General features: G+C 36.6%; 5 protein-coding genes and 1 pseudogene across 12 annotated transcripts; all 6 read left to right on the top strand.

Moving 5' to 3' along the window:
• Positions 1–342: 342 nt before the first annotated feature.
• On the top strand, positions 343–6463 carry LSH4 (LIGHT-DEPENDENT SHORT HYPOCOTYLS-like protein (DUF640)). 3 transcript variants are annotated; one of them, XM_021948958.2, is made up of 2 exons: positions 343–1454; positions 6131–6463. In XM_021948958.2, exon 1 carries the CDS (start codon positions 824–826, stop codon positions 1448–1450), a length of 627 nt encoding a protein of 208 aa, XP_021804650.1. In that variant the 5' UTR covers positions 343–823; the 3' UTR covers positions 1451–1454; positions 6131–6463. The 3 variants fall into 3 exon arrangements, with proteins under 3 accessions (XP_021804650.1, XP_021804649.1, XP_021804648.1); XM_021948957.2 differs by lacking the exon at positions 6131–6463 and adding an exon at positions 3233–3799; XM_021948956.2 differs by lacking the exon at positions 6131–6463 and adding an exon at positions 3825–4505 and having other exon boundaries at positions 345–1454.
• Positions 6464–16484: 10021 nt separating this feature from the next.
• On the top strand, positions 16485–21855 carry LOC110748966 (S-adenosyl-L-methionine-dependent methyltransferases superfamily protein). 2 transcript variants are annotated; one of them, XM_021948951.2, is made up of 8 exons: positions 16485–16727; positions 17561–17984; positions 18162–18326; positions 18448–18630; positions 18876–19470; positions 20358–20470; positions 20595–20815; positions 21249–21855. In XM_021948951.2, the coding sequence occupies exons 2-8, from the start codon at positions 17706–17708 to the stop codon at positions 21568–21570; spliced, it is 1878 nt and encodes a 625-aa protein (XP_021804643.1). In that variant the 5' UTR covers positions 16485–16727; positions 17561–17705; the 3' UTR covers positions 21571–21855. The 2 variants fall into 2 exon arrangements, with proteins under 2 accessions (XP_021804643.1, XP_021804644.1); XM_021948952.2 differs by having other exon boundaries at positions 17681–17984.
• A 340-nt stretch (positions 21856–22195) lies between these two features.
• LOC148297147 (U6 spliceosomal RNA) lies at positions 22196–22309 on the top strand (annotated as a pseudogene).
• Positions 22310–35017: 12708 nt separating this feature from the next.
• Positions 35018–41449, top strand: LOC110748963 (AGC (cAMP-dependent, cGMP-dependent and protein kinase C) kinase family protein). 2 transcript variants are annotated; one of them, XM_021948947.2, is made up of 14 exons: positions 35018–35280; positions 36200–36586; positions 36778–36952; positions 37585–37668; positions 37752–37993; positions 38103–38322; positions 38773–38852; positions 38931–39015; positions 39382–39513; positions 39610–39723; positions 39840–39887; positions 40540–40624; positions 40709–40765; positions 41007–41449. In XM_021948947.2, the coding sequence occupies exons 2-14, from the start codon at positions 36366–36368 to the stop codon at positions 41108–41110; spliced, it is 1647 nt and encodes a 548-aa protein (XP_021804639.1). In that variant the 5' UTR covers positions 35018–35280; positions 36200–36365; the 3' UTR covers positions 41111–41449. The 2 variants fall into 2 exon arrangements, with proteins under 2 accessions (XP_021804639.1, XP_088101077.1); XM_088244951.1 differs by lacking the exon at positions 35018–35280 and adding an exon at positions 35466–35644.
• Positions 41450–41765: 316 nt separating this feature from the next.
• Positions 41766–44758, top strand: LOC110748962 (Tetratricopeptide repeat (TPR)-like superfamily protein). Its single transcript, XM_021948946.2, has one exon. It carries the CDS (start codon positions 42065–42067, stop codon positions 44501–44503), a length of 2439 nt encoding a protein of 812 aa, XP_021804638.1. The 5' UTR covers positions 41766–42064; the 3' UTR covers positions 44504–44758.
• Positions 44759–50654: 5896 nt separating this feature from the next.
• CKL10 (casein kinase I-like 10) lies at positions 50655–58522 on the top strand. Of its 4 annotated transcripts, none has more exons than XM_021948940.2 (14): positions 50655–51504; positions 51644–51684; positions 52487–52556; positions 52669–52817; positions 52887–52982; positions 54330–54400; positions 55711–55772; positions 55879–55942; positions 56047–56131; positions 56796–56922; positions 57063–57136; positions 57249–57312; positions 57641–57774; positions 57904–58522. In XM_021948940.2, the coding sequence occupies exons 1-14, from the start codon at positions 51429–51431 to the stop codon at positions 58180–58182; spliced, it is 1392 nt and encodes a 463-aa protein (XP_021804632.1). In that variant the 5' UTR covers positions 50655–51428; the 3' UTR covers positions 58183–58522. The 4 variants fall into 4 exon arrangements, with proteins under 4 accessions (XP_021804632.1, XP_021804633.1, XP_021804634.1 ...); XM_021948941.2 differs by having other exon boundaries at positions 50656–51504; positions 57644–57774; XM_021948942.2 differs by having other exon boundaries at positions 50656–51504; positions 57252–57312.
• Positions 58523–63211: the final 4689 nt, after the last annotated feature.

Genomic DNA, 63211 nt, shown 5'->3' on the forward strand with positions numbered 1-63211 from the left:
AACACCAAATTGCGAGATGAGGCTATATGAAAATTAAAATAAAAAAACATACAAGAAAAGTACAAAAGAGAATGTAGATGTCATCCCTCTTTCTTTTTTCAAATAATCTAGTACATTATGTGTGAAATCATGCTTAAGGTCGAGAGACCCATTCTTACGGTGTGAAGCATTATATGCAAGCTGTTCCCGAATGTAAATGAATGGAGGGCAGAGTAGTCATTGAAATAAAGGTGTTGTCAATCAATACAAAAGGGTGAAGAAACAAAATCATGTTATTCCCTCATATTTTTACCTTTATCCTGTGTCTCTCTCTCTCTCTCTCTCTCTCTCACTGTCAACCTCTTTCCATTTCCACAGAAGTCACTTGAGACTTCTTTCCACTTGCTCATTTACCATTAGCACTCTCTTTCTTCCTCTCTGAGTTTGTTGGACTGGAAGGAACTGAGTTGCTCCCCCTTTTTTCGGTAAAAATATATCTGGCAATCTGTAGAAATGTTCCCATAAAACAAAGTAAGAACAAAATCCACCCCAAACGCATCATAAGCCTTTCAAAGGGGTTTCTAGGATTGATCAAACAAAGATTCAAAGAAACCTCGGAACATAGACTAGCTAAAGAAAAAAGAAAAATATTATATTATATTAAGCTAGCTAGCTCAGCCCTACTCTTCTTTTCCACCTCTCTCTCTCTCTCTCTCTCTCTCTCTCTCTCTCTCTCTCTCTATATATATATATATAATCTCCTATCTTCACCATAATTGAAAACCCAGCTCAATTGGGGCATTTCCACTACCACTGTACATGTTCATAATTTCTTATCAAATCCATGGATTCGCTTCAAGAATTCAACCCTTCCAACGCATCAAACAGTTCAAGCGTCAACATCAACACCACCACCACCACCACCTCCAGCAGCTCCAATACAGTACCTGCGCCCTCACCCTCATCAGCCACATCCTCCACTCTCAGCCGCTACGAGAACCAAAAGCGGCGAGACTGGAACACCTTCGGGCAGTACCTCCGCAACCACAGGCCACCGCTGTCCCTCGCACGGTGCAGCGGGGCCCACGTGCTTGAGTTCCTCAGGTACCTAGACCAGTTTGGGAAGACCAAAGTGCACACTCAGCTGTGTCCCTTCTTTGGGCATCCAAACCCTCCTGCACCGTGCCCTTGCCCTCTGCGCCAAGCTTGGGGAAGCCTAGATGCCCTCATCGGCCGCCTCCGAGCCGCCTTTGAAGAGCACGGTGGGAAGCCTGAGGCCAACCCCTTTGGGGCTCGTGCTGTGAGGCTTTATCTGCGTGAGGTTCGCGATTCTCAGGCCAAAGCCAGAGGAATTAGCTACGAGAAGAAGAAGAGGAAGCGCCCACCACAGAGTAGTAGTACTACTAGTGCTCTTCCAGTTCAAGCAATATTGCCTCCAACTCCTCCTCCAGCTCCTCCTGGTGCAAACTAAATCAGTAAGAAGCTGTTTGGTCTTTTGGGATCATCAGAATCTTCATTATTTAATCTCTAGCATAAACATAATTGTCTTTATTACCTCCTCTTCTTTGCCTTAGCTATGTTATTGGGTATTTAGGGTAGCCTTATATTCACACTCCACAAAGCGCTTCTTGCATTCCTCTCATCAAGAGTGCAAATATCACCGTCATAACAACGTTGTCATTTGCACTTCTGTTGAGACGACATTACAATTCCTCTCAACAGGAGTGTAAATAACATTATCGTGACGGTGTTATTATTTTCACTCCCCCATTTCTCCAGAGAGGATTCGAGAGGAGCGCATGAAGCTTTCTGAGTAGAGTTGTTGAGCCACCATTACCTTTGTATTTCCTTTTTTTTTTTTCTTTTTTTTTTGGTCAGAAACATGCTTAATTAGATTGTCATATATTGAAGTATTGCGTACACTATTCCGTGATTCCACTGGTAAATTAGCAAACAGTAGTGGGAGTAATGCATATGTACTAGTTGTAGTTGAGGGTCTGTGTAGACTTATCATAAAATATATGTCATAGATTTATGTACTATAAAAGGTCAATTTGTGACTAGTAATAGATTTTGCAGATCATGTTCTATGTCTCTTTATGAAAATGATCATTTTTTTGTTATTTATTCTAGTTTTTTAATGGGTATTGGCAAATTATTCCTCCATTAGGTGGATATAGCTTTTCAGAGATCGATCCTGTGTCAGATTTGTCTAGCACTATGTATACAGTCTTAGACTTGTTTATTTTTGGTATATATAGAGGTTATTTTCTCTTCTCCTTTCGTTTTCCCCAATATATTTCTAGCTTTTCCTCACTGTCGAAGTGCAGTGACGAGGAGCAGCACAAAAACCCTTTCCAGTCACTAATGGTAGAATGTACGTATCTGGGAGATGGGTCTTTGCCGATTATATGAGCTGCGCTTCATTTATTGTGCAAATCCACAACCCATTTCTCCAATGTGTCATATCAATCTTAATGTTTCCAAAAGAGGGAGAAATACATTAAATAGGTGAAGTATTACGTGAACCCTAATGATAAAATAATGATATATATGTTCAAGTCATAAATAATAAGCTAGAAAACAATCGAGTCACATAAAAGAAGCAAACAAATGAAACGAAGTACTTGCATTTGTGCACACTATAATGTTATCAAGGCTTGTGTTAAAACCATTAATATACTTGCATTTGTGCACTTGTTTGTAAAACAAAAACATTAAAAATGAAGGAAAACGAAATCTTTTTCTTATCTTGGCATTGTTTGATTTTTAATCTAAGTTGTGCATTATGAATTTAGGGGTTCTCCATGGCTCCGGTATAAGATTTAATATTTAAATTGAAAGATACATGATAACCAGACTAGAGTTTAATTGTAAAACTCTAAGGGCTTGTTTGATAGGTAGGACTAGATTAGCAAAATGCTTACATTTCATGTGCATTCAGAACATGATATGGATATGTTGTTTACCAGTAAAATGTAAGTTTGCGACATTCAGGAGCTTTGGAGCTTCATACTAAAACTGAAGGATACATATTCACCATTGAATTTGTAAATTCTGTAAGACAAGGATCGGATTTAAGTCCAATTCACACATAAGTACATAAGAGTCTTTGCTATATTTTATTTCATATAGCATGTATTTATTTATCACAAGAGGGCATTATTTTATTTGACTTGATTATCATGATACGTCATAATATATATTTAAGGTTGCTTGGATATAGAGAAGTGATTATTAATTGGTCTACTAGGTACTCATGCCATATATTGGCGCCAAACTCGTCAGATTGATGGAACTGTGGATGTGAACAAATATTATTGCCTACATATGTAATGTTTTCTTATCTGATAATTGAGCATTTTGTATTATCATATTGAGACAAGCATAGTATCGCATGGTTAATGATCCAGAGCGACAGTTAATAGTTTAATAACATAACATAGTATCATAAAATTGTCCGTATAATAAGAATATTTCGATGTAATTTCTGAGTAAATGTTATTTGCAGTCCTAATATTGCGGGGTAGAGTGTAAGAAGCTTATGTTTTTAATCATAACATGTTGTTTGGTTCAGATTAATTTGAACTTGTTTTATGAGCTAAGGTTCTCTATTAAAACATGCAAACAAATTTAAATGGTGATCTTTCAGGATCATCAAGACGTGAAAAATCAAGATCCCATGCTTTGTTTGCTTATTTGTGTGACCAAAACAAGAAGCAACTTTGGTTGAAAGTTTGAGTCCTAATTGGTCTCCATGTTTGAATCACAGATCATCGATTATTAGGGATTAGATTACAAGCTAAGCTAACAAAACTTCTTTTCTTCTTTTGCTTTTTGCTCAGGTATCATTGTCTGATTTGGTAACACGGTTTCCCGCTTTATATCTTGTAAGTACTAAGCCAGAAATGGCCAATGTACATGCCTAAGTATCTGGTGATCAAAACCCCACCTTTTCTGTCATTTTGTCAAACCAAACACAGCCATATATCATTGGCCTTCTTGCTGGGTTTAGAGCAAAACTAGCCAAAGTACATACCTATATTTTAAGCTTGGTAACTTATACATATATAGGAATGTATACATGGAAGATTTTGTTGTGTTCATGCAAAGTTTATGTAATGTCATGTAAGTTTTGGTAACTTATATATAGTCTGTTCCTATCATTTTTCCTAGTCTGCTAATTGACTAGCTAGATAGTTTGTAACTTGGTGTTAATTGCCCCCAAATCATGCCTCATTTTACTCTATCAGTGTGGTCAACTCCATCAACCTTCATTCATCAACCTCCATCATGCCATGATTTTCTCCTTTTGATTTAATGTTTGTTTCCTTCTTTTTTTTTCTTTTTTTGAATACAAGTAATATTGGGGGAAGAAAGAATATCGAACTTAGGACCTCAGGTGCATGTGTAAATGCTCTTAACTACTTGAGCTACAAGCCCCTGCACGTTTGTTTGCCTTTTTTAGTGAATGTTGTGTGTGTATTTGATGCTTTGCACCACAATGAAATACATGAAAGTTATCATTTTCCATTACATACTTTAACACTTATCATCCCATCTGAATGTTGATTAATTAAGAAGAAGAAAAAAAACTTTTGTAAGTGAATGCTCGCAAATTTGACTGAAATTCGACTTGTTCTTTTGGTGTACAAGGTGTTTTCTCTTATCTCTTTGAAATTTGCTCTCTTATAGTTTGCCTGAATGTTTTTTTTTTAATAATCTTCTTTGGGTGAATGAATAATTAATCACTGCACGTATTTGATGTAGTCACATCTTTGTTGATTGAAGTTAATCTTAAGATTGTTTGAAAAGGATCGTGCATTTGGTTAATTTGGTACGTGTAATGCCCAGCAATCACTAAGCATTGTGCAAAATGTGTGTGCCTGAATGTGTTAGCTTAAGTTATCTACAAAAGTAATGCTATATAATAATGTATATAGCCTCTAGCTATCAATAGTTTTGGAATCCCATATGTCAATCTTTTCGTTGTCGCCTGGTGGTTCAATTGGGAATAATTTCAGGTACCCAAACTCTTGTCGTTCCAGTTTCATTCAAGAAACCGGTTATGATACATATTCTGCTTTTAAAAAGTTTAATTTTATTCTCAGTACTTCATACCAATTTGATCCAAATTTTTTTAAGTACCAGCAATACTCTAAACTACACGGGAGGGGGTTTGTCACACACGCACAACCAAGATGCAAAGGGGATTCGAACTTAGACCTCTAATCTACAAATCAATACTTTTTTCCACGAAACTAGACCCGTTGGCCCTATTTTTCTCTTATTACTTACCAAGAAAGAAGTTAGAATTCGATAAAACTCAGGCTAGCCTTGTTCCCCAAAACGCCAGCCATTTAGTAACCTAAAACTCTTCCTCAGACCCAAAAAAAAAAAAAGAAACTTAAATTCCCTTGTAGGCACAAACAAACCACCACAGTAGCAATCACATATTCATGAATCATAATGTAGAGCAACTTTTCACGTTCCGAGGGCAAAAAACATATTTACCAAAAATGAAACCGGTACGAGAATTCCACATAATTCAGTTCACTGCTTCCATCTCAGTCACTCGTTTTTCATTTATTTTTTCCTGTTGTTTTCATCGCACGTGCTGTCCTGTCATTCATGTCAGTCAATAGCATGATCCCAGACTGATCCCTGTAATAATGTAAGTCACGTGGCCTCATCAAGGCCTATCACTGTCCCCTCTTTATTTGGACCCTAAAATGTGACGCCATCTTCACAGACTCCACAGTTACTTCTGTTTTTTATTTTGGCCAGTAGACTCACAGTTGCTTAAACTTTCCCCGCAGTGAAAGAATTTATTTCACAACTCAGGAAAGAATTCAGTGTTTGTATATGATCCCACCGCACCGCATGAGTGATTCAGTTTGGCCAATCACATCACCTGGCTCATATTATGAACAGTCTGATGGACGAGAAACATTTCTTAATTGTTAGTTGTATATAAGTATGCGTATATATGCAACTAATTTGAAATTAATTGATAATAAATAGAGAGGTTCAAGATTTAAATACTAATGCAAAGTTTTCATTCTTTGAAGTGAGATATTCTGAACACGCTTCCTTCATATATGGTGTTTTTTGAACCTAACACGTGGACAATTCTTATTGAATAATGTAGAATCACATATGATTGAGGAAGAGAAACTCGGAAGTGCGAGTTGTTTGATCAAGCAGCTTTGTCATGGATCTGCTGATAGGAACCCTTTTGTTGTCTTTAAAGATTCTAGTTCTTCTAAGGAGAGGTGAGCGCTGAAGCCATGAAGAGCTTCATCATAAGTGTATACGAGAGATGCAGATGAGGTTAGAGTAGTAGATGATGAGGACCTGAGGGATTCGACTATGGAAGTATACCAGCTAAAAGTCTTGGGCATGGCGGATATGTATATGTTCATATGAACAATATTAATATACTTGGACCTTTTTTCAGAAATTGTTTTGGCTTGTATATGACTTGGCAAAAGAAATAGCAGGCATAGCCAACGAGGGTTGGTTGAGTTGATAAGAATCATTCTCTTCACTATTAAGGTCTAGATTCAAGTCCCGCTGTTGACAATCCCTCTTGGTGGGTAATCTATAAGAATAAAAAAAGAGGCTAAGACCCTGCTAACGAGGGTTGGTTGAGTTGGTAAGAATCATTCTCTTTGCTAAGGCCTAAGTTCAAGTCCCGCTGCTGACAATCGCTCTTGGTGGGTAATCTATAAGAATAAAAAAAGAGGCTAAGACCCCCTCTGTAAGTCCTCAATGAGGCTTTGGTATACCCTAACCCCAGAATGGGATAGCCCCCCCTCCCCCTAATCCTTTTTTCATCAAATAAAAAAAAGAGAAAGAAAAAAAAAATAGTAGGCACACAAGAGTTATAGAGACCCCATTTATTTTCGTAAATAACATTCTCTTTATCTTATATATAAATGTGAAGGGGAGACCAAAAATTGTGTTCTTTTTTTGGCTTCTTCTTATGTAATCCCTAAAAGATAGATTCTGTTCTTTATTTTCATAAGCTTTTGGTATAAAACTCCACGAGTAATTGAAAGAACATTAATAATTTATAATGCATGTTGTTTTATTAAAGATGCTGTATAGTTAAGTACTTAAATTATTAATTAGGTTAATTGTCGAGCGGGTTACCACAATGGTTGTGGCGCTCGCCTGCTTGACATCAGGATCAAAACCTTCTTTCCTCTCAATGTAACCAAAAGAAATTAGTAGGTTAATTGTTTGACCATTTTGAACTGTGCAAGCACACTTCTTTGTAAACACCAATTGATTTTTAACCCATTTGGGGTTCTCATGTAGCATGCTTGTAGTAAAACAAGTCGGTATGTATGAGGTCGCTTTTGGGACTTCCCATATGCATCCTAGGCCTCCTATCCGAAACTTTTTATTCGTACCATGGTATAGTTAGCTAGCCCATTACGTAAGGAGAAAACGTAGAATTTGATTCAAATGTTGAAGTATAAGTGTTTTAGCTGAGATCAGCTTGTTTAGTTTTGATTTTAGCAGCCTTAAGTGTGAGCCATTGGATTACAGTCCAATTGGACAACTGAGATGTAAAACATAGAGTTTATGACATGTGTCACTATCTCATAGGGTAGTGAAATGAATGGTTAGATTTTGTCTGATGTAATAAGGAATATTCTATTCCTAACAGTAATATGTGCACAGTGGGTGCGTGAGTGAAATAGAAATCAGCTCATTTGCTTCTTCTGATTTTTCTCTCGATCTCTCATCTCTATTTTCCATTTTCCCTTACATCCAAAATCAAAAGCTAATATTCCATATTATAGTCTGTAAATTCTAACATGGTATCAGAGCCAGGTTCGATTGTTTAGCTGGGCGATTGAATCTGTGAAGAAAGTGAGCTGCGATTTGAATCGTTGCTTGAAGATCTGTGTCTAACATGGCAGGATCTGGAGGAGGTGAGCTGAGAGCACCGATTTTCAAAGGTGAGAACTATGAGTTCTGGAGTATAAGAATGAAAACTATTTTCAAATCTCATGGGTTATGGGAACTTGTTGAGAAAGGGATAGAGAGCTCAGATTCGAAGGGAACCAATGAATCTGATGCGAAGAAGAAAGAAAAAGAGGAATCGAGTGGTGCTGGGAAGATGGTTCTCTCAGAGATTCTGATGAAAGATGCTAAGGCTTTAGGGCTGATTCAGGGAGCTGTTTCTGATGCAATCTTTCCTAGGATTTCTCATGAAGAATCATCCAAAGGAGCATGGAGTATTTTAAAGCAGGAATTTCATGGAGACAAGCAGGTAAGGAGTGTCAAATTACAAAGCCTTCGTAGAGAATTTGAATATACTAGAATGAGAGAGGATGAGTCATTATCTGCTTATCTCACAAAGTTGTTTGATCTGATAAATCAAATGAGAGGCTATGAAGAAGAGTTGTCCAGGGAGAGAATTGTGCAGAAAATGCTAATTAGTCTGCTGGCTGTGTATGATCCTATATGTTCTGTAATTGAGCATTCAAGGGATCTAGATACTATTGATGTTCAAGAGGTTGTTGCCTCATTGAAAAGTTTTGCACAAAGATTGGAGAGACATCATGAGAACAAGACTGAGAAAGCTTTTGCTAGTCTGAGTGTCGATTCCAAATCAGCTAAGGCAAATGGAAGTCAGAATAACAAGCATCAGAAGAATTGGAAAGATAAGGAAAAAAAGTGGGATAACAAACCCACTGATGAAGCTAAAAATCCTTGCAAGCATTGTGGTAAATTGCATTTTGGAGAGTGTAGATTCAAGGGCAAGCCAAAATGTTGTAATTGTGACAAGTTTGGTCACATTGCAAAGGATTGTTATAGTAAGAAACCAGTGCAGCAACTCAACTATGCTACACAGGTAACTCCTACACCAACCATGTTTTATGCTAGTAAAGTAAATGCTAGTGTAAAAGAGAGTGATGATATATGGTATCTAGATAGTGGATGTAGCAATCATATGACAGGTAAGGAAGGTTTACTTGTGGATATTGATAAGAATGTGACTGCAAAGGTTGCAATGGGTACTGGACAGCTGGTAGATGTGACTAGAAAAGGAAGCATTGTGGTTGAAACTAAAGAAGGCAGAAGGTATATCAAGGAGGTTATGCTTGTGCCTGGTTTGAAGGAAAATCTGCTGAGTGTTGGGCAAATGATGGAGCATGGCTATCACTTAGTGTTTGACAATCACAAGGCTGAAATCTATGGTGATGGTTCATATTCAAATATGGTAGCAAAAGTTCCAATGAGAGGAAATAGGAGTTTTCCACTTAAGCTACAGGCTGAGATGCATATTGCTTACAAGGTAAATGTATGTCAGTCATCTATCATATGGCATAGAAGGTTGGGACACTTAAATATGGACAGTTTACAATTGATGCAGAAACAAGATATGGTGATTGGTTTACCAGAAATCACAGTAAGAAAAAGAGTTTGTAAAGGGTGTGTTCTGGGTAAACAATGCAGGGAAGTTTTTCCAAAAGAAACCACTACTAGAGCATCAACTCCTCTTGAGTTGATACATAGTGATGTTTGTGGTCCAATGCAAACAACTACAAAGGCTGGAAACTGTTACTTTCTCACATTCATAGATGACTGCACTAGGATGTGTTGGGTCTATTTTTTGAGGTACAAGTCTGATGTCTTCCATGTTTTTAAGAAATTAAAAGCCATAGTTGAACTGCAAAGTGGATATAAGGTGAATAAGCTAAGGAGCGATAGGGGAGGAGAGTATACCTCTAATGATTTTAACAGATTTTGTGATGAAATGGGAATGGAAAGGCAACTTACAGTGGCATACTCACCACAACAAAATGGTGTGGCTGAGAGGAAAAACATGACTATAGTGGAGATGGCTAAGTGCATGATGTTTGAAAAGGGCATGCCACTTGAGTTTTGGGCTGAAGCTGTGAATACTGCAGTGTACATTCTAAACAGATGTCCAACTAAAGCTTTGGACAAGAAAACGCCATTTGAAGCCTATAGTGGAAGAAAATCAGGAATTAAACACTTAAGAGTGTTTGGTTCTCTGTGCTATGCACATGTCCCAAACCAACAGAGGCAGAAACTAGACTTGGCAAGCAAAAGGTGTGTGTTTCTAGGATATGGCAGTTGTGAGAACGGGTATAGACTATACAATCTTGTCACTGGAAAGGTGATTATCTCAAGAGATGTGGTATTCAATGAAGATGCTAGTTGGGATTGGAATGCACAGCAAGAATGTAGTGTTTCAGTTCCACTTACTAAAATGCTGTCTAAAAAGGAGGAAGAGATCAATGATACAACTGTGAGGCAAGCTGAAAGCTCAGTTGCAAATGATGTATTATTAGAAGACAGTGAAGAAGAATTTGTAGGAATTGACACAAGTGGACATGATATTGATCACACTCCATTGAAATTTAAAAGTCTTACAGAGGTATATGAGAGATGCAATATATGTATTATTGAATCGGAAACTTTTGAAGAAGCTATCAAAGATGCATCATGGAAAAAGGCCATGGAAACTGAACTTGAGATGATTGAGAAGAATGATACTTGGGAATTGGTAAAAAGGCCATCTGACAAGCCAATAGTTGGAGTCAAATGGATCTATAAAGTCAAGCTCAACCTAGATGGATCAGTTCAGAAAAATAAGGCAAGGTTAGTGGCTAAAGGTTACACTCAAAAGCTTGGAATAGACTTCAACGAGACATTTGCACCAGTTGCTCGACTTGATACAGTAAGAACATTAATTGCTTTAGCTGCACAGAAAAGTTGGAAGCTGTTCCAGTTAGATGTGAAGTCGGCATTCTTAAAGTGTAAGTGGACCAACCTCCAGGATTCGTGATTAAAAACAAGGAAGATGGAGTTTATAGACTTAAGAAGGCCTTGTATGGTCTTAAACAAGCTCCAAGAGCTTGGTATGAAGAAATCAACTCATATTTCACAACTGCAGGATTTCAGAGAAGTCCTAGTGAGGCTACATTGTATGTGAAAGCTGTTGAAAGTGGAATTCTCATACTGTCTCTATACGTAGATGACATTATCTACACAGGAAGCTCAGAAGAGTTGGTGATGAGTTTTAAATCTGAGATGATGAAGAAATATGAAATGACTGATCTTGGTTTACTACACCACTTCTTGGGTTTAGGTGTGATACAAACTGAGTCATATATTTTCCTACACCAGAAGAAATACGCAAGGACATTGCTAGACAAGTTTGGCCTCAAAGATTGTAAAGCTGTGGCTACTCCTCTTGCGATGAATGAAAAACTTTCTAAGGAAGATGGAAGTGAACAAGCTGATGAAGGAGTTTATAGGTAGATAGTTGGAAGCCTATTGTACTTAACTGCAACAAGGCCGGATATTATGTTTGCAGCTAGCCTTTTAGCTAGATTTATGCATGGTCCTACCAAGAAACATATGGGAACTGCCAAGAGAGTGCTTAGGTACATACAAGGCACGACTGACTATGGCATAGGGTATGAAAAGGGGAAAGAAGCAATGCTCATTGGCTATTGTGACAGCGATTGGTCAGGGAGTGACATGAAGAGTACATCTGGATATGCATTTAACTTGGGATCAGGAGTTTTTTCATGGGCATCAGTCAAGCAAAGCAATGTGGCTTTATCTAAAGCAAAAGCATAATATTTGGTTGAGGTTTGTTCTGTCAGACTTTGGTGAAGAACAGGTTAGAGCTACTCTAATTCTATGTGACAATATCTCAGCTATTGCTATAACCAAGAACCCTGTGCATCATCACAAAACAAGACACATAAACCGGAAATTTCATTTCATTCGTGATGCATTGCAAGATGTAGAAATTGATCTGTTATATTGCAAAATTGAAGAGCAAACAGCTGACATCTTCACCAAAGCATTGGCTAAGGATCGGTTTGAATATTTGAGAAGGAAGCTTGGAGTAATCTCAGCTAAACACTTAGAAGGGAGTGTTGAAGTATAAGTGTTTTAGCTGAGATCAGCTTGTTTAGTTTTGATTTTAGCAGCCTTAAGTGTAAGCCATTGGATTACAGTCCAATTGGACAGCTGAGATGTAAAACTTAGAGTTTATGACATGTGTCACTATCTCATAGGGTAGTGAAATGAAGGGTTAGATTTTGTCTGATGTAATAAGGAATATTCTATTCCTAACAATAATATGTGCACAGTGGGTGCGTGAGTGAAATAGAAATCAGCTCATTTGCTTCTTCTGATTTTTCTCTCGATCTCTCATCTCTGTTTTCCATTTTCCCTTACATCCAAAATCAAAAGCTAATATTCCATATTATAGTCTGTAAATTCTAACATCAAATAAGAGGAAATTTATACAAAGAACTTTTCTTTTGCCCTTTTTTTCCTTCTACTGAAGTGCTAAATTACGTCGTTGCAATGCTACCCAAAAAATGTAATCCATGTACTCGAACTAAAATGGTTAAAAATAAGAGGAATGCTTGAAATGACTCATTTTAACTAGTCATAAACTATTTTTTATCTGAGTTCGCAAATCTCTACAATTCTAATTATTTTCGCATGTGAAAGATCCACGTACATTGAGTGAAATCAATAATAGAATATTGGCGATTTTGATCCCAAAATAATTTTTTTAAGTTGAAATTATTTAACTTGTAGTTATTGCTCATTAAAATGAGTTATTTGATGTAATTCCCCCAAAAAATATATAGCATGTCACACATTGTCCTTTAAATCATCATGCTACATTATCTCTTTTTGTATCTGGTCGTTGATACTTGACATCATCCTTCATTTCATGAAAGAATTAGGTTGGCATCATTATTGGCATGTTTACTAATCTGTAATTGTTTACTAAATTTTCCTAAAATCGGAATTGAAACTAGTTTGATTACTAATATGCCCTTATTCTAAATAAATTATTTTGTATGCAAATTACTCCAAAATCAAGAGTTGAATTCATGATTTTGTATGGGGCTCATTTATATATATATTTTTAAATACAAATGATAGTCTAAACTACAAAGGGTATGGGGGGTTTCATACACATACTACTAAAGTGTCATAGGGGTTCGAACCTGAGATTACTGGTCTGCAAGTCAAGAACATTTTCCACTAGGCTAGATCCTGTTGACAAAAACTCGTTTACATTTTCATTCCTTTATGTAAAGTAAACACAGGAATCTATAATCAAAATTAAAATCAGCAGTTGTAGAATCTTCCCTTCCTATATTGGCCCTTGTCCTTGTTCTTGCTGAAACTTAAAAAGAGTGATTTTTCACAAGATGGGCCCAATTTCAGTTACTAAAACGGGTTCAAGCCCAATCGCCAATCGTTGTGGTCATGGCAAATTGGTCTAACGTCCCAAATTGATCTCCTAACCCATTGGGTGGGTTCAGTTCAGAGTAAGATTTTTTATTACATAAAAAAGTGGAACCCACGGTATCCACCGAGTCCGCCCGCACATGGAATGGAACAAGTGGAGAAACCGCACATCTAAGGACCCACTGAAAGTGCAGCACCATATCATGGAATCGTAGGTGGAGTGGAGTTGTTCGTTAAGTTGCTCCTTTTCTAACTCCCCATTGCTGGGTTTCGGATCCCACAAGTGCTTCTTTAGGTGCTGCTTCAACTTTTCTTTTTTGTGATCATAGAAAACCCAAAAACTATTCTCAACTCTTCTTTTTTTTTTTTTTATCGAAAAGAAAAAAAGTAAATTTCATTAACCGGAGTAATACAATTCAGTAGCTACACATGACCTTCTTCTAATCGGTTCTCAGCTCTATTTCTATGTGACTTTTCCATCTACATATTTTCATTTTTCATTTACCAGACAAAAGTAAAAACACTAAAATCAAGAATTTGTTATCTGGTCATTATTGCGGGGAGGACCTTTTTTTTTTGTCGGTCAGGCCCCTAAAATGTCCAGATCAGCCTTGAGCATCCAAGTAAACATTTCAAACAAATTATTTGAACGGAGGGTAATGTCTATGATTTAGTTGAGTGCGTGTTCTAGTTTGTCAAACTTTAAAAGATTGTGTACCAATTTAAAATCGACCCTATAATTTGGAGAGTTTTATCTTATGCATTTAATTCTTAGAAAATTACGTTTATCTGACAATGTTTAAGTGAGACCTTAATTAAGAACACCCATGTAAAATCGATTGGAAAATATGTGAAGGGGAACAATAATTGGTGAGTGTAGTGGTGAGCAACCAAATACAAAAGGCTAATGAAGAAAATGAAGGGAAGACTGCCAGTGCCAGGCTAGCTCAACCGAAAGCTTCAATTCAAAGCAAGGGATCGTCAAGGACAAGCGTGGCATGATTACGACCTTTGTGATTTTCAAAGTTGTCAATGACTTATATAAAAGCATCGTGGGAGAGAATGATTTTGCGTAATACTATGAAAGAAGCTCAAAATGGAAAATAATGACAATAAAAAAACAAGATTTGTAACGGTTAAGAGTATTTATGCATACACTCGAGATCTTAAGGTCGATTCTTCCCTCGCTTAATATCATTTGTATAAAAATAAAAAAATAAAAACACCAACTCATTAATAAACTCTTTACTAATCCAACTGTACTAACCATAATTAAGCTGCAACATAGTCTAACAGTCCTACCAAACGACGATCTATATGTAGTGATAAGTTGGTGGATGCTGTGTTTTCATTTCATGTTAAATTATGGAAGGCAGATCTTAAATCCACTCCAACCTTCCTTATCACAGTTTCCCTTGACCACCAGTTCACTACATTGGACATGGTGCATGGCAACTGGCAAGTCACATGCTATCTCTTTCCAGAAGGGCGTTGGCCAATCTTTTTCATGATTAGTCTTCATCCTATATATTATCTTGAAGACTTTAATTTTTTTTTTTTTAAATCTAATAATTTAAACATCTCGCATTAATGAAGAGTGTTGAAGTACTAATCAATTGGTATGTTAACAAATGGAGTGCTTACCATGATATAAGCTTCCCTTGTTGATAAGAATTAGACATATTTTGCAGGGATTTGTAGCTTAAGTGATTAAGAGTATTTATCTCTATATATAAAGTTTTAGGTTCTATTCCCTTCTCCTCCAATATCGCTTGTATAAAAAAAAAATATTAGAATTTTTTTTAATCTAACAAGCAAGGGAGATTCAGTCTTAGCTGAGAATTAGTTCTCTCTCTATTGCCAATAGGGTCTAGTCTAATGTGGAAAGGGCCTTAACTTGCAAACCATAAGCCTCAAGTTCGAACCCCCATAGCATCATAGTTGCGTGTGTATGAGAAATCCCCCTATCCTGTAGTTTAAACTATCGCTTGTACTAAAAAAAAATACATAAACGACTTATATTCAAACTTGAGATCTCTTTCAACTTAAAATAACATTAAACAGTTAATAGAACACATAATTCTCCAATTTTATAACCATATATATATATATATATATAATTTAAAACCTGGCAAAGAGAATTTGGACACTACTTGTTATCATAAATAAATGAAAAGTAAGTGTTAAAGTATTGAGAGGAGAAGAACGTAGAGCAAAGGAGTTGAGAGAAAGAGATTGTCAAACTTTGTATGAGCAAGCTTAGGGTATTTTTTTGTAACTTTTTCTTAAAGAGAAAATTCTAACTTAAGATCTCTTCTAATATTTCGGAAGAGAAATAACAATAATTAATTAATTAATTGGTTGTAAGCTTATTGATATATTATAATCCACACAGAAATCAACATTAAAAATATTAAGGGTTTGTTAATAATAATATATATTGAGGTTAAAGTCGCTTAAGGGTAGAAGACTAGTGAAGTGATTGGACTTCTAGCGGCAAGTATAGTTCTTTGTTAATTGTTGTCTTTGTCAGATGTGTCGGTGAGGCTTCTCATTTAAATTAGTCCATAACATCTGTCATATCATATATATCTCGATCAAGTCCTCTCTAAATACATACAATCCTATTACTATACAATTTAAGAATTTTACAAGCACATAGTGACGGAAAATACTTCCCTTCTTACTATGTAAATAAGAGTTTTTTATATTTTTGCAAATAGAAACGTGATATGTCTCAAATTGTGATTTGTGAAAAAAACGAGTGTCTTCTTATAAATAAGAAGGAAAACAATATCCTACAGTGACACATGATTGCCATAATATATTTTTTTTTATTCCAAACTTTCTTTCTTTTGTCTTTATGATCTTGTTCGGATCAAAGCGATGTTATGCTACCAATTTTGCTTTGTGGTGTCATTTAGGGGTAAACGTTTAGAATTTAAAATCTAATATATGCTGTCCAACTAGAGATATAGTTAAATAGAAATTTAGAAGACTGTAGTTTTGACAATAAACACAACACAACAGAAGTTTTGAAGATCAACTTGGGTTATTTTTTCCAACCAAAAAAAAAAAAAAACTAGGGTTATTTTTGCCCTTTAATGGCAGCCATAAATGTAGTTCATAATTCAAGTATGAATTGTGAATTAGATTTACCCTGTCTGTGATTAAATCTGAAAGTGACCTTTTGCATTTATGAATTTTTATTGAAAGTATGGACCATACAGTCGAACACTATTTGCCCCTCTTTCTCTTAGGCTCAGACTCAAATATAGAATAACAAAACCAAAAAACTCTTGAGATCTAATCTCCCTCCTTCTTTCTTTTTTTGCCTCCACCCTCCTCTTTCCTTTTAAGGAAGTGCCAGAGCGTCTCACTTTGGATCCTTTCATACTAAAGCAGGGATCTTTATGGACCACTGTCTGACTTACCCACTTCGTTATTTGATCGAAACTCAAGTAAGCTCTTGCTCCAATTTTCATTTTGCAGAAAGTATTGATCTTTTGCTGGATCTGGGTGAATTTGCATTCTGGGTTTGGTTTATTTTGTGGGTTTGATGCTTACAGATATGAATTTGGTAGTTTTTTTAGTGCAAGAGTGAAGGGTTGTTGATGAGTTTCTGTTATGCAAAATGTAATTGGATTTTTGTCCCGGATCCGTGAGTTAAACTTCATTGAGTGCTGCCATTGTTTCCCTTTCAATGCAGTGGACAAACATGGACCAACATCTATTTTCGTTTATATATTTTTTTTTGCTTATGCTGGATCAATCACTTTCATTGCTCTTTCATTGCTTAGTTGCCAATTTACCAGATACAATTGTACCTGGTTAGCATCAAGTAGCTTTTCCCACTTTATCAATTAATGGTCCATAGGTGTTTCTTGGATGTTTCAACTCTTGTGAGGCAAATTAGCAACTTTACATTTAATTTTGACATTACCGGGGTGATTAGGAATAGCTGTTAGTTGACAATTTTTGTGTGTGATTCTAATAGATGGTGTTTGAGTGGTAGGATCCAATTTTTTATTCTCTGTGCCCTTAATTATTTAAATATGTTTTGTATGATTACTGGACTGCTTGAGTATTGTATCTTGATTTCCGTTCTGAAGATTTTCATTGCCAAGAATGAGCAAGAATATCTTTTCGTTTGTTCTTAACTGGTGAACAATATTTTGCACCTTTGTTCTTTGAGCTTTTGAACTGAGTATGCATGCAACAGCAGAACTAGCACCTCCTATTATGTCCGGATGCGCTGCAATTTTTGATGGTGTTGTTTGGTATTGTTTTACAGGTTTATTGTATCTAGTCTAATGGATCTTTAAGAAATTTGTAGTATTGTCTTTCATATAAGAGCTTTGGAAAGGCAACGCTTGGCATTTGCAACAGAGAATTACATAGCAGATATTTTCAGGTAGAAGAACTTCAAAACTACGTAAATGATGAGGGGGAGATCTGATCTGTCTCAAAAGAAGCGTATAATCACATCTCTGTGTGTTTTGGGAATCTTTCTTGGTTTCCTGTATGTATATCATGGATCCATTTTTGGCTCTCAAAGTCATGGTGCGTCAGCACTAGAATATGGTAGCAGATCCTGGAGAAAGCTCGGTTCATCTTATTTGGGAGGGGACGAAGATAATGATAGCAAGCAGGATGAATCTTCAACAAAATATGGGCAGGAAGATGGAGAGGAGGATGTCATTGTGAAGAGCTTCCCTGTGAGTTCTATATTGCTAAACTTGGAACCCTGTATCTTCTTCTCCCCCCCCCAACCAAAATCCTCCAAATGCCCTCTATCTTCTGATGAAAATATTTGATTTTAACCTGTAAGCTTTGGACTGTTTTGTTTGACATGTAGTGTCCTTGTTTCATTTGTCTACTCATGATTTTTAAAGGTTTGTGATGATCGGCATTCAGAACTTATTCCCTGCTTAGACAGAAATCTTATATACCAAATGAGACTGAAGCTGGACCTGTCTTTGATGGAGCACTATGAGAGACATTGCCCTGTTCCAGAAAGGCGGTACAATTGCTTGATTCCTCCTCCACTGGGGTACAAGGTATTGTTGTGTTAAAGCTGAGTAGTAAAACTGGTGTTTCTTATCTTCTTATTCTTGCAGTTATCTTCTATTCCCAGATTATGTTGATAGTAAACATTCCTGTTGTTAACTTGATCTACAGGTCCCAATCAAATGGCCCCAAAGCAGAGATGAAGTATGGAAAGTAAACATACCTCATACTCACCTTGCACAAGAGAAATCTGACCAGAACTGGATGGTTGTAAAAGGTGAAAAGATATTGTTCCCTGGGGGAGGCACACATTTTCACTACGGAGCCGATAAGTATATTGCTTCAATTGCAAATGTAAGATTGCTTCCACTTTGTCTTTTTCAAGAAAAGTATTGGTGGCTGACATTATCCCTTTAAATATCTTTGTGAACTTCAACTTTACTTTGGCTGTATAGGATCTTGTGAACTTTTATCTACCCATTTCCTATTGATTGAGTGCTTGTATTTCTATATTTAGAATTTCAGCTCCTTTGGTACATTTTAGACATCTTGTGTTGCAAGGATGAAGCAATAATGATTATGTTGTTTTCATCTGGCAGATGCTCAACTTTTCAAAAAACAATTTAAACAATGAAGGGAGGTTACGAACGGTTTTTGATGTTGGTTGTGGAGTTGCAAGTTTTGGAGCCTATTTGCTATCGTCTGATATCATAGCAATGTCCTTGGCACCCAATGATGTGCATCAAAACCAGATCCAATTTGCTTTAGAAAGAGGAATTCCAGCATATCTTGGTGTTCTAGGGACCAAAAGGCTTCCTTACCCAAGCAGATCCTTTGAACTTGCTCACTGTTCCCGTTGTAGAATTGATTGGCTTCAAAGAGATGGGATCCTTCTTCTTGAGCTGGATAGGTTGCTCAGACCAGGAGGCTACTTTGCATACTCATCTCCAGAAGCATATGCACAAGATGAGGAGGATCTTAAAATATGGAGAGAGATGAGTGCCCTTGTGGAACGCATGTGTTGGAGAATAGCTGCAAAGAAGAACCAAACTGTCGTTTGGCAAAAACCACTAACAAATGACTGTTATATGGAAAGAGAACCTGGTACTCAACCTCCTCTCTGCCGATCTGATGATGATCCGGATGCAGTATGGGGTGTGTCAATGGAAGCTTGCATCTCAACATACTCTGATCGTGAGTGTTTCCTTCGTATGTTTTATTTTTTACATCAACGGAAACTGGTTTGAAATAAACTTTTATTTGGTTAGCAATATCGTTGTGTGATTTAAGGTGATACTGGCATATTTCCAATAATTTGGTTGTTTATATGCCAAAAATTGACAAAATCAACATCGGGAATGACTCGAAAGGCACACAAGGAATGCAAGAATGATATTCATAGCAATGTCCTTGTATAACTTCTCAAATAACTATGGTTAGATATCTAGATTCTAGACAACACAAGAGAACAAAAGAATTGAAATTAAGAGTAAATGGGCTGTGTGCCACCTAGGATGGGAAACAAGTTTTTTTGTTACTAAATATGTCATCACTGTTTGAGAAAAACAAAAAATGAAGAAATTGTTATCACTGCACAGTATATTTTTGAACTGTTCTACATTTTATTGTTTTGTCCTAGATTTGGTTCTTTTTAATATGATTGTTGTGTGTTCCAGAAATCATGATTGTGATTGTGATCTCAAAACCTCTGAAAATGTTTTTTTAACACTTAACACAAACCGGTCTTCTACGGCTCTCAAATTTGAGGTGCCAAAAAAGATCTGGTCATAACAATTAGCGGTGATATTTTCATTGTCATCATTATTCATTACCTGCTTTGAAGATCTAGTGATTTCTTTTTTCGGTTTTCCATATTGTTTTGTAGATTTATGTGAATGTCTTCCTTCCCGTCAATATAGGTCATTATTTTCTTGTTGACGAATACCTAAACATAAGCAGCATTGGTTTTCAAACTATTTAAAGGAAAAATCATTCATAATTTTATGGGGATGCCTTATCAAGTAGATTTAACCTGGCTATGGATCTGTCTGCTAACCAATGTTTTTTCTTGGCATAATCAGATGACCATAGGGAAAAGGGGAGTGGTTTGGCTCCCTGGCCAGCTAGATTGACAGCTCCTCCTCCTCGACTTGCTGATTTTGGCTATTCAAATGAAATGTTTGAAAAGGATACGGTACAATTGCAAGCACTCTGTTTACACGTTTTAGATTGTAATTTTGCACTGTTTGCATTATGGATGTACTACTCAGAAACATGTTAAATGAATTCATTGCTTTGGTATTGCTCTTATTGTGCAGGAACTTTGGCGACACAGAGTTGAGAATTATTGGAATCTCTTGAGTCCAAAGATCGAATCAAACACTCTGAGGAATGTGATGGATATGAAATCAAACATGGGGTCGTTTGCAGCTGCTCTGAAGGACAAGGATGTTTGGGTGATGAATGTTGTCCCTGAAGATGGACCAAATACACTTAAGCTGATATATGACAGAGGCCTTATAGGCTCCGTTCACAGCTGGTATGCAAATCAAGTTACTGAAATATGTAAAGCATGTCATTTTGATGAAACAACTCATTTAATATTTATCCATTTAAGGTCTGTTCATCATGTTTTTTACACCTCGAGTCATAGAACTTTATAGAACCTTCATGTTAAGTAGGGTTGGGTATATGTTGCCTTTCTAGACTTAGTGAGCAATATAGATCCATTTAGGGTGTCAGAAAATATCTAACTTGGCTTAGTGACTGCAAGCGGCAAACAGTCTTTGAAACTTTGTCTTCATATGTTCCTAACTCAGTGAACCTATTTCATGTTAATCAGTTAGATGATTGATTTACATTGTTTCCTCATTTTTCAAAATCATGCCTTAGAGATTGTTAGGATAAAGAGAAGATTCAGATTGCATTAGGATTTGTTGTAGTGTGATTAACTGGAGTGTCGACTTTGACAGGTGTGAAGCCTATTCGACATACCCCCGCACTTATGATTTACTCCATGCTTGGACTGTGTTCTCTGACATAGAAAAGAAAGAATGTAGTGCTGAGGATCTGTTGCTTGAGATGGATCGCATACTCCGGCCTACTGGTTTTATAATCATCCGTGACAAACAATCAGTGGTAGATTTCGTTAAGAAGTACCTAACGGCATTGCACTGGGAAGCAGTGGCAGTAGCCGACACCAGTATAGATTCAGACCAGGATGGAGACGACGTTGTGTTTATTATCCAAAAGAAAATATGGCTGACAAGTGAAAGCCTTAGGGATTCGGAATAGGAAAATGCCTCTTCAGTCCCAGTTTCAGTTTCCCATTATTTATCTGCTGCTTCAAGGGATTAAAAGCATGTCCCAAGCAGTGATCTAGTAACAGTAAATTTTGTAGCATTAAGTGATGTTTACATCATTTCTTTCTTTTTTTATATTTATTTTTCTTTTGGGTATTGATTTTATTTATAAAGCAAAGGACTAACTGCATCTATAGGCTACTCTTTTTCTTTTTCTGTAAGCTACTTTGCTACTCATTAATAATCAAATCATATGGCTTCCAAATTATTAAACATAGATTTTTCTGCTTTGCCAATGTTCTTCTAGACCCACTATTTCAGTTCATGCTGTTTTTTTCCCTTCTCCTTTTCTATTTTGTTATTTGAGGGAGACAGGATTGTAAATGCCATCATGGTCTCTGTATCGTGAAAAAGACATGATATACTATACTTTCAAGTATGGCAATATTGTGATCAGCTGACGACAGTGGCAAACTCCCATAGTTTCTAGATAAACAAGAAAATTACTATGAAAAAACCCTCTTGTTTATGTTATTTGGATGGTCCTATAAATGGTCTCCTGGGTGTGCATAAGTGTCAAAGATTGTCAATAGTGTAAAGCAAAATCTGACGAACAAGTCCCTTCGGGGGGAGTCGGGACATCCTATAAAATTAGAATGATATAGAGAAGATTAGGATGGTCCATGTGCAAGGATGACATGCAATCGAGAAAATATGAGGAACTAATGCTTGCTCCAAAGTCCAAACCCATGAAGACTCGGCCTAATTCTTATTCTTTCTTTCTTCATCAATATTTTATTTAAGGATATTGTTTGCCTCCCTTACAAGGAGATACTCCTCATTTTTGCAAATTACAGTTTGACACATATACAAAAATAATTCATCAAAAATTCAAAAAGAAAAACTTATGCACACATGTCACACTGCTCTTAGTAAGAATACAGAAGCTCCTACTTAGAGCACTTCCATCGTTGCAGTTTGGCTCGGGTAGGAGGGGGCCCAAGCCCCATGTTGTGCTTCAAGCGAGCTTTAGCAGCCCGGGCAGGAGGTGGGTCCCAGCAAACTGAGCAAACCCAAAGGCAAAACGAGCCCGAGCTTGTGCATGGGGGCTGCTGATGTCAGCAACGAAAAAAATTATTAAAAAATGGAAAATTTTCTTTAAAAAATACCAAAAATACAGAATTTTTTTTTCAATAAATACCTAGCCATATTCTTCACTTCCTACACCAAAACTTTATACAAATTCCTCTCCTCATATCTCTTGTGAATAGTAGTTGCCCTTGGGTTGCCATGACAATGGGTGGAAACACAACAAGCCTTTTGTAAGGGCTATCATTATTCATGTGAATGGTAACAGCCCTTATTTTGCACTTACCTTTTGCCATGACAAATGAGTGGAAGTGTTCTTAATAAAGAGGAAGTATTCTCCAGGCCTGTCAAATTTTGTGCTAAAATTTTGAATCTTATGGAACTTGACAAAAGTTCCTTGTTTAATTTGATTCTCTTTCTTCCACATTATTTGACTGGACCTCTCGAATCTATCCACTTGAGCACACATCCATGCCATGGTATGTAATGGCCAACGCCAAAGCACCAAACCATAATGCCCATCATAGAAGACACTGTTCCTGTTTGCAGGAGGAGGCTCTCTCAACAAAACAGCTAATAACATAAAAACAAATCCAATCATTCAACAAAAGTATAAAGGAAAAACTGATAGAGAGAGAGAATTGTACATCAACAAGCACAACTTTTGCACCCGTATCGAATTGTAATTTTTTTTATTTATGAAAGAATTGTAATTTGTGTATATGGAAGAATGACTCCTTTTAAGTAAATAGTCGGATATTTCATCTATTTCTTAATCAGCTTCGACACAGGGCTTTTCAATGCTTGTGTTTCTTTCCGTGTTGGTACCGTGTTTATGTTGAAAGCAACCTCATTTAAACGTTTAAGTGTGTTGGATTTGAACTTGATAACGATTTTCTGCATTTTGTCTTTCCAATTTTTCAGAAAGCATACGGATATTTGTATGTATTTTCTTCCACTAGCCAAAGGCCCCAAACAAACACAAAGCTCTGGCTCTTGCATGTGTAATGTCTAAGGTACATGTAATGTTTTCTTTTTGTACAAGTCGCAACCACTTCATTTATGTGGACATCTACCATGTTTTTGACTTGAATCTCCCCATTCAACGGGACACAGACGACCCCATTTTGAGCTCATGGCCCTTTCTATGGAGGGCTACAGAAATTCTCATTTCTCTTTGTCCTTACTTTTTGTTCTCTTTTGTCGTTTGGATTGAATTTTCCCAAAGACAGCAGCATGTGATTGTTGTTGTCAGCCATGTAACGACATGTGGCAAGGAAACTAAACTACAACCTTTTGGATTTGTCTTGCCGTTCGGCCAGAAGAATATGATTTTGAATTGGGCCGGTTCAGGTTCAAATATTTTAGAAACAGTTAATTGTGTTTAGTTCTCATATCTACGTAGTAGCATAGTGGCTTGGTTTATTTTAGTTCTCCATTGATTTTCTTTTGTTATACATTCGATATTGGGAGAGGGGTTTTCTCACATACACACACTGAGAAAGGAGTCCGAATATGAGATATTTGCAAGTCAAGGACCTAGACCCCGTTGACGTTTCTCCATCGAAAGACATGCCAAGAGAAATTAATTGTGTCATGTTCAATTATTCCTTTAAAAAAAGTGACAAATTCCATAGCCTTCCCAAAGTCTTCCTTCCCCTCTGCGTTCAAATTATAATGCAGAGACATTGATTTACTGAAAATAGGCCAGAACGATGCCCTGGTTATAAGGGAACCCTCCACTCAATTCAAGTTGCCAATGTTGTTGGACAAACCATGTTGTGGGGCTATCTCTGCCTCATTTCATGTCTCTAGTACATGAATGAGTAGTAGTTTGTCGTAAATAATATATAATATTATTGTTATTTTAATAATAATAATGATAATCTCACTCACAATTTTATAATGAATTCATATCCCCATCAAGAAAATAAAGAGCAGGATTGTCACTAAAGTCAACCACATTTTCTGCTTTACAGCTACTACATTGAATGAAACCCTACTTATTGTAAGCTTTGTTGAATTAACCTACTACCTCATGAAGTAAAATACAATGTAATAGAAAGTTGTTGAATATTAATCTACTTCTAAATGCACTTTTTCAAATGGAATCTTGTTATATGGAACTGTAGAAAGGAAAATCCTTAGAGGAAGAATAATAATAACTATGTATTAAATTCATTTAGAAATGTTTTAGTTAACATTATATACTTGCTTGATCGGATTATTAGCAAAACACAAGTCATATTATGTGGTTTCAAATTATCGATTATAAAAAGGAAAACGTTACATGGTATTTAATTATTTCAAATGATACTACTTGCATCCTTCTCTAAAAGGAGATACTTCTCATTCATGCAAATCACAGTTTGTCATATGTGTAAACTTAATTCATAAAAAATACAAAAAGAAAAACTTCTACACATGAATTTAGGAGTTCCTACTTACAGGGAAAGGAGGGAAGTATTTTTCTAGACCATAAAAAATCGAACTATTTGTTGGAGTCTTGACATATTATTTTGGTTACATTAGAAGGAATTGATCCCTTAACCGTTGCCATATATTGCATTCTTTTATATGGACGAGGGCAGGGACATGGTCACCATCCTACTTATGACCCATTAGGGCATTAAGTCATACAATAACCAGAAGGCATTTCAAGGGGGTCATATATGAAACCACAAACCTCATGAATTATGATGAAGGATTAAGATCCATATATATATATATATATATCATGACATGGAGCCTAGGGTTTTCAATAGTAAAGTGAGAGGGCCCAAGTCACAAACGAAAAAGCAAAGTATGGATATAGACATGTGACCTCATGTGATTTTGGATGGTGACATTGTTTTCGGCTGCCTTGTCATGCAAATCCCTTTTGTAATAACTAGCAAGAGAGCTTTTAGAAGGAGCTAAGCCAAAAAGGAAAGTGATTGCAGAGAAATGCTTTTGGGGTGCCCCATGTCAAAGGATTTGCAGCATTTCAGGCGGAAGTCAAGGGATTGAATATGTATTAGTGATAGTCATTGTTTAGGTGAAGAAACTTCCCAAAAAAAAAAAAAAGTCATTGTTTTGGGCAATTATTCTGGACAGTGTCCTAATGGATATGTCATTATTCTTAGTGGTCCAGCTAAGCACATGCTATAATCTAATATGCACAGTTATTGGATAAATTCTTTTTAAATTGGTAATGTTTTTGTTGTACTTTGGTACTTTGCATTGAATCACACTCTGATAAGATTAACTGCACTAAACTGGATTGTATTGTATTATACAATCTAAGACTGAAGGTTGAGTACATAATTAGAATGTGTTATCTGGCATCCGGGTAGCTAGAATAGTGAAATGACAGAATCCAAACTCACTTGTATAGTTGTAATTTATAAGTGGGTTATCGAAAGAAATCACATTGTTGGAGTCACTTCACAATCTGGTTCAACAATTTGAACCGTCTAAGAGCATCCATAGTGGGGGGGTGTATATGGGGGTGTATGTTAAATATACACCCCGAGTCACCGGAATCGTCTCCAATGGTGAGATGTAAATGGATGTAAATATACATCACCACCATGGGGATGTAAAATAAAATGTATATTTACATCCATTTTTATGTCCCTTGCAGGTGGGACCCACCCGAGAAAAGAGAAGAAAAATGAAGAAAAGTCAACATAAAAGGCTGGGACCCACAGCTACACCCCCGAATTTACACCCCCCACTGGAGTAAAAAACTTATTTACACCCCCGGATGTGTAAAGGGGATGTAAAAGTGGCTTTACACCCCCGAATTTACACCCCCCCTGTGGATGCTCTAAAGTTTAGACAATATATGTATATTAAAGAAGCATTTCTATAAAAACTGAAAATCATTTGTCCATTTGATTATCATTGGGAACAGTTTGGATTCATTGTGTTTGTTCATTAACAAGATTTGAACCTACATGCGGTCCCTTTGACAAAAATTTAAATGGATCCCTCAAAGAGTCAAACTAGTAATTTCAACTACTAAGATCACACAAAAATTCTCTTTTTCGGTCAATGAGCACAAAAAAAGATTAGTTTAAAGAAATAAGAAAGATTTTCCATGTCCAAGAAGATAATATATACTCATTTAAGATGGAAAATTTCATTAGTGCGCTTACAATTTCAATGGTTTTTTTTTTTCCCAGATGTGATACCAAATCCCTATATTATTTAGTTGTTTACTTGTCACACCCCGGATCCGGGGGTAGGCGGAAACCCCACGCCCGGTGCATGAGTAAAATAAAATAAAATAAAATAAAGATAAATACAAAGAAAACCGAAACATGGGTTTGAAATAAACTTCTCTTATAAAAATAGCTCCCAAAATCTTACAACTTTACAATTAATAAATAAATCTCTATCACTCTCATCTAATTCAGCCTCAACTGGTTTAGTCCTTGTCTTGCTCACTAATTCATCTAAAAAATTAAACATGGTGAGGGATGAGCAACCACCGCTCAGTAGGGACATGAGACCTTACCACAATAGATTGATATAACTAAATTAAGTGACATGCAATCACACAACGAAATATCATATTAATAATATTAATGCATGAATGAGCTTCAATTCTACTCCCGTTAATTCATATAACTGGACAAGTAGACATGCACGTCCCATACCATGCTTATACCACTTGGTCCCCAATGCCGATTTATATGAACTAACACCTATCTCAATTATCCCATAATTTCCCCTTTTGTTAGTCATCTTGTCTAACTTCCTGTCGCTAGTCCCGAATCACCCAATAAAAACCATGTGCACTGTGGGATCCCTGAGACTTGGTACCTGCCGAGAGTTAGACTCAACTATACAAAAGATCCTTCCCATTACCCTCTTTTCCATACTTTCTTTATCAACCCAATATCAAGGATAATAATCAAATTATAATATCACGCATAATATATTGTTCACAAAATTTAATTAAATCAATCTCTGCAAAAGGCCCCCAAGAAACCCCTACCTCGATTCCAAAGTATAACTCCAAATTAGTAAAACACAAGCAAACCTCTCTATCTCCTCCAATATCATATTTCCTTGCATCTCTCTTTCAATTTGTCTTTCCCATATTTCTTTCCTTCTTTTTCTTCTTCTTCTTCTTCTTCTTCTTCTTCTTCTTCTTCTTCTTCTTCTTCTTCTTCTTCTTCTCTCTCTCTCTCTCTAAAAGAACTATCATCGTCTCATGCAAACTTACAAATACTTCATAACTTGGTTGAAATGAGAATGAAAAACAAGGGAATGAAATAGTCTATTTATAGTGTAGTGAAGACAATAGCTACAGTACAAGATAATATCAATACTTATGTAAGAACTTAATCTCCAAGTAATAAATCAATATGGCCTTGCACTCCAAGTCAAAAATAGATAAGAAAAGAATTATGAAGACACGTTGTGGTGACTTCAATCCTATTCTAGTTTCTTCATGGTGAGTTGACAAGCCTACTAGCATGCTTTGTTGACACCTAACTACCTATTCAAGAATCATTTTACTAATGAAAGTAATACATATAGAATAAGATATATATAATACATACATATATATATATATATAATAGAATAGGATAATGTAATAGAAGTAGATAAATATTTATTACGTAAAACTATATATATATATATATAACAATTATTTTTGTTTAATCATCATTTAAGAAAAATGGACTCTCACATTACTCGAGCCTCTTGTTTTAATTACTTGATCCTTATTAATTGAGGGTGTAACCATGTAAGACCTCGTTTGGTTCATGGAATGAATTTGAGGGGAAATTACTTCCCATGTCATTTCCCAAAGGATGGGAAATGGAGATTCCTTTTCCATGTTTGGTAATCTTGAGAAAGTAACCAAGAAATACCACTTTATTTCCTTTCACATGTTTGGTTTGTGTAGGAATGTAAAACAAAGTTTGTTTAATTTTTCAATTATACCCATATGAAATCAAATAAAAAAAGAATGCATTTAATGCTATATTGTAATTCTAAATTGTTAATGGGGACAATATGATCATGAAAAAGTGTATTTAGTGTCGGCTCATTTTCCCAAACTTTCCCATGAGGAGGAAAACAAAACATGGTAAAGCAATTGATTTCCCGTCTCCAAGCCTCCTTTCCCATAAACCAAATGGGGCCTAATACTCATCTCCTACTCTTCCGCAAATTGATGAGGCACGGAGATGGTTCAGTGAGGAGGAAGCAAGGACAATATTTTATATGCTAGTTAGTCAAAGGGGATGTTCGGATAAATTAATATGACACTTTACAACAAAAAAAAAGTATATTGTTAAATTCGGGTATGAAATAGCGGCGGATCTTCGCCGCAATGGAGAACTAGGGCGGAAAGGAGAAGGTGAGAGTAGTAATAGGAAGTAGAAGAAAGATTTCTGGAAAAGAGTATGGTGCTTAAAGATGCCACCCAAATTACGATCCTTTATGTGGATGGGGGTTGTCACGCCCCAACCCACGGGTTTACGTAACCTTGGATTAAGACGTGATTCATACCTTAATTATAGAATTTAATAAAAACTATAACTAAAATGTAAAGAAACAATTAAATAAATAAAGTAAATATTTCACATAGAATATTCAGGGAAAAGACAACATTTGAAATCTTGAAATTGTTACATTATTTTACAAGTCAGAACTACTCAAGAGTTCACTAAAAGAGTAGCTCATTATTTATCCACAAGCTATATACACAGTACACTCTTATAAATATGCCAAAATCATCACAAGCTCTAGATTTCAGGTTCGGTATCTGTAAAATCTATTAGGGGGTGAGCGAAACCACAGCTCAATAAGGACATAAACCTTTTTACAGGAAATTGATATAATTAAATTAAGTGACATACGAGACACAACCAAATATCACATTATTAATAATAATGCATGAGTGCTGAAATTGGCACTTAGGTGACGAAGGGTAAATTAAATGACACTCAAACAAAAAACACAACAAACTTCACACACTTTAGACCTTGACCAATACTCAGACATGAATAATCACAACCAAGAACATGCACAGAGCATATCAATATGTACCTGCAAGCCTAGAGAATTACTAGTGACAACCTAGGCACTCAGAAGGACCCGTCAATCTAGGCATCCCCTGTGCTAGCAACAACTATGGTGAAAGTGTGTGAAAGCATCATAATCAAGTAAGCATCAGACAGCAGAAAAAGATGACTAGTCAACTGCAAGAACACGAACCCAAAAATACATGTGATGACTAGTCAACTGTCAAGAACACAAACCCAGAAAATTCAGATTTGCAAACCAGAAATTTGTTCACCCAGAAACCCGACATTGGGAAAAACTGGGGGTCATCAACCAACCAGGCAATCCACTAAGTCGAAAAAGATTTTTACAAAGGAACACAAGTAAGCTCAAGAAAAACCTGGATCTATTTAGGAAGATGAGCTATACATCCTTTGTGCAATCTTCTTCTCCAACTTAGCAAAGCTTCAAGCTCAGTTCTTCATGGCAATGGCAGCTCCTTCTCTAGCTCTTTCATCCCATGGCACTAGCTTGCAAGCTCTAACTCAGACTGAAACCAAAATTGGGATTCAAAGGAGAATGACCAATTCCTTCAAGAAACCATACTCTTGAAGAAATCAATCTTGAATCTGACCTAGATATAAATGAGAGTGTTTTAATTAGCTAGATGCAAATTTTCATTTTTCAAATGCAGTTTTCAAAAAGAAACAATTTGGAAAACTCAAAGATGAAAAATATGAGGATGACTCTTGAGGAAGAGCGAAAGTTTACAAAGAAACTTTCCAAAACTTACCTACAAAAGTGACGGCTTCCAATTGAGGAATGCATTGCCTTTTACACAAAAATTCATAGGTTAGAATCGTACAAGGCAGTAGGGAATTTCGCAGAATAGGACAAAATAGATGGGTAGAGTCCGGCTGGAAACAGTGAGCTGGAAATCTCACTGAGGCAGAGGTTGACTAGTCATACAAAGGAAAGATGACTAGTCATAATCTTCAGAAGTTAGAAAATGCAATGTAATGCAATGCAAGATTTACCTTTTGTCGAACCCATTGTTGTCCATCATAATGTAGCCAAATAAGCATACCTAGAGATGTAATTCTTAATCTAAACTAGAGCTTGAGAAAATACAATGATTGTCCTATTACAAAATTGTCAAGGGAAGCCAAAAGAAATACTCAAAATGCATACATTAACAATCTCCCCCTTTTTGGCTATCCTTGACAACACACTCTCTAAATACACTCAACCCAAAACCAAACCTAAGGAGATGAAATGAAGCACCTGCACAACAACAACTAAACTCCCAGGCACAAGACAAACATATTATATCACAGAAATGTTAATTTTAAGCAATATGCAATATGTGCAATAAGGGGGTTGAGAGTGTTCTCCCCCTTGTTGATAAGGAAAGAGCAAAAAGGTAATTACAGAGAAACAGTAATTAAGTGAATTAAACACAAGTCACATAATCAAATTTGAACATTATGCACATAGCACAGGATGATTACACAGCAAATAGCACTTGTTCAAAACAGTACAAAAACAACTCGCCATATCCAAGTGCACAGACTACCCAAAATAAAAAAGATCCCCACAATGTGATTACAAAATATACCACCCAAACAGTCCAAAAATGCTCCCCCTAAATGCGATAAATGCAGAATAGGCGAGACAAGATATAAGAGACCAGAGGATGCAAGTTACAATGCATAAGACCTTTCATTTATAAATAAGAAATCTACTCTTAATCTAATCCCGTTAATTCATATAACTGGACAAGCAAACCTGCACGTCCCATACCATACTTATACCACTTGGTCATGAATGCCCATTTATATGAACTAACACCCATTTCAGTCATCCCATAATTCCCATTTTGTTAGTTATCTTGTCTAACTCCCTTTCGCCAGTCCCGAATCACCCAATAAAAACCATGTGCACTGTGGGATCCCTGAGACCTGGTACCTGCCAAGAGTTAGACTCAACTACACAAAAGACTATTTCCATTACCATCATTTCCATCAGTATTTTCTCCATCCAACATCTTCAACTAATTTCCATGACATGATATAATTATCCATTTCACATATCCATATATTCCACAACAATGTAGCTATTTAAAATATCACTAATGCATATATAATTATGCCAACATTGGTCAAATAGTTAAGAGTACGTAAATACACCCAATACAAGGAATGTCAATCAAACTGTACCACGCATAATATAATGCTCATGAAATTTAATTAAAACAATCTCTGTAAAAGGCCCCCAAGAAACCCCTACCTTGATTCCAATGTTTTTACAACGTAAGATAACTCTACAATCCAACACCTTGAGTTCCTCCAAAGTCTTTCTTGTTCTACCAACACTTTCTAATATTTTTCCTCTTCTTTCTTTTCTCTATCACTTTCTTGTTCTATCACGTACTACCATTCATGTTGTAAAAAATAAGTTAAGGGAATGGTCCCTATTTATAGTACAAATAAAAGTTGGCTAAAGGTGAGATAGAAGGGGAATGTCAACATTTCAAGTAGGTGGTGTCAATTGGCATGTGCATATGATTGTAATGTTGCTAGCTATAAAAAATTAGAGCAGGAGGTGTTCAAAGCTAAGCAAATTCAAGATATATAGATGACAACTCACAAGGTGATAGCGCTCCTAGCTTAGCTATAAATAAATGGACATGTCTATCCCTAATATGAATCAAAGTTGATCACTCCAATCCTTTAAACTTAGCCACCAAATATCAATAACATACAGGAGGTGCAATGATATTAAAACATATTTGGATATGTATTTAAAGTATATATTTATTAATGATAATATTCCTGAAAGTATAACATGTACCAAGACAATTATATATAAGTTATGTAACAAAATATTTATTTTCCTAAAATATAATATATATATATATATATATATATATATATATATTTTTTTTTTTAAAATCCAGGACTTCACAAGGGTGTTCCAACTCTCTTGCAGTATGCGATAACCTACGGCATCAGCACGTTTTAGTCGATAATAAATGTGGGATTTGTGGTCAGGAAGGGAAGACCCAAATTCGTGATTTTACTGGGTGGATGATGCAAGCTGGAGGTCAAGGAGACATGCGGTATGGATCAACTCTCGTTGCTGAGGTTGTGCTATTAGTTCAGTTTTGTTAGCTTATCAACAGGGTGGTTTCTCTTGAGTGGCGGTTGAGTCTGATTCCCAAGTGGCCATACATATGGTGAATGGGGACCGGCCGGTGGATGTGGAGGTGGAGAGCAAGGACAGAACTACACTATGGCTAGAGTGGGTGGGCTCTAGCCTAGTGCAAAGTTTGGGAAAAAATAAATTTAATACTAATGTTTAGGCACTACACCTCATTTTACAAAAATTAGCCCAATCCATCTAAGCAAAAATTAGCATGTCCTATCCAAACAAATCTCCAGTTAGCTTCAAATTTTTTCCTATGAGAAAATAAATGGAATTTTATTTAGATCCTTACTCATATAAGAAATAATAGCCCACCTATATAAAAATTTCTAGTTCAGGCCTTGGTGGAGAGTATCTTTTTCGACATCCAGGCTGCGAAATGAGAATTCCATGAAGTATTGTTTGTTTTTGCCCCTTGCAATTGTAACAAAGCTGCTCACGAGGTGGCTTCTTTTGCATGTAGGGAAGTTGATAGTTTTTATTGGGGCTTTGTCCCTCTAGCATGGTTGTTTAACACCTTGGCTGGCAATGCTAATGTAAGCAGTTGACTTCACTAAAAGTTTCCCTTTTCTTGGAAAAAAAAAAACTCATACTCTTCCGCACCGTAATAAGGTCCAGACATCCGCATAAGAGAAGAACTATATATATAAATTAATTATTGTATGATAAATCATATTATAGTGTCTACGCACAAATAAATTTGGTTAAGTCTTTGAACAATCAATATGTCTTTTGGTTGAAATGGTACAAACCAACCAATGTCTTTTGGCCATTATGCTCTCTATATATACTTTATGTTGCTAACATACCAAAATATGTCAGAAACTATGTACTCTCTCTTCTCCTCAACAATCACACAATTTTCTTATAGAATTTTGCTATTTGTAGATTTCAAACTTTGTTGTATAATAGAAGTGATTTGCCAAGAATTCGTTAGCAAACTCAATTGAGTGGGAATTAGGCGCTACAACTCCCACCACCACTGCCACTTCCAACCTCCTTTGAAATCGGGACAAAGGAAACTATTCAAATCATACCTCAAAGTCGTTTCCCATATGTCAATCTTTACAAATAAGAAAGACCATACAAGATGACAAATTTGAATTGGAGAGTTGGTCCATTGACTTAAACAACTCTATATGTTTTATGGATCCAATTTCTCTCCTAATATATATATATTTTAGAATAAACGATAGTTATTATTAGGAACAAACGAAAGTACAAAGCAATTATGGTGCCAAATATGGATAAATCTTCTCTAGTGACCAAACACAACAACATGTTGAATTGATTTAGAGAGAATCACACGCAACCCAAAAAAACACTAAAATCTTCGATTCAGCAACTATAAGCACATGTACTTAGACATGCAACACAAATCCGCCGCGCAAAGGCAGAAACGGTAAATTCGTATTGAAATTTGAAAGTTAAAAAAAATTCCTAAATAGAAAACATACCACAACAAACTCTAAAGAGTTCTTGAAAATTATTGGATTAAAACAAACTAAGAAGTAGAACCACCGCTCCACATCTGCCCAAGCAACTCGAAGAGAGTCATAGTGCCATATCAACTAAACCCATAGTGTCACATTAGCTAAACTCAAACCTGACGCAACCTAATATCTTCCCCTCTTTGCAGCTCCAAATTATGTAGAAGGCTAACAAATGGAGCTAAATCCTTGTGTGTGTGGGCCAAAAGACGGCGACTATATCATGACGACGACAACATTTCACGTCAGCTGCTTCCACATTACAAAACCTAATCTTTTCTTTTATTAAAGCTCATATTTGGTCTATAATTAAGTTGTGAATTTATTCAATTATTCCTTTTCGGACCGCCCCAAGCTGGGAGATATTTGAGTAGATTCAATTAAGCTTTGATTCGACAAGAAGATCTGTCTTACCCATTTTTACAGGTAAAGGTAAAACTTGAACTGAACTATTTCCACATTAATCTCCACAAAAAATTGTAATAGTACCATAAATCTTTTAGATAGAAAAATAAATATAGAAACAGAAAAATGCACACAGAAACAGAGTCAGACAATCACTGAACAAAGAAATAATAAAAAACTAGACTAGAAAGTAAAAAAACTGATATAAATTAATAGATAGAGAGAGTGATAGAGCTAACGAAAAGAGTCAAAGGAAGTTGCAACTTTTGAAAAAGGGAAGAAAAAAAAAAGAAAGAAAAAAGAAAAGGCAAAAGAGAGAGGAAATGAATGAATGGGGGAGGCATCAGAATCATAACTCATGACATGAACACACCAAGTGCTCCTCTCTCTCCTCCACTTCCCCACTTTCTTCTTCAACACCCAACAAACTCTCTCTCTCTAGGGTTTTACTTCCACCACATCGCGTGTTGTACCATTGCCTCTACTGCACTTTTCCTACGGTTCGTACGCTACACATTCTCTCTCTCTCTCTCTCTCTCTCTAATTGTTTTTCTCTCTCCTGAATCCAACTCTGTAGAACCCAACTCTCTGATTTGCTTTTGCTTCTTTGCGTTATATAAATTTGGGATTTTTGTATGACTCTATCACTGTCTCTCATTGTCTAATCTGGTCTGATTTACTTTGTTGTTCCTTTAATTTTATTTTGTTGGTTGATTGAATTTATGGGCTTGGTTGGTGAGAAATTTAGGAGTGGAAAGTGGTTTACTTGTAGCGTATGTCATGGGTACTTTGGTGTTGAATTTGTTGGATCATAAAGTAGGATTTTTTTTCCTGTTCTGGTTGGCCTTGGAGGTTTTGGAAATGGTGAGTTGAGTTTTGGGGTTTGCTTGTCTGTTGATTGCTGTGACAATGTGAAAATAGTAACTTTGGGATGGTGGATTTGCTGTTTTTGATAAGTGTTCTTTGTTTGCGTGTGCTTTTTTAGCTGATTTAAGGGATTGTTTTGTTGTGGTTACAACTGGAAAATTGAAGTGGATGAATTTGTGCTTGGTAGGCAGATTCGATAGCTGTTTTTCCAGAACATTGTGCTAAAGCCACTTGTAGGAACAGTTAAGTAGTTATTGAATACCACATCCGAGGCATACTAATTACTAAGGGATATTGGGTATATAACCAGGCCCTATGAACCAGAGTATTAAACTTCTGCTTAGTTATTTTGGACAAGGATCTATGTTGTTCCAGTATTTCTCATTTTCTTGATCAGACATGTTCGTCTTCTGAATGAGAAAGTTACTTGGCATTGGAAACCAACTGGTGTGCATGTTTAGTTTATAATTGGTTAAAGTAGGTATACTGATTGAGGATGCGATTTCAATTATACTTGGTAAGTGACTAGTGTTCGGTTTTTTGTCAATGCAGGAAACCTGCATTCCTCAATGCGGTAAACAATGATACATGGATATAGAGATGTTTCTGTGAGACTCTTATTTGATGAATTTTGTTCTCTTTAGTTTAGTAGCTGGGAGATAAAATGCATACTTAAAAAGACTGGGTTGCGTGGGTTGACATTAGTTGAGTGAACGAAATGGAGTTTGTAAGGTCTTGGTTAAAAAAATTGAAGTCCAAGGAGAAGGTGAAGTCCTCAAAGAACAAGGATACTACAGGCAATGGGAAAGAGGGGTCAAAAACACCAACGACGGAAGAAGTGCCTTCAAATGTAACCAAGCAGAAGGTTGCAGCTGCAAAGCAGTATATAGAGGATCATTACAAGAAGCAGATGAAAAGTTTGCAAGAGAGGAAGGAGCGGTATGAATTTAATAATTCTCTTTATAGTGGTTGTGTTAGACAGAGAAAACTGTCTGACACAACTTGCTAAACTACTTATTGCTTCTCTTTATAGTGGTGGTGCATGAAAACCATGAAAGCAAGTTGCCTGAGTGTTGAGTTTTCTCCATTTTCGTGACTCGGACTAACGGTAGATCATACTTTTAATACAGACGCAATGTACTAGAAAAGAAGTTGGCTGATGCTGATGTCTCCGAGGAAGAGCAAAGTAACTTGCTGAAGTACTTGGAAAAGAAGGAAACAGAATATATGCGTATTCAGAGGCATAAAATGGGTGCTGATGATTTTGAGCCACTAACGATGATAGGAAAGGGTGCATTTGGGGAGGTATATCTTTTCTTTTAATAATGTTGTACTGTATCATTTTGTCCTGTTGTATCCATGTACCGCGGCATAATTTTTACGTGATCATATTGTATTTGACCATTTCAATAGTGTTTGTAGTCTATATAGGTCATGGCTGCAAATTAAGTTCTATATATATACATGCATTTTTCCTATCTCCTCCCAGAAAAACCAGTAGAAGAAAAACCTTCTCCCTCTTCTATCCTTTTTCATTTTAAATATGACAGAGGGTATTCTGGGAGAGATGGGCAGGAGAAATTTTTTTTTTTTTAGCTCTGGTGGCATTATGGTTATGGTTTGGGAGTTTTGGCATCTGTGCGTGGGTTAGGTCACATGTCACATCAGCTCTGTTTAGCAGACCACATTACCAGGCCGGGAGTTAGTTTTCATGTCATATATTAACTGCAAAGAGTATGAAAATATGGCTTGTTGCATGTACAAGCTTAGATTGCATGGAGTTGCAACTTATTGATTCTTCTGACTGATTTTGGCATATATAACTCATCTTGAGAAACAAAAGTGGCCTTTGTTAATACATTTTGTCTTACAACATTGTAATCAACATATTGGATATTATTTTTTCTTTTGTGACCTATTTTGTTTCTCTGGTGCAGGTTAGAGTTTGTAGGGAGAAAGCAACAGGCCATGTATATGCAATGAAGAAGCTTAAGAAATCAGAGATGCTTCGTAGAGGCCAGGTATTCATTTTCCCAAACTTTTTCTTCAATCTAATATTTTTTTTTCTTTGGTGGCTTAGTGCAATAGATATCTTTCTGTTTAGGTTGAACATGTGAAAGCTGAGAGGAATCTACTTGCAGAGGTTGACAGTAATTGTATCGTCAAGCTCTATTGTTCCTTCCAGGACGAAGAGTACTTGTATCTCATTATGGAATATCTTCCCGGTGGAGATATGATGACTTTATTGATGCGCAAAGATACATTGACAGAAGATGAGGCCAGGTTTTATGTTGGGGAAACGGTCCTAGCTATTGAGTCCATTCATAAACATAATTACATTCATAGGTAAATTGATTGTAATATTATTATCTCATGGTACATATTTATATGCCTTCTTATCTTATTTTTATGTCCTATCATGAGGAATGTTCCTTTCCATGTTAATATGTTACAGGGATATCAAGCCTGACAACTTGCTGCTCGATAGAAATGGTCACATGAAATTATCGGATTTTGGATTATGTAAACCATTAGATTGCAGTAATCTCCAAGAAAAGGATTTTTCTGTGGGAAAAAATCTTAGTGGGGCTCTTCAAAGTGATGGACGCCCTGCAGCACCAAAACGTACACAACAGGAGCAATTGCAGCATTGGCAGAGAAACAGGAGGATGCTTGTAAGTTCTAGTACCATGTTCCTGATATGGCTATCATTGCTATAGTACTGACAATGTTAATACAAATCCAGCATCCTCTTGTTTAAGTCCTTACTGTGGAGGATTTGTATCCTACGCAATTACTGTAAATGTTTAAACTCAACAGACTCCATTGAGAATTTATCATTAAAAAAACCGACAAGGTTTGGGATCTACTACATGAGTCCTTTTTATGAACTACTTGGGGTCCTTATCTCGAGTAACCATATGGTTCCAAATTCCGTGTGACTTCCTATGCCTATTTACATCTCCATGTACCCCATTTCACTCTGATCTATCTCAAATAGCATTTCCTCATTTTTTTGTCTATAAAGATATGCGTAGAAATGTCATATACCTAGAGATATCTCCAGTCCATCCTTTTGGACGTCAATGTGATTTGGGGTTTTCAAACTGTTATTCATGTTGCAGGCTTATTCTACTGTTGGAACCCCGGATTATATTGCCCCAGAGGTTTTGCTGAAGAAAGGATATGGAATGGAATGTGATTGGTCAGTGTATAAGACTAGTTTTTTTTTTCTTTCAAATTTGCCTTTACATACAGCTGAGATATTGTTAATACTTTCCAGGTGGTCGCTTGGGGCTATTATGTATGAAATGCTTGTGGGGTATCCACCCTTTTATTCAGATGAGCCCATGTCAACTTGCAGGAAGGTAATTTTCAAGGGGACTAGTGTTTACTTTTCATTTGATATGCCAACATATACCAAGCTATGGCTTTAGGATATATGTGTGGTAATATTGACACTGGTGGGATGCAGTTTTGTACTCATGAATATATCATATATGGAGCTTGCTTTCTGGTGATTGGAGTGTGGCTTCAACATATCTCATAATTTCTGTCTTGCTGGTGCTTTTTGACAATTCGCCCCCCACCCCCAAAAAAAGAAAGAAAAAAGAATCACACTTTGGATTATGTCTTAATTGTTTTATTTTCTTACTCTTTATTCACCCATTCTCATTATTTTTGTCCATATTGTCGTTTATGGTTGAACAGTACCTCTTTTCTCATTTATCCAGATAGTTAATTGGAGAACTCATTTGAAATTTCCTGAAGAAGCCAAACTCTCTCCGGAAGCAAAGGATCTCATTAGTAAACTCTTATGTAATGTTGATCAGAGGCTTGGAACTAAAGGGGCAGATGAAATAAAGGTGTTGTGTGGTGTGTCCTATTCTAGATTCTCTAATTTACTGTTAGAATTGGACTGGTAACTGGTGAAATTAACTAGTTGGCCTTGTTATTTTCAGGCTCACTCCTGGTTTAAAGGCATTGAATGGGACAAATTGTATCAAATGAAGGCTGCATTTATCCCCGAAGTCAATGATGAATTGGATACCCAGAACTTTGAGAAGTTTGAAGAGGTAGATTTTAGTTTCGTATATGTATGTGTATGTGTATGTACACAGCATGATTAGCCATTCTTGGGCATGTTTTTGCTAACCCTTTCTGTCCCTTTATCCTTATTTGCTGGTGGTAGGGTGACAACCAGATTGAAAGTTCAACTAGATCTGGTCCATGGAGAAAGGTTGGTGCATATAGTTTCAGTTATATGCATTTTGATGCTGGAGCGCTGCTCTCGTAATATTTATGTCATTGTATCACATAATGCTTCTGTTGCTTGAGCATTTCGTTAGCTAATCCTGCTTTGTTTCACCTCTCTTTGGACTCTTTCCTGTTTCTGAATTTTCTTTCAAACATTGATGCTGCTTGGTTAGAAGAAATTGCTTTACCAAAACTGCAACTTCTTCAACCTTTTTCAAGAAAGTTTTTTATAAAAAAAAATTTGAATGTTTTCTTTGGAATGAATAATAATTTCCTTTTTTGATTAAACAGAATATATTAGTTCCTTTCTACGCGTGGTGGGCACTTGATTGCAGGACCCTGAGGACATTTATCATAATATAGAAGTAAATGGGTTCATGAGTTTTCCATTGAGTAATATGGTGTCTTCAGTATATGGGTTGGTCAGTGTGCCCATAATATTTAGTGTCATATTTTTAGGAAAATGAGTACTTTTGCATGATAACGAGCTATAGGAAAATAAGTACTTTTGCATGATAACGAGCTATAGGATTAACATAGGATCTATGTACTTTTTCTGAGTTGTAAATCATGTGTATCATTTTTATAATAAACAATGGTCACTGCTAATGTTTTGGTTGCTGTGTCAAATGTAGATGCTGTCTTCTAAAGATGTCAACTTTGTGGGTTACACATACAAGAACTTTGAAATCGTAAATGATAATCAATTGCCTGGGATTGGTATTACCTTCCATCCTTTTATATAGCGTATCTATGTACTCTTTTGAATCGACTTTTCTTAATTGTATGCATTAATTTTTGCAGCTGAATTGAAGAAGAAGAGCACAAAATCTAAGCGGCCTTCCATCAAGTCCCTTTTCGGTAAGATATTCTAATAAGTTGTTTTCCTCGCTCATATGAAATAGTATCCATCATGTGCTGCAAAGAGTGAAGTGATACATATTGTGAATTCTGAAACTGAATGGTTCATTTATTTAATATGTTTGCTTTTTATAACCTAAGTGTTTGCTTTTTCTTATTGTTCTGGAACATGTGCTAGAATCCTTTAATTTTCTTTGGCATAGTCTCCAAAACATAAGGACATTATTTGTTTTGTCGACAGATGATGAGTCCGCTATGGCTGCCAATCAACCTGCTCAAGGAAGCTTTATGAAGCTCCTCCCTCCCCAACTAGAAGCCCCTGAGAAACAGAGTGAATCCCAATGATGTGCACTAGTTTCTCTCATAACTTCCAGTGGCTGTAGAGTTCCAACCAAAGAGAATGTTTTTTCGGTGATTAATTTATCTTTAGATCGGGGCAAAGGCCTCAGAAACCAATGGTTTGGCATATTAGTTAGTTCTTGGGTCTGGGTCTGGTCTGCTATGTTGCTTTTTTGTCACATATTTTCTGCAAAGTATATATTCTTTGAAAATCGTTGTGTATTCTTTATTTTTACTCCCTTTGTCAAGATGCAATGTACAATTGCCACATATTTGTTCATGTATTTAACTTGTGTTGATGATTATCATACCAATGCTATATAATGAAAAGAGTAAATTGGATCATTAGTCTCTTACCTTTTACCCGACTAAATCAGTCCCTTGTAGAGGACAGCAAAACAAGAATGCCATCTAATGGTTTGGAGTGTACAGAACACAATATTTAATTCTTACTTTATTGTTGTCATTGTTTTTTCTTTTGGTCCTTTTTTCTGTTGGTCTCTGTATTATGTTGTTCATTCATTTCATTCCCCGGCTTTTTACTAGGCTTAAAAAATGGTACTTTGAAGAAACAAAATTTGTTTGCTGGAAAAAGAGTTTAAATCCAACATGAAAAAGATAATGAAAGACGTGAATTTGGCAGTTGGTCATGGCAGTGAGTCTATTCCTTGCTTCAAGTTTATATCTCCCTACCCCTAGATTATGTAAGAGTAGTTTTTGACTATGTAAAAACATGAAAGAGACCATGAAAACTTAATTGAGTCGAGAGAATCAGAAAAATCCCTAATATGCTGAGTGTGGTACGTCGTAGTAGCAAACGGTTCTTCAAAATTGTTCATGGAAGACACCGCAACCGAAGTATACATCTAATCTCGGGGAAGCGATCAAAGAACCCAAAACAACAATGCTTGTAGCCAGCCTCATTAACAAAAACCCAATCACCAAGAACCTGCAAAACCCATGTGCTCCATCCAAACACTGCTCAAAACCCTCTTCAAGAACCCCAGCACCATTAAATCCCAGTCCCAGGCCAAACAGCTCCATGCCCAAATCCTCAAAACCAAAGGCCCTTCACCTCCTGACCTGTCCTTTGTGCTCTCTGTTTACTCAAACTTGAACCTCTTACATGACTCCCTCACTCTCTTCAACACCTTCCATTCTCCTCCCACCACTCTTGCATGGAAGTCCATTATTAGATGCTACACTTACCATGGCCTCTGCCGCCATTCCTTGGCTTCCTTTGTAGAAATGAAGGCTCTTGGCATATACCCAGATCACAATGTGTTCCCTTCTGTGCTTAAATCATGCACATTGATTAAGGACTTGAGGTTTGGTGAGTCAGTTCATGGGTGCATTGTTCGGTTTGGTATGGATTGTGATTTATATACATGTAATGCTCTTATGAATATGTACGCCAAGTTAGAGGCTTTGGCTGAGACTGGTGGGCAGAGGTTTAGTGCGCCCAAGTTGTTTGATGGAATGCCTCAACGAAATCAAGTTAGTAAATTTGGGAGTGATTTAGGTAGTTCTATGGAATTGAGTGGTAGAACTGTGTCTTTGGAGGTAGAAAGTGAGGGAAGGATGCTACTTTCGGATGGGAATGCAAAGAGGGAAGTGGGTGGTGGTGACACTTTGTATAGTAGTCAATCAAATAAACTGAGTAATAAGTTGCAGGTGCAGGTAATGGGCATTGACAGGAATGTTAATTTGATTTCATCTAGAGAGGCATCTCCTCAAATTGACGCATACCGGGAAGTTGATGATAAATTTAATTGGGACGTTAATAAGGTTTTTATGCATAAGGAAGGCAAAAGAGGTACCAAAGTGGATAGCGTGAGAAAGGTCTTTGACTTGATGCCAAAAAGAGATATTGTTTCCTGGAATACAGTGATTGCGGGGAATGCACAGAATGGGATGTATGAAGAAGCTTTAGCAATGGTCAGAGATATGGGGAATGCCAACTTGAAGCCTGATTCTTTCACTTTGTCTAGCGTCCTTCCAGTTTTTGCAGAATATGTAGATGTTATCAAGGGAAAGGAGATTCATGGGTATGCAATAAGACATGGGTTTGATGCAGATGTATTCATAGGGAGTAGCTTAATTGACATGTATGCAAACTGCAATCGAATTAAAGATTCGCTTCGGGTGTTCAACCAGCTACCTAAGCGTGATGCCATTTCATGGAACTCAATCATTGCAGGTTGCGTGCAGAATAGTATGTTTGATGAAGGACTGATATTCTTTCGGCAGATGTTGATGGGTAAGATTAAGCCTGTGCCAGTATCCTTTTCAAGTACCATTCCAGCTTGTGCTCACTTGACAACACTTCATCTAGGGAAGCAGCTCCATGGATATATAATTAGGGGGGGATTTGAGGACAATGTGTTCGTAGCGAGCTCACTGGTGGACATGTATGCCAAATGTGGTAACATTAGGATAGCGAGGTGGATTTTTGATAAAATGGAGCGACATGACATGGTGTCATGGACAGCCATGATTATGGGATATGCTTTGCACGGTCATGCCCCTGATGCTTTTTCCTCATTTGAGCAGATGGAAGGAGAGGCAGTAAAACCTAACTATGTCTCCTTCATGGCTGTATTGACCGCATGTAGCCATGCTGGATTGGTAGACAAAGCTTGGAAGTATTTTAATAGCATGACTAAAAAATATGATATTGCTCCTGGTATAGAGCACTATGCTGCTGTTGCAGATGTTCTTGGTAGAGCTGGAAGGTTGGAGGAAGCTTATCAGTTTATCTCTAGCATGCATATAGAACCAACAGGAAGTGTATGGTTAACATTGTTGGCTGCTTGTAGAGTTCACAAGAATGTTGAATTGGCTGAGAAGGTTGCTGAGAAAATATTTACAGTTGATCCCGAGAACATGGGAGCTTATGTGCTGTTGTCAAACGTATATTCTGCTGCTAAGAGATGGAAAGATGCAGTGAAAGTGAGAACCTGTATGAGGGATAAGGGCTTGAAAAAGAAGCCAGCCTGCAGCTGGGTTGAAGTTAAAAACAAGGTTCATGCTTTTGTGGCAGAAGATAAATCCCACCCATATTATGATCATATAATTGAGGCTCTAGATGTCATTTCGGAGCAGATGGAACGAGAAGGGTATGTGCCCAACACAAATGAGGTGCTCCATGATGTTGAGGAGGAGCAAAAGAAGTACTTATTGTACCACCACAGTGAAAGGCTTGCCATAGCATTTGGCATCATCAGCTCTCCTGCTGGGGCAACAATTCGAGTAACGAAGAACATTCGGGTGTGCGTGGACTGCCACGCAGCAATAAAATTTATGTCAAAGATCGTCGGAAGAGAGATGATTGTCAGGGATAATAGCAGGTTTCACCATTTCAAGGATGGAGAGTGTTCCTGTGGCGATTACTGGTGAGATAAACAATGAGATCATGCCAACTTAATTAAAGGCATCTTTTGCCAGACTCATAGTCATTGACACATTTAGGACAAGAGGAGGAATGTTTAGGGAGCAACACAAATTAGGTAAATTATTTTTTTGCAGTCATAATCTGTACAAAAAATTGAGTTTGAAATTCATAAATTTCTATTTATTACAATTACAATTTTACTTGATGAGGGTTGTATGATATGTTCATTATCAATGTCATGAGATTTACATATTTTCTCAATTTTTGAAAGGCAATACCGGCAGGGCCGCCCTGACTTTTCGGTGGCCCTAGGCAATAAACTAAATGAGGCCCCTTCCCTTTGTATATATACAATTGCAAAAAAAACAACAAATAAAATGATTTTATGTAGAGTGTAGCCATATCTCCATATAAAACAAAAAAATTCTGATTACATATTTAATATCATGAAGGAAATTAAAAATTTACAAACCAACATTCCAACAACCAATAATGGGAACATGTCAAGATACATTAAAACTAAGTGTTTGTTCAAAATACTAAACTCTTTCCCTTAAGATTAGCTTCTGGCTTCAAGCTTCATCACATGAGTTTAGCAAAATCAGCTTTGAAAACAACATATGAAATGGTTTGCAGCAAATTTGGATGGGTACAAAATCTTCCTGTAGCCTTCTTCCTCCCAAACAGGCAGCCAATAAGAGATCCATCCCATTACAATGTGCAAATATCTGAAGCTTTCCCTTTATCAAATAGCTGCTTGATTTCCTCTGCACCATTTACAATCAAAAAAGTAAAAACTGTAACATTAAAAGTACAATCAATCACTGAAAAATCCTTGATCTTCTAGCACTTTGAGAAACTCCACTCCGTATCTCCACCTGATTCATGTACATCTGCAATGATAAGATATATGCAAGATTTTGTTAGAAAAGTTTAGTAGATGTCATTGTGCAGTTTTATAGCGACTTATATAAGGAGACTTGGGAGATTATCTCCACCAGGCAGAGGATGTTTTGCCTTAGAAACAAATCCAAATTAAGTTAGCTAGCTGTATGCTGTAAGTTAGCGGCTTGATATCTAGAAAAGTCAAATTAGAGTGCCAGTATGAATCTATAATTATCCTTTTGGAGTTTCGTAGAGACAAAAAACAAGTTAGACAAGAATAAAATCTGAACAATAATCTGATTACCACTCTGTATCTCTCTGTGTTTTGTTCCTATTGGAAATTGAATTGAAACAATAGTTTGCTGGGTAGGAACAAATATAAAGAAAAAATTATAAATTTGATTACCTTTTCAGTTTCTCATGCTCCTCCCCTCTTGGTCACCATCAATCTCAAAGACAATTTGTGAGCTTTTTGGGTGAGATTGAAACTTAGGGTTATAATATGAATCTGATATGAGAAAGATGATAGAAACTGAAAATAAAGGATATGGATAATGGATTGAAGGGAGATGGGAATAACAAAGAAAAATATAATTGTGGATTATTAAGAGATCGATGGATTAAATAGAGCTCCATGGAGAAATAATTAGGAAAGGAGCTGTTGCTCTTGGCTGGCTGTGTGGCGTAGGAAACAAAGAGTTTCTGAATGGGAAGAGGAACAGCCTTCCTCGTTCAATTACAACGCTGACTTTCTGTTTTTTTTTTTTTTTTAATTTAATTTTTAGTTGGACAATAAAATATATATATATATATATATAATATATAAAAATTTGGGGCCCCCTTAATTGGAGGCCCATGGCCAAGGCCCTTCTTGCCTACCCCCAGGGCCGGCCCTGAATACCGGCCTGACCCATTGGTTGGCCTGGGTTTGACCAAAAACCAAGAGGTTGAGAGTAGTAAAAGTTTTTTTCTTTGTATTTTTACTACAAGCGATGGCCTAAACTAGGAGAGAGACTTTCATGCACAAGAATAGCAAAGTGTTATTTCCGGCCAATAGCGCAATGACACGGGGATAACTTTTCCACATGTCATTGCATTATTGGCCGGAGATGGCAAAACAGTGCAATCCCCGTTACAAGAAAGTTTTTCTGCTAAACTAGGAGAGAAGAGGGGGTTTTTCACACACATTACCACATTGGCTAAAGCGCCCCCAAAAAAAAAAAAAAAAGAGTCGTGAACACCTTGGATCGGCGGAGAGACCGAAGGCGCACGGGTCCGGAAGGACAGCTAAGGGGTATTGGGGTCTGTATGGATAGCTGAAGCGAAGAAAAAAAAAGGTCGTGAACACCTTGGATCGGTGGAGAGACTGAAGGCGCACGGGTCCGGAAATACAGCTAAGGGGTATTGGGGTCTGTATGGATAGCTGAAGTGAAGAAAAAAAAAAAAACAGTCGTGAACACCTTGGATCGGCGGAGAGAACAAAGGCACACGGGTACGGAAGGACAGGTAAGGGGTATTGGAGTCTGTATGGATAGCTGAAGCGCAAAAAAAAAAAAAAAAAAAAAAGTCGTGAACACCTTGGATTGGCGGAGAGACCGAAGGTGCACGGGTCCAGAAGGACAGCTAAGGGGTATTGGGGTCTATATGGATAGCTGAAGCGAAGGAAAAAAAAAAAAAAAAAAAAGTCGTGAACACCTTGGATCGGCGGAGAGACCGAAGGCACACGGGTCCGGAAAGACAGCTAAGGGGTATTCGGGTCTGTATGGATAGCTGAAGCGCCAAAAAAAAAAAAAAAAAAAAAAAAAAGTCGTGAACACTTTGGATTGGTGGAGAGATCGAAGGTACACGGGTCCGGAAGGATAACCAAGAGGTATGGGACCCACCGGATTGGCAAAAGCTCAAAACGAAGCGCATCCCAACTATTGTTGGGATCGACTAAGAAAGAGAAAGCATGGAGCATGGGGCCCATTGGATTGGCAAAAGCTCAAAATCAAGTGGGGATGGGATCGGCCAGGAGAGAGAAACCAAGAGGTATGGGACCCACTGGATTGGCAAAAGCTCAAAACCAAAAGGGGATGGGATCGGCCAAGAGAGAGAAACCAAGAGGTATGGGGCCCACCGGATTGGCAGAAGCTCAAAACCAAGCGCATCCCAATTGTTGTTGGGATCGGCTAGGAAAGAGAAAGCATGGAGCATGGGCCCATTGGATTAGCAGAGGCTCAAAACCAAGCGCACCCTAGGGGCTGGTCGGTTAGCAAAGAGAAAGCAAGGATCACAGGCCTATCGGATCGGCAAAAACTCAAAGCCAAGCGCACACCAACCGGGGTGGGTTAGCAAAGAGGAAAATGTGCAGGGGCCCACCAGATCGGCAAAGGTGCAGAAATCCATAATAAAGTGAAGGGTCCACTTGCGCATGGGATTGTCTGTCTGCATTTGGATACTCCACATGGGAATATAACAGTCCACAGTTGAAGCTTGAAAAGTTAGCAACGTGCATGAAAATTCATATTTGGATATTTCACATGCAACATGTGGAAGCAACACGCATGAGTTGGTAATAAGCCAATAGGAATCACATTTTTGGGTTTGACCAGCAAGCCCAAGAAAGGAAATGTATGGCTCATTTTCGGGCTCAGCCATGAGCCTATCATGGCGGCATGCGCCCAATCCGAAGAAACTACGTTCCAAAGTACCACTTAGATCATTTTTTCCTCTCCACTCACGAAGCGTGTAGAGAGAAAAAAAGGAGGTCACTATGGGGACCAAATCTAACGTATCATGGCCTAACCCATATGCCACAACTAAAAGACGTGGGATGATCAAACTTCCCTCCCACTAGAGGAGTGCGGAACAAGGGACACACAAATCGCTCGTCTGATCCCATTACCATGAAGTGGAGGACGGGATGCGCAAAGCTAGGGAAGTGGGGCTAAACCCACGACCCTCGGAGTGCTATAAAAACCCAGCTAGACCTCCAGCAAAGGTATGAGAAATTCGACCTAACACTAAGAGTACGTTGCACAAACACTGACTTGAGCGTCGGAGTGACTTTTGCAGGTACTCACCCCCTTCCCATTGTTCGATTTCGGGAACGTAATCCGGAGTTCTCTTTCAACCAAGGAAGCGTGCGAACTTCAGTCAAGAACTTGTGGAGGTATTTCTTCTTGAAGAAATCCTGCTCCAACAATGAGAATATTACAAGTATTTGTTTATGTTTAAATAAATAAATAAATAAATATATATATATATATATTATAATGTGTATTATTTTTTCCTTTTTTTCATTTATTTTGTATGGGAGTGTTGCATTGTCTTTCAAATAAATGTCTTTCATTATGCATATTGAGTAGTTATGGCTTTAGGTAAACCCTACCATCACCCATCGATGCACAGACCATAATTCCACAGGCCCCAATCCAAGTTAAGGTCAAATCAGATACCAACTATTTTATATCTGTTTCGTCAAAAAAAAAAAAAACTATTTTATATCTGTTCGCGTACACCAATGGAAGCCACGCTTCAATTCCGTGATTGAGATGCATACAGCATACTCACTGACAGAGGCCCCCTGAAAATTTCAATTTCATAAATATATATATATATTATTTATTTATTTATTTTTCTATTTCAATTTCTATTTTATTCCTTGCAATGATTTAAGGGACAACCCTTTTAAGCAATAGCATGTTTGTTGCCAAGTTGTCTACTTTTAACATGCTTAGGCAAGCAAGCAAAGGCGAGGCAAGGGTAATACCTACAGCACCAGTTATTATTACTTCTACTATTTCCTACTTTATTTCTTTTGTTATAGTTTAAGACATCTGGGGAGATCTAGGTTGAAGTTGCAGATTTTTGGATTTAATTATGAATCTGAATTATTTTTACTTTACTTTTTATTGTAATCAACTTTTGATGATGATTTGTTTGACCTTAGGCACTACTTTGCGAGGTCATATAAAACTCATATGCATAATATACATTTTTTATTTTCACCGCATCTAACCATAGTTTGATTTTACCACTTCACATGAGTTTTTGAATTATAAAGAAGGCCGAGTCGAACTTACGATCTCTTCGAATTCATGTTTATAATAACACATTCACTAAAATAAAATACATATTTCACTTTGAGCAATAACACCATGGTTAAAAACTGGTGCACAAAAAAACTTTATTTACTTCCACATGATACAGTTGAAAATCAAGATTTAACTTTTCAATAATTAAGAATTTACAAGTCCATTCATAAGCTAAAAAGAACAAAAAAAAAGAAAAAGGAAATATCTTTTTTGTCCTCTATTATGATATTATAATTTATAGCAAACAAGAGACCCAGAGAAGTTATACAGTCCAATTTGTTTGACGTGTTGTTTGTTAGTGGTATCCGGAAAGGATTGGTTCTGAAATCTACAACAAATATATGATGGCAAATGAAGAAAGTTGATTATGAAAATTCAAACTACACGTAATTCTTGATGAGAATGTTTATCAACCCTCCACATTTTGTACATAATTAGAGATGACTGATCTGTATGTCTAATAATAATTACAGGTTCAACATTTTCACGTAAAGCACTTTCTAACATTAGAAAAGCACTTATTATAATCAAAACAAACATTTAAAAATAAAAACAAACTTTGCCAGATACTTAGTCAAGAAGGATTGAAATTGCTCTTGTATATTATACAGCATTGACAAGAATCCTCACAAAAAAACATCAACTTGACAATAACAACTCATTTACGAGGAAAACTTGTACGTAACAAGTGTATGTTTTAACAACAGGTTATTATACGAGAGAGAAAGTGTACTAGCATGTTACTCATGCATATTTTCATTAATTTTAACTAGTAAGAAAGTACTTAATTCACATCAACATGATAATATGGATGATCATAACTCATTTACGGAAAAAAAAACTTATCAGTAATGAGCATACACTTTGACATTATCAAATGTTAGTCACGTGACCATTTATTGCTAGAAAAATGACCTACAAATGTGTTACACATGGATGGTTTTCTGAATATAAGAAAATAGTGAACCCACCATATTTGTGGAAAGTAAACATTTGTGAGTTGTGTCTTCTTGGTCAAGTGGAATTGAAGCTACGGACATCAAGGAGTAGTTGGACAATGGACGCACAGCCTTCTCATCAATCATCATTTTTTTTTATGTCATTAAAAAAATAAAAATAAAAACAAAACAAAACAAAAAAAATTAAAAGAATTAAAGTTAATTATAAGTTATGTAGCAATTAAAAAACCTAATCATATCGTGTCATATATCCAGCTTTTCCTTACATCAATCATCCATCCATCTTCCCTTGTTTTCTCTTTCCCTCTTCCCCTCTCCCCTCTCTATCATCCCAATATTCCTTTTCTCAGACCGTCCAAATTTTCCCCAGAAAATCAAAACTTTCCCAGAAAACCCAAAACCCCTTATCCTCAACCCAGATCCAAAGATCCCCTCCAATCCTAACATCACTTTCTTTCTTACCAAAATTCATATTTGTTCCTTTTTTGGCCGTGAAAATCTCAAGCGGTAGATTCCTTTTCAACTTCAAAGTCCCATCCATTCTTTTCCCACGCTGAATTTTTTTTTCCGTTTTATATGAAAATAATTACGCAGCGAAGAAACCCTTTCACCACATTCTTGCCCTCATCTCATTTCCCGAGAAAAATGCCTTTTTGATGACCCCAAAATTTTGTTCTGGCTCCACTCTTTAGTGGGTTTCCTTTAGATTTTCAAATCTTGTATCAGTTTTGTCTATACTATACTATAGGTTTAAGCATTCTTTTTGCAAGCTTGATATGCTAGAATAAGAATTTCTGGACATTCCATCCATGCTGAAATTTGGTGGATCTGAGATTGCATAGAAACAATTAACTCAGCAGTGGATTAGGAATTTGACTCGGATTGTTGATGAGCTATTTGAGCAGTGGGAAACGATTGGGATCATAGTTTAGAGTGGATTGGGTTCTAATTTAAGGAGGTGAAGTGGGGTTTTGGGCTTATTGTGTATTTGATTGGGAATTCAGATCATGGAGCATGTTATTGGTGGAAAGTTCAAGCTAGGACGTAAGATCGGTAGCGGATCCTTTGGAGAACTTTATTTGGGTATGCGATTTATGTGACCATTTCCTTGTTTGGTGCAAAAGTTTTGTTATTTTAGTGGTATTGCTTGCTTTTTTCATTTTTTTTAACTGCTGGCTTTGGTTTTGATGTTTGACGATAATGTTGGTTTGGTTTGTCTCAGGCATTAATGTACAAACCGGAGAGGAGGTGGCTGTCAAGCTGGTATGTCTGGGACCTTCATTAATCTTAGTTTTAAACGAAAAGTTGCGGGGAATTTTTGTTAGTTAAATGGATGGTATTGAGCTCTTATATGTTGAAAACTAGGATCGATATTGTTATGTTTCATAATGTAATTGGTTGAATTTGTCTCTGATTTGAGGTTGTGAATACCAAAAGCCATCGATTATACAAGCAAGTGGATATGGCACTTGTAGCTCCATCTGGAATTGGTTGTTTCTATTAAGAATCTGAATACAGTTAGCATTCATATAGTTGCATTAGCATTTTGCTTACCAACCTTTACTTATGAGTAAATATGCATGTAAGAGTAGGACAGATTCAATACGTGCTGTTTTAAATTCAAGAAATTATAATAACATCTATTTGTAATTACCCTCTATAGTGGCTTGAGTATTTTTGTTGTGAGTGGTTTGTGATAGCATTGCACAATTTGTGATCGTAATTTAGTATGTGATTGAGTATTACAACACTGAAGGTTATCCATGCTGGTGGAAGTAGTTGACAGATATTCAAGACAGTGGAGAGATGGGAGGAGCTAGTGGAGATGATTTTTATGAGTGTGCATAGAATTTTGTTTGGTTAAGTTTACCGAAGGTTAAGAAACAAATTGGGCCCCACTATGTGATTGGCTTGAAATTGAAGGTTTAGATGCTCTATGGTTATCTTGTACCCTTTATTATTATTATTATCCACATGTGTTTAGATGGTTCTCTTTAGTGGTTAAAATCCACCTTGCACAAGACAGAGTACTTCAATCTAAACATTTTTGTTTTTGCTCCCTCAGGAATCTGTGAAGACGAAACACCCTCAGCTTCATTATGAGTCAAAGTTGTACATGCTTCTTCAAGGAGGAAGTGGGTTACTCTATAGTGTTTATTTTTCCTTTTCTTTTCTTTTGTTGTGCGCTAATGTGAATATTTATTTTCAATGGCCGAACTGAACTTATGTATTTTGCAATGCATTTAGCGGGTGTACCCCATCTTAAATGGTTCGGAGTTGAAGGTGAATACAATGTCATGGTTATTGACCTTCTCGGGCCAAGCCTAGAAGACCTGTTCAACTATTGCAATCGGAAGTTCTCTTTGAAGACAGTTTTGATGCTTGCAGATCAATTAGTAAGTTATAAAATTACTTATGTTGTTAACTTGGGTGCCATGCTTATGCTCCCTTGTTATTTTCTGTAGATAAACAGAGTTGAGTACATGCATTCACGGGGATTTCTTCACCGTGATATAAAGCCTGACAACTTTTTGATGGGTCTGGGACGCAAAGCTAATCAGGTACTTCTAGTCTCTAGGGTGATTCTTTTTCTAAGGGTCATCACTGTTTTTCATGCATGCGTAGGAATTTTTTCGCATGAATACAGATGCATTGTGAATCCTTCATTTCTACTTAATATTCTTTGTGGTCACTTCCATCTGGATTCTTGGATGTTTGGGACTGAATGTCATGAGAAATAATCTTAATACCTAATAAAGCCTAAAATAAGCCATGCAAGAGTATGTCTCGTGGGTATTGTTGCAGGCATGATTATTGCATAGATGTATCAATTTGCAAGTTCTTCTACTTTCACTCTCCCTTTTAACTTTTTGTACCACAAAATATTATTATGTAAACTCTCAAGGTCAACCCTTTAAATTATATTCTTCACTTCCCACAGATATTTATGAATTGTTTAAGTTGTCTTTTGTTGAGTTCATTAATACTTGGTGCAACTGTAGTGAACTTTCAGTGTTTCTGAGTAGAGGGCTTGTAGAAGGTGCAATAATTTAAGAGACATGATTTTATATTTTTAATCTCTAGGTTATCATATTACAGTTGATTTGATGAAATGAAAGAGTCAATTAAGTAAAAACGTATTTGACGATCAATAGTTGATTTTTATGACTTGATGTCTATGCACCGTGACAAATATATTATTTGGGTATCACAAATTACACTACAAACTCATGTTTCCACAAGGTCGCAGCTGATTTACAGGGATTTGTACCATTTTTATGACAAAAATGTCCTTGGTGCATTACGGTAAATTGATAGAAAGCTTGAAGCTCAGTTGAGTACTGGAGGAAAACATAATTCACACCAGTTCCTTCTAAAAACAATATAAATAGATATGCTTGGAAGGATAAACAGTGCATATTTAAAATGTTGAAAACAATCAAGTTAGAACAATTACCGCCCATTTATTGTACTGTGATGGAGAACTGCCTTTTGTCTTCTTTAATCTCTACTGCTTCTTTCTTAGAACACTGTCATACATCTGACATGTCATTTGTCACTGCAGTATCTTTGATGAGGCTTATCTTTTCCCCACACCACTCTGGATTGTTGTGGGGATACAATTACTGACCCATATCACAAATATAATGTATTTATACATTGTCTGCACTTTCTATAAAATCTGTTGTTTTTAGTAATTGCTATATCACGTTTTTATGTTTCTTTTTCACTTTTCATGATGGCTCAAACTTAGGAAGTGAAACACCTCTAATCTTACTATTGCTTTCATGTAGCTTAATCATCTTGCCAAGATCAAAAGAAACTGAGTGCAGTACTAAATTAACTATTCACTATGGCCTCACAACAGGCATTGAACATTTCTTTGCTCTATTTTGTTTCTGCCACAGGTATATATCATTGATTATGGCCTTGCAAAAAAGTATAGAGATCTTCAAACGCACAAGCACATACCATACAGGTATCAAATATACTGAATTTTTTTGTCGTATTTTAGTTTCTCGTGGCTTCCCTTGTTTCTACTGTATCTTGCTCCCTTGGTGTTCAACACCATGTTGTAGTTTTGGTGGCTGAGGCATAGCCCAATTGGTAGCCGCACATCTTATCTAAAAAGGAGGGCCTAAGTTCATATTCCCCCTTGTTTATTTTAACTGGTAAAAAGCTAGCTTTGAAGTGGTGAGGCTTTCTTATATTAAAGGTTATTGGTTATACTTGCATCTAGTGTTTAAAATGATGAGCAACTCATCTTGGGTTTCAACTGAACCAACAAAGGGACCCTTTCCTGACATCTCAGAGGTATGACGCTGAGATGCTGGTAAGTTAGAGATCGGTGCAAATCTGAGGCAAAAATCCTCATTTCCTTGATAGACTCCCAAAAACCCACTGAATGTCGGTAATATCAATCAAATTCTGGGTATTTTGTTCTTTAAAATAGGGTAACTGGGAGCCAAAACAAGAATTGGGCTGAAACTGAAGATTGGGGTAGTAACAACTTGGAAACCGAGACAAACATAACAATAACTCTGAAACAAGCTTTACCTTCATTTTTTTTAATTTTTTTTTTTATGTTCTTTTTAAGCCAGAGTGAAAATGAGAGTAAATCAGGTGGGGAGATAGCAAGACTTGAGAAAATTGTAAACTGAGAGTGTTCTCTCTCTCTCTCTCTCTCTCTCTCTCTCTTGTTGGTTTGGACCACTTGGGTATATTAGAAATATCCATAAAAACTATGAGAGTTGTGGTTCTGAATTTTGTAATTGTCATCTGGTTTGGTTTAAGATGAATATCCTTTAATTTCAGACTTTATGAATTATTAATAATTCCCTTGTTATTGATAATAATGTTATTTGAACCAAAACAAATTGTCAATGACTGACAATTATGGAACTTTGGTTCAATTCTACATTTTCTTATGTCCTTATATTCAGGGACTACATCTATCATTTAACTGAGCATCGTAACTAATTAAATGACCGAGTAGGAGCTTGAACGTTGGACCAAAAATACAAATTAAAAAGGTTGTTATGGTAGGTTATTATCTCACGTGTATTACTGAACACAAAAATGGCATTACAATTATATTACAAGTTATAATTCTTACTTAAATTTTCAACAATAGGCATCTTAATGTTCATATGTTTTCCAATGCTGCTATCCTTGCTGTGTTTTTATGCATCTGATGATCAAACTTTTGGGGAGAGAATTTTATGTAACCTCCTATGACTATCAAAACCTGTTTATGATCCAAAGTTCTCGTTGTGGCATTTCTGACAGGGAAAACAAGAATCTGACAGGAACAGCTCGCTATGCAAGTGTTAACACTCACCTTGGTGTTGGTTGGTCAACTTAAACTTATTGGAGTTGATGTTTTAGGATGAGTTTGTTTCCTGGAATTACCAATCATTTACATATATTTAATTGTGATACTAATTTTATTTGCAGAGCAAAGCAGAAGAGATGATCTTGAATCTCTTGGTTATGTGCTAATGTATTTTCTGAGGGGGAGGTTGTATTTTTGTCTGAAATGCCTAAATTACCAGTATCTTTTGTTTATTTACTTCTTCAAGTTCATTCACATGTTTAACATGGTTGTATTATTATCTGTTTCAGCCTTCCCTGGCAGGGCTTGAAAGCAGGTACTAAAAAGCAGAAATATGACAAGATCAGTGAAAAGAAGATGCTTACTCCAATTGAGGTACCATGGCTTGTTCTCTTTGTGATGTATACCAAGACAATATATTTTCTAATGACTTCTTATACCATGTTTGGTACGAAGGAAGGAGTACAGTAATAATAGATAGGGAAGGATAGAAGGATAGTAAATGGAGAGGATAGCTCATCGTTTGCTCTCTGTGTAGTGTATACCAATACAATGAATTCTCTAGTGACATTTTATACCATGTTTGGTACAAAGGAAGGAGAATAGGAATAATAGATAGGGAAGGATACAAGGATAGTAAATGGAGAGGATGGCGGGGAGTGCATTTTACCCTTTTGTTTGGTATACTGGCATTTTATGTAGAAGGGATGGATCTTTTCTTTTTTCCCTCAAACCTGAAAGCAGACCAACCAAAAAAACCTTAAATGAGGGTAAAACAGTAAAACTACAAGTTTACAGCTCGTAGCAGTCAATGCCTTTCTATATTCCAACTTGGGGGAAGCACTAAAATGGTTGGCCGCATTTTGCTTTCACCTTTCCTCTACCTGATGAGAGACCACTTATCTTTTCATTCCCTTTTCATTCCACTCCTTTCTTTCTTTTGCACAATCCTATTTCATGCCTCATTCTGTGATCTTGTTCGATTTTTTATTTAACTGTTTACTGAATGTATATGAATTACTGATATTTTACTCTACAGGTTCTCTGCAAATCTTACCCATCAGAATTCACGTCATACTTCCATTACTGCCGATCATTACGCTTTGAAGATAAACCAGATTATTCATACCTGAAGAGGCTTTTCCGGGACCTTTTTATTCGAGAAGGTTAGCTTGTAGGCTCTTTAAGCCCAAATTTTAATGTATATGTCATGAATGCATTATTCTTTAACCTTCATGATTAATCTAATTGGCAGCTCTTATAAAATGTTGAAACCTAATTGGTCTACTGATTGTAATTGGTGCAGGATATCAATTTGACTATGTATTTGATTGGACTATATTGAAGTATCCGCAAATTGGCTCCAGTTCTAGATCACGAGTCAGTACTTAATTTGTTGGGGATTTTCTATGTAAAGAAGAAAAAATAAATCTTCAGTTTTCTGTGTGTTTGGGCAATGATTCTTACTTTATTTGAATGTGTTTTCTTCTAGCAGCCAAGTGCAAAACCGGCTTTAAACCCTGGACCATCTGCAGAAAGAACAGAAAGGCCTTCAGGTTTGTTATTTTCTCAAGCAAGGCTTGAATGCATCGGTTTTTAAACATTTATATGCTGATATAGATTTTTACAATTTCTTTAATATGGGGTCATGGATCTGGATTCTCAAGGATGGCTTTTGCTTTTGATTTCTATTTTTATTTTTCAAGTGCTGGGTCTATCTGTTTATTTGTGTTCCCCTAAGAATTCACATAGCAGTGGGTCTATTGGACTTTGTTTAATTCAATGGATATTTTTAACATTTCATTTTAGTTCTTGTTTGGTATGGAGAAGGCGAATAAGGCTTTACTACCGTTTTAGTGTTTAACATATATTTTATGTTTTTAGCAGTGGCACAAGATTTTCGAGATAGATTCTCAGGTGCAGTTGAGGCATTTTCTAGAAGGAATAGTTCTGGTCATGGTTATGGTGATCACTCGAGACATAGACTGACTGATGATGTGCCGTCGTCCAAAGATGTGGTGAGTGTTGCCCACATTCTCATGCTTATTGTTTGCAAGCTGGTTTATGTCTTGTATTAATGTCTTCAAATTATTTAAATGCTTATTATTTCCTTAATGGAGCCTAATGCAGTTGCATGTTTCTTGCAGCAACCTGATTCAGAAAGGGCTCGTAGTTCATCTAGAAATGGCAGTACCTCAAAGAGGCCTGTCATATCAAGCAGCCGGCCAAGCTCCTCTGGTGAGCCTAGCGAAAGTCGGTCAAGCCGGCTAGTCTCAAGTAGTGGTCGCTTGTCCACCGCCCAAAGGATTCAACCTGGGTATGATTCCAAAACATCTTTCACCCGAACTGCAGCCGCAAGAGGCGGCCGTGATGATACGCTTCGGAGCTTTGAACTCCTTTCAATCGGCACAGGAAAGAGGAAATGAAACCTGATCCATCTGATAAAATGCTTGTGTCAAGATTCCTTTTGTAGTATCTATCAAAGATGTCAGCACGATAGTGGTTTTACAAGAGTTACTCTGTATATGTGTATCCATTGTTGGGTTCATTCACAGTTGAAAAGCTCAATGAAGTTTCACCTTAGAACTATCCCTCTTTCACCATCTTCATGGATTCTTGCCATTCTGATGCATCGGAGACTCACCCAAGAAAGAGATTTAACCGTCTCACTTCAGGGAGTTGTCTATATATTTGAGATACTGGTAGCTGTAATAAATACGTCTTTCATGATTTTTCTTCACTAGAAGATAATAACTTTGCTTAAAATACGTGCCTTGAGCTGCATCATGTGCATTATTTTATGATCTATGTTTGTTTGTTTGTTCCCCCTTCCCCATTGTTTATTATCTAAATGGAAATCCGGGTGCAATTTTTAGAACATGGCATTTATAGTCCACTTGGTATGGAATTAGAAAAGTTTGCTTCTGTATCTTTCTTGCTGTATTTGCTTAGCAGTTAATCGTAAGTAAATGAGAAAAAGTCACGCACCAGAATGTAGATAACTGAGTAATCGCACTCTGTTACTAATTAGCTATTGATGGTATTTTTCTTTCCAATGGTAAATCAGGTTGTTTATAAGCTTGAATTCCCTTTCTCCCATTGATAAAAGGTACACCACACGTCATCACAACATTAAAAAGGAGAGAATAAGAATCTATCCGTTATCATTCGGCCCCATAGTTTGTACGTAGAATCTATCCAAAAACATAGGCTGCAAAAAGCAAGAAAGGCGGGAAAAAAAAGAAGGACATTGATCCCCAAACCCTTGAGCAATGGCTTCCCAAACCATCGCCATCCCCACAATGCCCGAATCGTCATCACCCTCGTCCCACTCTTCGACCTCGTCAGCTTGTCGGTGCGTCGGTGATCACAACCCAAGCTTCATGGTCTCCTACATCATTGATGCCCTCATCTTCAAGTATGTTGCCTTCTTCGGCGTCTGGCTCTCCCTCATCTTCTTCAACTACTTCCTCCTCACCATTTTCACCCCTTTCCCCCTCGCAGCCCTTGCCGCCTTCCTTTATGCCAAGACCAATTTCCTCATCGGCGTCTAGGTCTCACTCTAGTTCAAATGGATTCAAATCAAGAACTTTCAATCATTCTTGTTCTCCTCTTCGCTGCCTCCTCCCCCTGCACCTGGGCCACCATCTTTGCCATCCTACCTCAGCCACCAACTTCCCCTTGCTTGGGCCCAATATCCCCAACCTTTGTTTTTGGATTGAAATGTCCTTCAATAAATAACAACAATTACTCTAATTTGACAGAAATGGGAGATTTTCATTGATTTGCTTAAATTGAAAACCATAGGGATAAGAATGATCAGGGACCTAAGTGGTAAAAATGTTAAACCACAAGGACCATAAGTGACTTTTTGCCTATATATTTAGGCCCCATTTGGAATTGATTTTAAAAAAAAAATTGGCTAAAAACTTGCTTCACTTTAAAGTTAAGCAGTCTTAGGTGATTGGTAGAAATAAAATATCATGAGTATTTTAAAAGCAATGACCTTTTGACAACAACTTTTAAAAGCAACATGAAAATACATGTAGGATGACTAAAAATACCTAGAGGGGGGTGAATAGTCTTATAATCCATAAACAAAATAAACTTCGGTAGCAGGGATTACAAATCCACTATAGTACGATGATTACAATAAGTACTCACACACTTACCTAGACACATTCTAGATAATGTTTACCGACTTCTTCATAACTCAACTTCTGTCACGGGATGATCTTTGACACTCCTTATATTGAACGCAATACTGGTCGCGATTGCTTCAAGCTCACCAGAGGATAAACGCCACAACAGTCTTGGTGCCCTCAACCATATGAGTCACCGACATGCATATGTATGCAATTATAAATGATGAAAAGATTCGATAAATCACTAAGCAACAAAAGAGCACTTGATGACTTACTGAAGAAACTAAGAACAACAGCTTTCTCAAAACAGATTCAATATGATGAAAAACTTAATGCGTTGAAAACTCGTCAATGAAAAGAACCAACCGTCCTTTTATTCAAAGCAGGTTTCTCTCCTTGGAGAGAAACCCACGTTGCCACACTTGCTGTGCAACAATAACTCTAAAACCTATTCAAACTAAAACTCCTGGACATCATGCAAAGAGGTCTCTTCCTTGAGACGCCAAAACAGCCACCAAACAATTATCCAATTATCAATATAAATTCTAATTCCATTTACATGCTATGTGATGACGCCAACTAATGCAAGATGTGAGGAAACCTAATGACTTTCCACTACGGCCAATTTTCTAAAACAATATCTACCTAAACAAATTAATTAGACCAATCAAGTAGGAATAATATCAAGAGATAAAATCTAATCCTATTAAAAATAGGATTAACATAAAAATACTTGTGTGAAAATAATTCCAACTAGGAATCCTATAATGAATGCATGATTATGTCATGATTTACCTGTTGTCAAGTTTCTCATATGGTCAAGTCATGCCTTGGAAGTATGTGGTTGAATGAGTTGTGCTAAAACGTCCAGTAACAATTCTTCACGCACTAATTTTCAACCTATGCTAGAGTCTAGGAAATGACAATCCAATTTTCATACTAACACAACATCTAGGTTGGCTTTCAAGGTGCTTTCAAAAGAAGTAGAGATGAGTCTTTAATTAATTTTTTTCAATTCCCATAATAGCATCATTAATTTTTAAAAATGACATCATCTACCGCCTCCACCCCTACTACCACCTTTATCATCACCACCATCACCACCTCCTCCACCTCCACCGGTATCTCCACCTCCACCAAGTCCACCACCACCTTCATCTCCACCTTCACCTCCACAATCACCACCACCTTCACCTCCACCTCCACCTCCACCCCCACCTCCACCACTTCCACCTCCACAACCATCACCACCACCTCCTCCTCCATCTTCACCTCCACTTTCATCACCACAACCATCACCACATGATTAGCACATAACGCTTTCAACATTATGTTTATTTTAGTAATTATTCATAGTTACAATAATTTTATATTAAAATTTACCAAATGATTTTGACACTCTTTTTTATACTAACATCACTTTAAAAATATTGTTTACCAAACATGAAACTGTTTTTCTTTACATCTTATTATTTTCAAAGGACAATAGAAGCTACTTTTTAGTTCCCGAATTCCTGAATTCGTTTTTTAGGTCATATATTCCAAATAACTTATTTATCAAAGAGGATTGCTAATAAGGGGTGGCAACAGTTCGTTTTGGTTCAATTTAAGGCTTAAATCATAAATCAAATCAACCATGTTGGTAATGATTTGGCAAAACCGTAACTAACTCAATATAATTGGTTTAGGTCGGTCCGATTTATTGAGATTCTCGATTTGGTTTGGTGGGTGTTCGATTTTTTATCCACACTCATTTTCAAATTATTTTTATTGTTTTAAAGCCTAAAATTAATAGGCCGAAACACCTATATTTTGGTCCCTAGGTCCAAATCAACCTAATGACAATGTACTAGCATTGTCAATTCCAATAAAATGACGACACCCACAATAAAAAAAATAAAAATAAATAAATAAATAACTAATTTTCAATTAAACTACAGTACTTAGTAATATAAATAAACAATTATCCCTCTCAAAAAACAAAATAAAAAACAATTGCCATATTGGTAGTTTGGCTTTTTCAGTACAAATGCTAACGAGTTGTGTTTTTCGTGTTCGTATAAACCCCCTTTTGTTAACAAGTTGACACGACACAACTCGTTAAGTTAACAGGTGAAAAATATTAGATACAACACGACTCCGTTAAAATAACGAATGACATGACATGATACGACCTATTTCACTCGTTAATTTTTTTTTCAAAAATCAACCATAGAAGAGTTGGGGGAGGGGAGAAAGAAGAGAATAAAGAAGAGAATAAAGAAGAGAATAAAGAAGGAGAAAAGATGAAAAATAAGCTATATAAAATTACAAAACTACCCATACTCTTAACAGATATTTGTGAATTCACAAAACATGATCCCTTAATTTAATGGGTGGCTAATAAATCCATATGTTTTCAGCATGACTTGTTAAGCCCTAACTCGAATACTAATTTATTTTTTTTGTGGGAATTCGTGTCGTACTAATGGGCGTGTTCAATGTTGTGAAGTCTATAATATGACCAATCAATACATTTGTCACCGTCAAAGTTAATTTAGTTGTAATTCCTTTACCTTCCTTACATAGGTGCTCAAATAATGAAGTGGCTACATTTTTAGTTAAAGAGGTAACCTTTCTTGGCCGAAGCAGTTAATTATCTTCTAAATTAGCCGTATGCATTTTGCATAATTACAGTGCCATAGTGTGTTATGGCAACTCCTTTGCCCACACGAGATAAACACAACTCGCAGAATTCATTCAAGTTTAATTACATTGCTTTAGGTGTGTGCTAATAATTATCCATGGATATGGTTATATATATATATATATATATATTATGACAAATCAAGTCTTTCTTTTCATATATGGAAGGATATCCTATATGAGAATACAGGCAATGCACACATTTTTTTCCTTCCTGAAAAGGATTTAGTTGAAAATTTAGCAGCAGAGGAAGAGGAAGGTCATTGAAAATTTTGAATAAATTACCAAAAGTGAAAGAAAATAAATATTATAATGAGATGGCAAGAAAAATAAAAGATGACAGAAAAATTATAATCAAATTAAGTAATTTATTTTCTATTGTTTTTGTAATTTCTTTAATGCACTCTTCTGGCCTAGCCCATAGATTTCTCAATAAAAACACTATCATCTTTTCTATATCTTCCTTGCCTCTCATTCATTAACCTTCCTTTTTGAGCACAACACTAGGGGTTTTGTTTTGGTAACAAATTTATGAGCACCATATGAGTCAAACTTTTTTCCTGAAAAATGCATTAACTTTCTGAATAGACAACAAAATCCAATTTGGCAGTCATGAATGAGTTGC

This window comes from Prunus avium, chromosome 1 (assembly GCF_965620075.1).
Source record: "Prunus avium chromosome 1, drPruAviu1.hap1.1, whole genome shotgun sequence".
NCBI classification, from domain to species: domain Eukaryota; kingdom Viridiplantae; phylum Streptophyta; class Magnoliopsida; order Rosales; family Rosaceae; genus Prunus; species Prunus avium.

Coding starts and splice junctions, on each gene's coding strand:
- LSH4 (XM_021948958.2), top strand. CDS start 824: ATGGATTCGCTTCAAGAATTCAACCCTTCCAACGCATCAAACAGTTCA.
- LOC110748966 (XM_021948951.2), top strand. CDS start 17,706: ATGATGAGGGGGAGATCTGATCTGTCTCAAAAGAAGCGTATAATCACA. Junction 18,327..18,447: donor CTCCTCCACTGGGGTACAAG/GTATTGTTGTGT, acceptor CTTGATCTACAG/GTCCCAATCAAATGGCCCCA. Junction 19,471..20,357: donor CATCTCAACATACTCTGATC/GTGAGTGTTTCC, acceptor TGGCATAATCAG/ATGACCATAGGGAAAAGGGG.
- LOC110748963 (XM_021948947.2), top strand. CDS start 36,366: ATGGAGTTTGTAAGGTCTTGGTTAAAAAAATTGAAGTCCAAGGAGAAG. Junction 37,669..37,751: donor AGATGCTTCGTAGAGGCCAG/GTATTCATTTTC, acceptor CTTTCTGTTTAG/GTTGAACATGTGAAAGCTGA. Junction 39,016..39,381: donor CCATGTCAACTTGCAGGAAG/GTAATTTTCAAG, acceptor TCATTTATCCAG/ATAGTTAATTGGAGAACTCA.
- LOC110748962 (XM_021948946.2), top strand. CDS start 42,065: ATGTGCTCCATCCAAACACTGCTCAAAACCCTCTTCAAGAACCCCAGC.
- CKL10 (XM_021948940.2), top strand. CDS start 51,429: ATGGAGCATGTTATTGGTGGAAAGTTCAAGCTAGGACGTAAGATCGGT. Junction 52,983..54,329: donor TGGGACGCAAAGCTAATCAG/GTACTTCTAGTC, acceptor TTTCTGCCACAG/GTATATATCATTGATTATGG. Junction 57,137..57,248: donor GCTCCAGTTCTAGATCACGA/GTCAGTACTTAA, acceptor GTTTTCTTCTAG/CAGCCAAGTGCAAAACCGGC.